This window comes from Orbicella franksi, chromosome 5 (assembly GCF_964199315.1).
Source record: "Orbicella franksi chromosome 5, jaOrbFran1.1, whole genome shotgun sequence".
NCBI lineage: Eukaryota > Metazoa > Cnidaria > Anthozoa > Scleractinia > Merulinidae > Orbicella > Orbicella franksi.
In genome coordinates, this window is record NC_138149.1 from 17,821,386 (window position 1) to 17,877,400 (window position 56,015).

Genomic DNA, 56,015 nt, shown 5'->3' on the forward strand with positions numbered 1-56,015 from the left:
CTTAAAAGCCAAAAAGCCTACCAAGGTTGCTTATGAAAGGCTCGTTACTGTAAAGCAAAAATCCCCTTTTCCAAGTCAGGAAAAATGGTTGGCTGATTGTAAATTTGAAAGTTACGAAACAATTGACTGGAAGTCGGTTTACCTACTCCCGTTTAAATGCCCGAAAATTACTACACTAATCATTTTTCATTTTTAAACTTTTACATAGAAGACTTGCCACGAATTCCTTTCTCAAGAAAGTGGGAATAAAACAAACTGACTTGCGCACCTTCTGTAAAACTGAGGCGGAAAGTCTGATTCATTTATTTTGGTCCTGTGATGTAACCTCGCATTTTTGGCAAGAATTTAAACAGTGGATAACAACAAACCATGAAAACGTAACCAGTAATTTCAGTCCAGCAATAGTATTAGGTTTAAACCATTTTTCTTTAGCAAGAAAACTCGTCATTTCTGCTTACTTGCTAGCTATTACATTTGGATCTGCAGAAGTCAAGAGAAGTCTCTTAGATTTGAGAATTTCTTAACTTTTCAACACTCGTTCGATGCCTGTTAATTTGTCTCCTGTGCTTCTCGTCAATTTCTCTTGTCAATTTTAATAACACCAATACGCTATTCACAAGGCCGTGTGGCTGATTTATTGCTATAAGCAAATATTAAAAAAATTGAGAAGGAGGGTGTTCCAAGTTACGTTTTTGAAATGCAATTGTAGCGGACTGTAATATCAAGTCATGTTATTAAGATACTTAGTATTGCACCGTAATGTAATGTCTTGTTATGTAATACAATGTAGTACATTGTTTTGTAGGAAAATGTAATGAAATGTAAGTAGAGTAAGTATTGTTTCGTATAAAATAGAGTTAGTACTGTATCTTAGTATTAGTAGAATAAGAACCGTGTCGTATTGTAAGTAGAGTAAATATTGTACCATAATATAAGTAGAGAGTATTGTATCCTATTGTAGGTAAAGAAAGTATTGCCGGTACCGTTCTGTAAGTAGAGTAAAATATTGTATTGTATTGTAAAAAAAAAAATGTTTGTGTAGAGGCTTGTCCCAACCTTTGACACAAGCTAGGATGATGTTTCTGGGACTTCCATATTATCTAGGAAGTTAATGAAGTCTGTTTATCTTTGAAGTACATACTAGTTTTATTGGTGAAGCAGACTATTTTAGGGGTATGGAAATGCAACCCCTGGCATGCCCGACACAGGCTCTTAGCCAGGATTTGACTGGAAAACTGAGCATATAGGGTAAGTGTAGGGTCGCCTCAAATGAACAGTTCATAGAGCAACGTGTAAAAAATGAAATAAGTCCACAGGACTCCTGGACACCCATCTGGCTAAAAGCCGGCCCTGACATACAGTACCTTAGTAAATTCACGTAACACCAGCAAATTATCCTCTCGTGTAATTAGGAGTCACTCTATATAGGTTGTTTTAGGATGATTTTATTTTAGGGATATTTTTTTTACATAAATTGGGATACGGCGTATTTCCAAAATTTTCCCAGGACTATGGATTATTCAGAACGGCCCACCCCCCACCCCCTCCCCATCAGGCTGGGCTACTAGTTTCTATAAATAGAGCGCTTTGCAGTTTTGTTTTCTAAGGTAACTGTACAAGCACAAGCACCAAGTTTTTTTGACTGAATTTTTTTTACTAGTAGTAGTACAGGGCATCCTCAAGCAGCTTTTCTGGTGATATTAGTTAGTCAGCTGATAAGTGCGTTTTAACATTACATAGATGAGGACATTATTTGCCTTCAATCCCGGCCTTCAATCTGTCAACTAACGCACAAATTATAGAAAAAACAATTTGATTTATACCGAACGTTTGTTACATATATAGCGCCCATGCTTAGGAGAAGAATAATAGGATCCATAAACGCGTAGGTATCGTAGTAAAAAAACAGAAAACTAAACGCAGCTGCACCTTTTCTTTATTGGAAAGCTTGTCATACTTATTGACCAACATGACAACTAAAGTACATTTTCTAGTCTAGCAGCAGCTCTATTTCTTTTTTCTTTTATTCGTAGGCCCCAACCCCCAGGCAGGTCTGGCAACTCCTGACTGAGCACCGTTTTAGCGACCAAGGTAGTTTTTGTACAACCCTTCAAGTTCTCAGAAAATCTATGCAGATGCAATTATGGAAGGTACTACTTGATCACAAGGCCCAGACCCACTCGACCGCGGCCAAGTACTCCGAGTCTCTGAAATGAATCGGCCAATGCATAGCGATGCATGCCAGCAAAAACTTGGTGTATGTGTCATCTGTGGCGACGAGAGTGTGGTACTCCTTCGCTTTTAGCTCAAAAGTAGAAAAGCGGTCATTATAAAATTCTCAGTCTAGATGTTTTAGATGTTTCAAAACATCGCTATTTGTTCTGGAACAGCTTAAGGGATTATCAAATTAATGGTGTCGGTGTCTTTTGCTGTGTACACAGGACAATTTAATGAATCATGTCATCAGTTCTTGTAATTATCCAAAGAAACAGCATGTAACCGCTTAATCTGATTTCATTTCCTTTGTGAAAGGGCTGCCAGACCCGAAGGCGCCGCTCCTAAGAACTTTTCACACTTGCACTGGCAGCGATCATGCGTGTGTAATTACTGGTCAGTTTCAAAGTACAGTAGTATGATTAGATTTGGTCGAGAACTAAACACCAACCTCAAAAGAATCGTTTGTAAAGGAACTTGATGTAAAAGGACACTAAAGAAGTCCACAGAATATGTTACCGCAGGTCGTTATATAAATACTTAAAAGATTTGTTGGAATAAAATAAGACTGGGTTACAGAACTTTGTTTTCCAGACAGATATCAATTTTCTTTCGCCGTTTGATTGGCAGACATTTCACTACAACTCTTCCATTCTTATCAGGTCTCCTACTCCATGTTCCGGTGTTGTACTCTATCACCAGAATATTGTTAACAACTAATCAGTCGCCAGCTATTTGTAGAAACCATAATCAGGTACAAAATTTCAATCGGCTGCGAGCCGGAAAATAACATCATTCAGTTTGGATCTTTCCCTGTTCAAAGCCTTTGGAAGTTTGAACAAGGTGTCAACGAACGGCTGGTGAACTCCACGGCTTTATAATTTCTGGTCTCGAATTATTCAACTCATGCAATGATGATTATATGCGTAAAAGGTGCTACGATAAACCTAAACAGACTTTCTCTCCTTTACACTGAGATTTTCGGCACTGACCCGGCTGGTTAATTGTTTTCTCTATACTTTTCTGTTAGCGTTGTTTACAAGACATTCAAGTCTCAATTGATGGTGTTAACTACGTTTCTCGGACTAATGACAGTTAGTAATAAGATTTTTAAGAGCCTCATTACCGCGCTTTTTCGATGAATAAAGGTAGCTGGTTGTTGTCGAACCTTGGCTTTGTTTTTCAGTCAAAGAAGAAATAATTAACCCCTCGTCAAATCCGAACAGTGTGATCACAGTAACTCTTATTGGTCAAACTAGAAAAATACCGCCCGGGCAATCAAGGAATAAAAGCGCATTGTAAACTGAACATTTAAACTGATGAGAGAAATTCCACTTCATTATACTTAATTAATCATTCTTGATTGGCTTGGTGGAGCTGAGTTATTTCTTTACTCCGCAATGGTCCTATGGCATGACGCCATTTAGACCTTGTGCCCCAAGTATAGGAAACTTGAGTGCGAGAATCTTCAATACCTGTCGGTTAACAGGTTATCGACCAATAGGATGGGCCCGACTGACGTAAAACATCTCAACCCCTGTAATTAGTAACGTCTGCTTAAGACAGGCCGTAATCCGATCAGAAACAATATACCGATCCAGTCAGTCACTAATTCGTGTCCGCTCGTGTGGTAATACAAAAGGAACGAGGGCCGACATTAACAATGCAAAATTCGATTTCTTTTTCTATTGAATCGATTATTTCCAGGATAGATCCTCCGAAACAAAAAGAGGATGAGAACAAGGCGAGTCTAGGGATTCCAAGCCGCGGGCCACTGAGTGCCATGCAGAATTTGGTAGAGCTCACACCACGGGGCATTGACTTCAATTATTTGGAGGAGACCGTCCCAGCATCCGAAATGGCGCGAGAAAAATTGGACAAACATTTTCACGGAGAAAACGTAATGGACCACCCTACTACTTTGCCATCAAGTAAGTCTCATATTTACAATTTTGTGTTCTAAAAACTGGCACCGGTTAATTAAATTCAAGTTCTAAAGGAATGTAGGCGCCGCAATAACAGAAAGTAAGCTTTTAACTTTTAGAATGTCATCGTTTGTTAAGATTGATCTTTGAAAACGTTTTGCAAGCAATAAGGCAGTGTGACAACCAAATGCCGTGTTATTACGTTCTGTGTTACCTTGCCTTTAATACTCCAGAAAGAGGCGATTACTTTCGGAAGCAGCTAACAAGTTGTTACGTTTGGTCAAGTCATTCTCTGTAGCTAACCTAAGTAGTGTTTTATAACATGAGTTGAACGCAACAAACTGAAACATATTTGTTGTTTATTGTAAACCAGGAGAGAGAGGCCAAGCCAGTCCAAACTCGCTCAGTGAAAGTGATGATCTAGAGGACGAACAAGGAGATCAAAATTCCGACTCCGAGGGAGGAACCAAATCGAGACGTAAAAGAACAGCTTTTACCAGCCAGCAACTCCTAGAACTTGAACGAGAATTTCACACAAAAAAATATCTTTCATTAGAGGAAAGATCGCAGATTGCGAGGACATTAAAGCTTAGTGAAGTTCAAGTGAAAATTTGGTTTCAGAACAGACGCGCAAAATGGAAGCGAGTAAGGACGCTCGGTGGAGTTCAAGTTCACGGCAACAGGAAGCTTCATGCTCCTAAACTTGTTGTCCCAATTCCAATCCATGTGAACAGATACGGATCAAAGAACCAACTTTACATTTCATGAAAAAAATATATTTATTGTCGTAAGAGGGATGATCAAGGAGGCAGTTTTTGACTGGCAATTCATGACTTGGAAATGTCTTAGTGTCGGTGACAAGAGTCAGTACTAAAAGAGTAATGCTGACTTTTATGAACGTACTTTCTGTTCAACGGTTTTGTTCAGGTTGTTCTTATGAAGTGGATCTTCAAATGATATGGTAGATTTGTCCTTTGAAATGGACTGATATGAGCGGAATTACCGTGACAAGAAAGGATATTGATAAACAGCAAGTCATGGGATCTACATGAAGCAAAACACCGCTTCAATCAATTCTGTTATCTTCGAGTGCCTCACACTTCGTCTTGACTCTTTATAAACGCAACTTAAAATGGCAGAATATTTACATCTTCAGTGATGTCTTATCAAAATCCCACATTCTTAAGAAAAGCATTAAAGAATTATAGGAAATACAGCCTTGTCGTTAACGCCATACAGGAATTACAAATACACAGAGTTTGCTTGAATCCTGGCTGTGTATTTTTGCTCTGTCTTTTTCGCACCTCTGTCGCCAGCGTGTCTACATTTTAATACTCAGGGAACCTTGCGGCAACTGTTGAGGGTGTGAATTTAACATCTTTTAATAAGCAGTAATTCCTTTGAATCTAGAACTAATCTGGCACTTCACACCTGAAGAAACTAAAACGGTGGGGTTTCTAACCATAAAATATTTAAAAAATCGAGTCGAAACAACGGTGATGAGTGGAACGATAGCTGTGAAGGTCGATGTTTTATGCTGTTTCATGTAATTGAAGCAGTCGGATGTGTCACCTAGGGAAATAAAAATAATAATTTTAAGAGGTTACTGAAAGTAGACAAAACCTGGCTGTGCTTGGTCGGCGAGCAGACTTTTTTATTGTATGAATTTCTTAGGATATGTGCCTTCGGATTTGGAGTTTAAAAAGGTTGCTGGGTTCAAGAATATTATGTTGAAAGTTCCATGATTTCTACAGCTAACGGGATCCAAACAATGTCGAAGAATTTAAATTAATCACTTTGCGACTACTGCAAGCTCGTAAATAAAGATCTGGTCACCGAACTGATGTGAAGAGAAAGGTCACTGTAGTGTTTAATTTGTTAAAATTAAACGGAATATGAAAGCACCACACGTTTCCTTTTATGTCAATTGACAGAAGATGTCTCGAATGGTTCTCTCGAGCGGTGCAACTATATAAACTCGGTGGCTTCGTGAATGGTTAGCAAGTCTCTTTAAACATGACATATACTTGATACAACTAACTTGCTCTTCAGATCTTGTCAAAATAAAATTAATATTCAATTTTTTGGTTTTAAAAAGCTTTCAACTTCGCGTTTGTGGCATGATACATACACATGTGAAGTTTGTGACCGAAACTCGACCGTTCGCGCACGGCACTCGACTATCTATATATTCTGACAAAGTGAACTTGGTATTACGAAAAACATCAATTTTAAATCATATGTAAAACTTTCAATCTATCCTCCAAGTCTTCTACAGATTATACTGATAGCTATGGGTGGCAAGGTATTTCTTGTCCGAGGCTCCAAGCAATGCAGAGTCACATCATAAAAAGACATGATTTAAATGTGTACCTGTAAAGCAAAAACTACAGCATTGACTCGTTCTACTTACTTGCGAATGTATCTGAGAGATATTCCAAAAATAATAATTAATGCAGGAACTTACATAAATAGAGTACCGCTATTGTGAAACCTGTTTCAACTAACGATAATAACATGAAGAGTTTATCTGTTTTAGATTTTTGCATTGTACCTCTGCAGTTGAGATTTCTGCAGTGTATCTCTGCAGTTAAGTCCCTTAGAAATCCAAAGACCCTATAAACAGAGGAGGAGGAATCAGGAAGAATCGTAAAAATGAAAAAATGCAACGTTTTGATTAATGTTTCCCTTGTTTTTTTTTCCTAAAAGCTTGTTAACCAGGCAAAGAAGCACAGCAAGGGTGGTAAACAGTCGCGTCCTCAGTATACAAACAAAACAAGAGGCAACGGAATCTTCGATGGGGCAACTAAAGCATGTCAAAATTTAAGTATGTTTTTCTAGAGAATCTTGCTCAGAAATTCGTGAAAAGAGTGTCTATGATGATGTTGTTTTTATAGCAAATCTACAGGCAAGGCCTTTGTTACCGGAAATTCGAAGCCCCCCTCTGTAACACCTAATGTGGATATGTGTTGAACAGATAAGAAGTGATAGGACATCTTCATTTCCTTTTCATTCAAAATCACGAGTTTAAACTGCACATGAAAAGAGTCGAACTTACATTATCAGGACGTTTTCCTTTCTTTGAGTGTTTATTATGTAAGGAGTATCCTGGCACATGCACTCATACATTCGTGGTAGATAATGTCAGCTCATATTAGAGGATCACGGTAGCTTTGTCACAGGATCTGCTGTTCATGAATATAATCCTTATAGCATCACCTTGAGTTAGCAAACCTCATCAGAGGAAGTCTACTCTAAATTCTTTAGGCTTCGTGTTTTGGCGAGCCTTGGCAGACATATTTAATCAGATTTTCGCCTACCTTTGGCGATAATTAATGACATCTGTCAAATTTGATTAATTACAGCGGCACCTTTTAAAGAGGGTTTGTTTGGTTTTAAATAACCCTTAGGAAATCGAATGCTATTGGTAGATTTTCGGATTAGGAAATAGATCTCTTTCGTTCTGTGCGTTCTAAAAAGGTTGCAACATTTTGCAGCCATTAAAACGACACTGATTCACGAATATAAAAAGAGGCAAGTTGTAAAAATCAAACATAGTGTATGAAAAGTTCCTGGGAAACATCACGCTCCACCGCTAGTGTCAAAATGCTGATTAATGCTTTTCAATGTCGCCAGTAATGCTTTATTATTCATGCTGTTCTTATGAGAGTAGCCACTTGCTTAACCTCAACCGACTCGCGGCTGGGTTAAGGCAACAGCAAGACCCAGCAAAGTAAGTGAATTATTTCCCGACGTTTTCCTTGTTGCTGTTTTGTTTACCCCCGATCAAACAGTAAAACGTGTTTGGAAACAGAGCAAACAGTAATTTCAGAACAATTCTTTCGCAAACTTTGTCACCTTAGTTTGAAAGCTTATTAGTCCAGGCAGACCCGCAGGCGCCGGCTACTCTGCTGTACGATATTTCACACTTTCAGCGACAGGCGAAAAATACTGTTAACTGTTACCGGAATAAATGGTTTATTTTTGCAGACGTTTTGTCACGCCTGATCAGTAATTTGCCATATTAATTTGTAAACCCATACATAATTATTTTATCGAGTCCATCACAAAGGAATAACATTTAACCTTTCGATGTAGCTGTGAGTACAGGGTATCGCAGAATAAAAACAATAAATCGATTTCCGTCTACACATTCAGTATATGATCCTCTCAAAAACCACGAGCTTTATTTATTTAACAACAAGCGTTATTTTCCCCCTTCCGGGATTGTATAGAAAATGAGGAGTATAGCAAATGAAGAGTATGGAAAATGAGGAGACTGCAAAGTCAGGAGTGTGGAAAATAAGGACTATGGAAAATAAGGACTATGGAAATTAAAGAGTCTGGAAAATGAGGGGTGTGGAAAATGAAGAGTATAGAAAATAAGCACAATAAGGAGTATAAAAAATAAAGAGTATGGAAAATGAGGACTGTGCAAAATGACGAGAGTGGAAAATGAGGAGTGTCGAAAATGAGGAATGTGGAAAATAAGGAGTGTGGAAAATGAGGAGTGTGGAAAATCAGGAGTGCGGAAAGTGAGGAGTATGGAAAATGAGGAGTATGGAAAATGAGGAGTCTGGAAAATGAGGAGTCTGGATAATGAGGAGTATGGAAAATGAGGAGTCTGGATAATGAGGAGTGTAGAAAGTGAGGCGTGTAAAAAATGAGGAGTGTGGAAAGTGAGGAGTATGGAAAATAAGGAGTGTGGAAAATCAGTGTGGAAAATGAGGAGTGTGGAAAATGAGGAGTGTGGAAAATGAGGAGTGTGAAAAATAAGGAGTGTGGAAAGTGAGGAGTAGGGAAAATAACGAGTATGGAAAATGAGGAGTGTGGAAAATGAGGAGTATGGAACATGAGGAGGGTAAAAAATGAGGAGTATGGAAAATGAGGAGTGTGGAAAATGAGGAGTATGGAACATGAGGAGGGTAAAAAATGAGGAGTGTGGAAAATGAGGAGTATGGAACATGAGGAGGGTAAAAAATGAGGAGTGTGGAAAATAGGGAGTGTGGAAAATCAGTGTGGAAAATGAGGAGTATGGAAAATGAGGAGGGTAAAAAATGAGGATTGTGGAAAATGAGGAGTGTGCAAAATGAGGAGTATGGAACATGGGGAGGGTAAAAAATGAGGAGTGTGGAAAATCAGTGTGGAAAATGAGGAGTATGGAAAATGAGGAGTGTGGAAAATGAGGAGTATGGAACATGAGGAGGGTAAAAAATGAGGAGTCTGGAAAATGAGGAGTCTGGAAAATGAGGAGTGTGGAAAATGAGGAGTGTGGAAAATGAGGAGTATGGAACATGGGGAGGGTAAAAAATGAGGAGTATGGAAAATAGGGAGTGTGGAAAATCAGTGCGGAAAATGAGGAGTATGGAAAATGAGGAGTGTGGAAAATGAGGAGTATGGAACATGAGGAGGGTAAAAAATGAGGAGTGTGGAAAATGAGGAGTATGGAAAATGAGGAGTGTGGAAAATGAGGAGTATGGAACATGAGGAGGGTAAAAAATGAGGAGTGTGGAAAATGAGGAGTGTGGAAAATCAGTGTGGAAAATGAGGAGTATGGAACATGAGGAGGGTAAAAAATGAGGAGTGTGGAAAATGAGGAGTGTGGAAAATGAGGAGTATGGAACATGGGGAGGGTAAAAAATGAGGAGTATGGAAAATAGGGAGTGTGGAAAATCAGTGTGGAAAATGAGGAGTATGGAAAATGAGGAGTGTGGAAAATGAGGAGTATGGAACATGAGGAGGGTAAAAAATGAGGAGTATGGAAAATGAGGAGTGTGGAAAATGAGGAGTATGGAACATGAGGAGGGTAAAAAATGAGGAGTATGGAAAATGAGGAGTGTGGAAAATGAGGAGTATGGAACATGAGGAGGGTAAAAAATGAGGAGTATGGAAAATGAGGAGTGTGGAAAATGAGGAGTATGGAACATGAGGAGGGTAAAAAATGAGGAGTATGGAAAATGAGGAGTGTGGAAAATGAGGAGTATGGAACATGAGGAGGGTAAAAAATGAGGAGTGTGGAAAATAGGGAGTGTGGAAAATCAGTGTGGAAAATGAGGAGTATGGAAAATGAGGAGGGTAAAAAATGAGGAGTGTGGAAAATGAGGAGTGTGCAAAATGAGGAGTATGGAACATGGGGAGGGTAAAAAATGAGGAGTATGGAAAATAGGGAGTGTGGAAAATCAGTGTGGAAAATGAGGAGTATGGAAAATGAGGAGTGTGGAAAATGAGGAGTATGGAACATGAGGAGGGTAAAAAATGAGGAGTGTGGAAAATGAGGAGTATGGAACATGAGGAGGGTAAAAAATGAGGAGTATGGAAAATGAGGAGTGTGGAAAATGAGGAGTATGGAACATGAGGAGGGTAAAAAATGAGGAGTGTGGAAAATAGGGAGTGTGGAAAATCAGTGTGGAAAATGAGGAGTATGGAAAATGAGGAGTGTGGAAAATGAAAAGTATGGAAAATAAGGAGTGTGGAAAACGAAAAGTATGGAAAATGAGGAGTGTGGAAAACGAAAAGTATGGAAAATGAGGAGTGTGGAAAATGAGGAGTGTGGAAAATGAGGAGTGTGGAAAGTGAGGAGTATGGAAAATGAGTATGGAAAATGAGGAGTGTGAAAAATAAGGAGTGTCAAAAATAACGAGTATGGAAAATGAGGAGTGTGGAAAATGAAAAGTATGGAAAATGAGGAGTGTGGAAAATGAGGAGTGTGGAAAGTGAGGAGTATGGAAAATGAGGAGTGTGGAAAATGAGGAGTGTGAAAAATAAGGAGTGTGAAAAATAACGAGTATGGAAAATGAGGAGTGTGGAAAATGAAAAGTATGGAAAATGAGGAGTGTGGAAAACGAAAAGTATGGAAAATGAGAAGTGTGGAAAATGAGTATGGAAAATAATGAGTATGGAAAGTGAAGACTGTGGAAAATAAGGAGTGTGGAGAACGAGGAGTATGAAAAGTAAGGAGTGTGGAAAATGAGGAGTGTGGCAAATAAGGAGTGTGGAAAACGAGGAGTGTGGAAAATGTGGAGTGTCGAAAATGAGGAATGTGGAAAATGAGGAGTGTGGAAAGTGAGGAGTGTGGAAAATCAGCAGTGCGGAAAGTGAGGAGTATGGAAAATAAGGAGTGTGGAAAATGAGGACTATGGAAACTGAGGAGTGTGGAAAATGAGCAGTGTAGAAAGTGAGGCATGTAAAAAATAAGGAGTGTGGAAAATGAGGAGTGTAGAAAGTGAGGTGTATGGAAAATGAGGAGTATGAAAAGTGAGGAGTATAGAAAATGAGGAGTATGGAAAATGAGCAGTGTGGAAAGTGAGGTGTATGGACAATGAGGAGTGTGGAAAATGAGGGGTGTGGAAAATGAGGAGTGTGCAAAATGATATGGAAAATGAGGAGTGTGGAAAATGAGGGGTGTACAAAATGAGGAGTGTGGAAAATGAGGAGTATGGAAAATAAGGAGTGTGGAAAGTGAAGAGTGTGGAAAATGAGGAGTGTAAAAAATGAGGAGTATGAAAAATGACGAGTGTGGAAAATAAGGAGTGTAGAAAATGAGGGGTATGGAAAACGAGTAGTATGGAAAATGGGGAGTGTGGAAAGTGAGGAGTAAGGAAAATGAGGAGTATGGAAAATGAGGAGTATAGAAAATGAGGAGTGTGCAAAGTAAGGAGTGTGAAAAGTGAGGACTGTGGAAAATAAGGAATATAGAAAATGAGAAGTGTGCAAAAAATGAGGAGTGTGGAAAATGAGGAGTGTGGAAACTGAGGAGTGTGGAAAATGAGGAGTATGGAAAATAATGAGTATGGAAAGTGAGGAGTGTGGAAAATGAAAAGTATGGAAAATGAGGAGTATGGAAAATGAGGAGTGTGGAAAATGAAAAGTATGGAAAATGAGGAGTGTGGAAAATGAGGAGTGTGGAAAACGAAAAGTATGGAAAATGAGAAGTGTGGAAAATGAGGAGTATGGAAAATAATGAGTATGGAAAATGAAGACTGTGGAAAATAAGGAGTGTGGAGAACGAGGAGTATGAAAAGTAAGGAGTGTGGAAAATGAGGAGTGTGGCAAATAAGGAGTGTGGAAAACGAGGAGTATGGAAAATGTGGAGTATGGAAAATAACGAGTATGGAAAATGAGGAGTGTGGAAAATGAAAAGTATGGAAAATGAGGAGTATGGAAAATAAGGAGTGTGGAAAATGAAAAGTATGGAAAATGAGGAGTGTGGAAAACGAAAAGTATGGAAAATGAGAAGTGTGGAAAATGAGTATGGAAAATAATGAGTATGGAAAGTGAAGACTGTGGAAAATAAGGAGTGTGGAGAACGAGGAGTATGAAAAGTAAGGAGTGTGGAAAATGAGGAGTGTGGCAAATAAGGAGTGTGGAAAACGAGGAGTGTGGAAAATGTGGAGTGTCGAAAATGAGGAATGTGGAAAATGAGGAGTGTGGAAAGTGAGGAGTGTGGAAAATCAGCAGTGCGGAAAGTGAGGAGTATGGAAAATAAGGAGTGTGGAAAATGAGGACTATGGAAACTGAGGAGTGTGGAAAATGAGCAGTGTAGAAAGTGAGGCATGTAAAAAATAAGGAGTGTGGAAAATGAGGAGTGTAGAAAGTGAGGTGTATGGAAAATGAGGAGTATGAAAAGTGAGGAGTATAGAAAATGAGGAGTATGGAAAATGAGGAGTATGGAAAATGAGCAGTGTGGAAAGTGAGGTGTATGGACAATGAGGAGTGTGGAAAATGAGGAGTACGGAAAATAAGGAGTGTGGAAAATGAGGAGTATGGAAAATGAGGAGTATGGAAAATGAGGAGTATGGAAAATGAGGGGTGTGGAAAATGAGGGGTGTACAAAATGAGGAGTGTGGAAAATGAGGAGTATGGAAAATGAGGAGTATGGAAAATAAGGAGTGTGGAAAGTGAAGAGTGTGGAAAATGAGGAGTGTAAAAAATGAGGAGTATGAAAAATGACGAGCGTGGAAAATAAGGAGTGTAGAAAATGAGGGGTATGGAAAACGAGTAGTATGGAAAATGGGGAGTATGGAAAGTGAGGAGTAACGAAAATGAGGAGTATGGAAAATGAGGAGTATAGAAAATGAGGAGTATAGAAAATGAGGAGTGTGAAAAGTAAGGAGTGTGAAAAGTGAGGACTGTGGAAAATAAGGAATATAGAAAATGAGAAGTGTGCAAAAAATGAGGAGTGTGGAAAATGAGGAGTGTGGAAACTGAGGAGTGTGGAAAATGAGGAGTATGGAAAATAATGAGTATGGAAAGTGAAGACTGTGGAAAATAAGGAGTGTGGAGAACAAGGAGTATGAAAAGTAAGGAGTGTGGAAAATGAGGAGTGTGGCAAATAAGGAGTGTGGAAAACGAGGAGTGTGGAAAATGTGGAGTGTCAAAAATGAGGAATGTGGAAAATGAGGAGTGTGGAAAATCAGCAGTGCGGAAAGTGAGGAGTATGGAAAATGAGGAGTGTGGTAAATGAGGAGTGTGGTAAATGAGGACTATGGAAACTGAGGACTATGGAAACTGAGGAGTGTGGAAAATGAGCAGTGTAGAAAGTGAGGCATGTAAAAAATAAGGAGTGTGGAAAATGAGGAGTGTGGAAAGTGAGGTGTATGGAAAATGAGGAGTATGGAAAATGAGGAGTATGGAAAATGAGGAGTATGGAAAATGAGGAGTATGGAAAATGAGCAGTGTGGAAAGTGAGGTGTATGGACAATAAGGAGTGTGGAAAATGAGGAGTATGGAAAATAAGGAGTATGGAAAATGAAGGGTGTGGAAAATGAGGAGTGTGCAAAATGAGGAGTATGGAAAATGAGGAGTGTGGAAAATGAGGGGTGTACAAAATGAGGAGTGTGGAAAATGAGGAATATGGAAAATGCGGAATATGGAAAATGAGGAGTGTGGAAAATGAGGAGTGTGGAAAATGAGGAGTATGGAAAATGAGGAGTGTGGAAAGTGAGGAGTATGGAAAATGAGGAGTGTGGAAAATCAGGCGTGTGGAAAGTGAAGAGTGTGGAAAATGAGGAGTGTAAAAAATGAGGAGTATGAAAAATGACGAGTCTGGAAAATAAGGAGTGTAGAAAATGAGGAGTATGGAAAACGAGTAGTATGGAAAATGGGGAGTATGAAAATGGTCAGTATGGAAAGTGAGGAGTAAGGAAAATGAGGAGTATGGAAAATGAGGAGTATGGAAAATGAGGAGTGTGGAAAGTAAGGAGTGTGAAAAGTGAGGACTGTGGAAAATAAGGAATATAGAAAATGAGAGGTGTGCAAAAAATGAGGAGTGTGGAAAACGAGGAGTGTGGAAAATGAGGAGTGTGGAAAATGAGGAGTGTGGAAAGTGAGGAGTGTGGAAAATGCCGAATGAGAAAAATAAGGAGTGTGGAAAATGAGGAGTATGGGAAATGAGGAGTATGGAACATGAGGAGTGTGAAAAATGAGCAGTGTGGAAAATGAAGAGTATGGAAAATGAGGAGTATGGAAAATGAGGAGTGTCAAAATGAGGAGCATGGAAAGTGAGGAGTATGGAAAATGAGGAGTATGGAAAATGAGGAGTATGGAAAATGAGGAGTGTGGAAAATGAGGAGTGTGGAAAGTAACGAGTGTGAAAAGTGAGGAGTGTGGAAAATAAGGAATATGGAAAATGAGGAGTGTGGAAAATGACGAGTATGGAAAATGAGGAGTATTGAAAATAAGGAGTGTGAAAAGTGAGGAGTGTGGAAAGTAACGAGTGTGAAAAGTGAGGAGTGTGGAAAATAAGGAATATGGAAAATGAGGAGTGTGGAAAATGACGAGTATGGAAACTGAGGAGTGTGAAAAATAAGGAGTGTGAAAAGTGAGGAGTAGGGAAAATAACGAGTATGGAAAATGAGGAGTGTGGAAAATGAAAAGTTTGGAAAATGAGAAGTATGGAAAATAATGAGTATGGAAAGTGAAGACTGTGAAAAATAAGGAGTGTGGAAAACGAGGAGTATAAAAAGTAAGGAGTGTGGAAAATGAGGAGTGTGGAAAATAAGGAGTGTGGAAAATGAGGAGTGTCGAAAATAAGGAATGTGGAAAATAAGGAGTGTGGAAAATCAGGAGTGTGGAAAATCAGGAGTGCGGAAAGTGAGGAGTATGGATAATGAGGAGTATGGAAACTGAGGAGTGTGGAAAATAAGGAGTCTGGATAATGAGGAGTGTAGAAAGTGAGGCAGGTAAAAAATAAGGAGGGTGGAAAATTAGGAATGTGAAATATGAGGAGTGTGGAAAGTGAGGTGTATGGAAAATGAGGAGTATGGAAAGTGAGGAGTATAGGAAATGAGGAGTATGGAAAATGAGGAGTTAGAAAAATGAGGAGTATGGAAAATGAGCAGTGTGGAAAGTGAGGTGTATGGAAAATAAGGAGTGTGGAAAATGAGGAGTATGGAAAATGAAGAGTATGGAAAATGAGGAGTGTGGAAAGTGAGGAGTATGGAAAATGAGGACTGTAGAAAATGAGGAGCGTGGAAAGTGAAGAGTGTGGAAAATAAGGAGTGTAAAAAATGAGGAGTATGGAAAATGAGGAGTGTGGAAAATAAGGAGTGTGGAAAATGAGGAGTATGGAAAACGAGTAGTATGGAAAATGAGGAGTGTGAAAATGAGGAGTATGGAAAGTGAGGAGTATGGAAAATAAGGAGTATCGAAAATGAGAAGTATGGAAAATGAGCAGTGTGGAGAGTGAGGTGTATGGAAAATGAGGAGTGTGGCAAATGAGGAGTATAGAAAATAAGGAGTGTGGAAAATAAGGAGTGTGGAAAATGAGGAGTGTGGAAAATGAGGAGTATGGAAAATGAGGAGTGTGGAAAATGAGGAGTATGGAACATGAGGAGGGTAAAATATGAGGAGTGTGGAAAATAGGGAGTGTGGAAAATGAGGAGTGTGGAAAATGAGGAGTATGGAAAATGAGGAGTATGGAAAATGAGGAGTGTGAAAATAAGGAGCATGGAAAGTGAAGAGTATGGAAAATGAGGAGTGTGGAAAGTAAGGAGTTTGAAAAGTGAGGAGTGTGGAAAATAAGGAATATGGAAAATGAGGAGTGTGGAAAATGACAAGTATGGAAAATAAGGAGTATGGAAAATGAGGAGTGTGAAAAATAAGGAGTGTTGAAAGTGAAGAGTAGGGAAAATAACGAGTATGGAAAATGAGGAGTGTGGAAAATGAAAAGTTTGGAAAATGAGAAGTATGGAAAATAATGAGTATGGAAAGTGAAGACTGTGAAAAATAAGGAGTGTGGAAAACGAGGAGTATAAAAAGTAAGGAGTGTGGAAAATGAGGAGTGTGGAAAATAAGGAGTGTGGAAAATGAGGAGTGTCGAAAATAAGGAATGTGGAAAATAAGGAGTGTGGAAAATCAGGAGTGTGGAAAATCAGGAGTGCGGAAAGTGAGGAGTATGGATAATGAGGAGTATGGAAACTGAGGAGTGTGGAAAATGACAAGTATGGAAAATAAGGAGTATGGAAAATGAGGAGTGTGAAAAATAAGGAGTGTTGAAAGTGAAGAGTAGGGAAAATAACGAGTATGGAAAATGAGGAGTGTGGAAAATGAAAAGTATAGAAAATCAGGAGTGTGGAAAATGATGAGTATAGGAAATAATGAGTTTGGAAAGTGAAGACTGTGGAAAATAAGGAGTGTGGAAAACGAGGAGTATGAAAAGTAAGGAGTGTGGAAAATGAGGGGTGTGGAAAATAAGGAGTGTGGAAAATGAGGAGTGTCGAAAATGAGGAATGTGGAAAATGAGGAGTGTGGAAAATGAGGAGTGTGGAAAGTGAGGAGTGTGGAAAATCAGGAGTGCAGAAAGTGAGGAGTATGGAAAATGAGGAGTGTGGAAAATGAGGAGTCTGGATAATGAGGAGTGTAGAAAGGGAGGCATGTAAAAAATAAGGAGTGTGGAAAGTGAGGTGTATGGAAAATGAGGAGTATGGAAAGTAAGGAGTATAGAAAATAAGGAGTATGGAAAATGAGGAATTAGGAAAATGAGGAGTATGGAAAATGAGGAGTATGGAAACTGAGGAGTGTGGAAAATGAGGAGTCTGGATAATGAGGAGTGTGGAAAATGAGGAGTATGGAAAATGAGGAGTATGGAACATGAGGAGTGTGGAAAATGAGAGTATGGAAAATGAGTGTAGAAAATAAGATTGAAAATGGGAGTTTGGAGAATGAGGAGTATGGAAACTGAGGAGTGTGGAAAATGAGGAGTGTGGAAAATGAGGAGTGCGGAAAATGAGGAGTGTAGAAAATGAGGAGAGTAGTATATAGGGGATTACACAAATAACGTTTCGCAGAGGGAGAAGTATTTCCCTGTTTTTCAATCCCCAGCTTAAGTCCGAACCTCACAAGCTCGGTTCGGTTAAACCAGGGGGCTGCAAACGGGGAAATGCTGAGTCCCTCTTTGAAACATTATTTGTGTAATCCCCTATATACTACTTACAACAAAGGAGGAGCATAATTGGAAACAAGCGAGCCCGCTGTTATAGGAGCGCATTTTTTTTTTTCGACAACCATTTTTGGAGAAAGGACACATCTTTTGGTTGCAAAAAGTACAAGGTCTAGGATCTGCGAACAAATACCGTTTTGTAGAGAGCTATTTACCTCGCAAGCTTGGTTGTCGAAAGTGCGCCCAATTCGAGCGCATTTTTTTTTTTTTCGACAACCAATTTTTCGACAACCATTTTTGGAGAAAGGACACATCTTTTGGTTGCAAAATGGACGCAGGTATTTGGGGAGAACAAATTTTCGGTTGTCGAAAGTGCGCACAATTAGACAATAGATGCAAAAACAGAACAAACATGGTTTTGCAAGAAATACTTGTGGATTTCGACAACCAAGCAACAGTTCTCCAACCTTCCAATCTTGTAGCTCTATTTTTCCCAAGAGCCAAAGACGCAGCAGAAGCAGTCGAAGACGACGATGCAGCAGCAGACAAAAGCCCAGCAAATACAGCGACAAAACAAGCCTTCGAAAGCGAAGACGCAGAAGCAGACGAAGACGAAGACGCAGCAGCAGACGAAGACGCAGCAAAAACAGCGACAAAACAAACCTTCGAAAGCGAAGACGCAGCAACAGACAAAGACGAAGACGCAGCAAACACAGCGACAAAACAAACCTTCGAAAGCGAAGAAGCAGCAAAACAAACCTTCGGAAGCGCAGACACAGCAGACACAGCAGCAGACGAAGACGCAGCAAACACAGCAAACATAGCGACAAGAGAAACCTTCCGAAGCATGGGGCTCAGATGCGAAAAAAACGTCGCAGAGCACCTTCTTCTGGAAAACGCGTACCAAAGCAACCTGTTGTTCGACATTTCCAAGGTAGACTATCTGGAAGGGAACCTCGGTAGCACGAATTTGCGCCCGCTGGAGGGTCTGCCGGCATTCGTAGACGACATATTTGTCTTTGGCTACGTTTCTCGAGAGGAGTGCGTCTTCCAGAGAGGAAAACTGTGCTGCACAAGTGGGGAGAAGGGGGCGGCAAAACTAGTGGTGGCGAGCATCGCGAACGCTTTGGAAAGAGCCCTGGGGAAAAGGGGCTACATGCAGACGTCCCTCGTGCACACGGTCGCGGTCGGAGAAGCTGCAACCAGCACAATCCGCGCAACAATTGCGAAAATCGAGAAGGACACACTCTACAGGGCGAAAGGAAAATGGAAAGAAATCCACCCGAAAAAAGAGATTGCCGGGTATTTCGTGGCGAAATGCGATGTTTCCGAAATCCCTCTGGAGGATATCCGCAGCAGTCTGCATGTTTTCGAAAAATGTCTGGAGGGCTATGGCTACGGAATCTACAGCATAGACTACACGCAGGATTTTTCAGGAGTTCTGGATCGCGAAGCGCTTGTGGCCCACCTTGGTTTTCGAAAGGCGGGGGATTTCTGCACAGCAATCGCCAAAGAACAGCCGACGATTCTAGAAAACACAAAAACCGTCGGGAAGCACGTCTGCACCTGGATAGCGACACCCGAGGAAGGGCGCACAGCACGCACAAAAATATACAACAAAGTCGTGTCGAATTTCGAGGCAGGAGAAATCCGCGAACCTGTTGGCGGCCATCTGGCAGACTACGCCGACTGCCCCAACCCACACCTCCGCCAAACCTTCCTACACCCGGACGTGTAAGCCCGAGGGTGCACACGCATCGAAGTCTCTCTGTACGCGCCCCCACGGTACGAACTTTCGAGCAAGAAAGCCACAGACTACATCGGGAAAGTTTTGGAGCAAGTTTCCACCGAAGACGAGGAGGACGGCGTATTCGTGGTCCAACCACCCAGCAAACAGTGGCAAAACCTTGTCAAAAACCTGGATCGGTTTCTGGTTCTCGCGGACAGACCGCAAGGAAATATCTTTGTTGGCTGGTACGCGCACACAGGGACAGGAAGAATTTCGGGGATCCACGTACTCCCCACACCAGCGAAAGTGCGAGACGAAGCAAAGTGGGAAAAAGCTATCTTGTGGGCCGCGGGGGACTTTGGCTTTCGAAACTGTCCAATTTTTCGGGTAGACATCCTGTCCGCAGACGAAGAAGGGGTGGAGCTAGGCCCGCTCCGTTGCTACACGAAAGACGAAAACGCTCGCACAATACTCGCCGCGAGCAAAAAACCAACACAGCTCCACCCAAACGGGGGCGACCCGTCGGAGCTTCTACCGCCAACAGACAAAGTTGTGTGGGAATGGCGGGACAAAAAATGCCACGCAATCGGCAACGATTCTTCGAAATACGAGCTCCAAGAAATACAAGAAATCGCAGAACGGCGCAAAATATCCGCACTTTCGACAAGAAACAGAGAAAAAGTTCTTGCAGAGGTTTGGCACGCCCGCACAGCCGAGGAGTGGAGACGAGAGATTTGGCAAAGAGAAGAAAAACAGCGAAAGAAAGAGGAGGAAGCGGCAAAGGCTCGAGTAGCGGAAATTGCCAACCTGCGAAAGTACGCCGAAGCGAAGAAAAAAATCCAAGCAAAAAGCTGGGAGATTCGTGCAACAGTGGTTGGCACTCTGTCTGGTGCGACAAAAAAAGTTGTGGAATTGCCAGCAGGCAGAAAATGGGATGTCCTAGGTTTTCGAGGCAAAGAAGACAAAGTCCGTGTTGTATTGCGGCATGGGAAAGAAGCGGCAGTTGCTGTTTGGGCGACAAAAGGTTTGCAAAAAATCCTTGTAGAATATGTGGACAGCTTCCGTTCGGACGAGAAAGACAGCACTGGTCGGCAGCTTTTCTGGCTAGTGTCTTTCACAGGTGTCGAAAAATTTGGAGGGTTGGTGCTGCGAATCGAACCTTCGAAAACTTTCAAAAACTGGGAAGGAAAAACCATCGTGTGGAACCCCATACAAGTGGTATCCGCGCCAGACAGCGGAAGACTTGCATTCTTGCGGGCTCTAGGATCAAAATGCGAGGAGTACGAAGCCCTTCGTGTGGAATTGGCCAAAAACTGTCTGCAGAAAATCCCCGCGCCGGGAAACAAAACGACGAGAAAAACAACAGACTTGCCGGAAGGGGAGTACATATGCAAACGTTTCGCTACTACAACCTTTCGAAACTCCTTGCGGACCATTCTGTTCTTGCTCCCGCTCGGAGAAGATGGGGAACCGGCAACAGACGAAGAAACTCCAACACACGGAGTCTTTCTAGAAAAAGAGATAGCGGCGATGGGCGGCATCGAAGCGCTAGAAAAAAGAAAAACCCCATTGCGTTGCTTGCTTGGCGAGGAGAAGACAACACCGAGCAAGAGAAAGTGCCGCAGAGTTGCGATAGCGTAGCCTTCTACACGGGGACAATAGTTCCGCCTTCGAAGCAGAAAGCAAAGTCTCCATCGCAAGCAACAACAAAGAGTTCTCCAAGATTCCAGTCCAACCATTTTTTCGCTGTCTCCGAGTCGATATGGCCTACAATGTGCGCCGATTTGTTTTCCAACGAAGAGACAAACTCGCAAAGAGCGGACCAATCCTTCCAGCAAACCTTTTTTTCTTCCAGCTGCTGGTATTTTTTCTCGCATGCACGGAATTGTTCGAATCTGAAACGTGGAAGCTGTCCTTCTTTTCGAACAAGTTCCATTGCGTATATACTTGTGTTGCTTCTCTCCAAGCGCCGCGACACTTTCTGTTCTACAACATCGTACGAAGTCCTTTGCGCACAGCCAACGGCTCTTTTTGTGGTGGAAGGTACTTTTTTTCGGTGGCGTGTCGCTCTGTGCAGCCTTCCACTTTTCCAGTTTTTGAGATCCACATAGCCACAGAAGAAGGGCAACACCACCAAGCCCCAAAACAAGTCCAACCGCTTCCACAACACCAAAAACAGCAGACATTGTCGCACTGGCTGCACCAACAATTCTATCGGTTTTTTCGCGCACAGCGTTGCTATTTTTCTCTATGCTCTGCAGGATTCCATCTTTCGTTTCTTCCACACCCACTTCCAGCCCACGCAAATCTGCACCGATGTGTTCCACATCTTCGAAATGGCTCTCTTGCAACCCCCACAAAAGAGCCATATTTTTTTGCAAGTCGTGCACATTGTCCAAGATCTGGTACAAAAGCTCGCTAGTTTGCTCTGTTTTTGTTTCCGCAGCTTGTTTCGGTTCTATTGCAGCGGCTTGTTTCGGTTCGATTGCAGCGGCTTCTTTCCAAATTCTGTATAGCTTTGTTGTGCCAATCCCGAAGCGCTTCCGGATCGATGCGGGCGACTCCTTTCCCCGCGCGGCAACGATTTCTCGAATTTCTTCGGCAGAAAGCTTTTTTGCAGGAGGCATGTTTGCAAATATAGCAGTATGTGCAGAATCCCAAATGGAAACAACTAGTGTCTTGTTTGTGCAGAATTCCAAATGGAAACAACTGGTGTCTTGTTTGTTTGTGCAGCAATTCCCCCGATTTTTTCTTAGCATTTGCATAGTATTTGTTCACTATTTTCTTAGCATTGCACAACATTTTGTATACTGGAAGGGGAATTGCTGCACAAACAAACAAGACACCAGAAGGACAGCTTCCACGTTTCCGATTCGAACAATTCCGTGCATGCGAGAAAAAATACCAGCAGCTGGAAGAAAAAAAGGTTTGCTGGAAGGATTGGTCCGCTCTTTGCGAGTTTGTCTCTTCGTTGGAAAACAAATCGGCGCACATTGTAGGCCATATCGACTCGGAGACAGCGAAAAAATGGTTGGACTGGAATCTTGGAGAACTCTTTGTTGTTGCTTGCGATGGAGACTTTGCTTTCTGCTTCGAAGGCGGAACTATTGTCCCCGTGTAGAAGGCTACGCTATCGCAACTCTGCGGCACTTTCTCTTGCTCGGTGTTGTCTTCTCCTCGCCAAGCAAGCAACGCAATGGGGTTTTTCTTTTTTCTAGCGCTTCGATGCCGCCCATCGCCGCTATCTCTTTTTCTAGAAAGACTCCGTGTGTTGGAGTTTCTTCGTCTGTTGCCGGTTCCCCATCTTCTCCGAGCGGGAGCAAGAACAGAATGGTCCGCAAGGAGTTTCGAAAGGTTGTAGTAGCGAAACGTTTGCATATGTACTCCCCTTCCGGCAAGTCTGTTGTTTTTCTCGTCGTTTTGTTTCCCGGCGCGGGGATTTTCTGCAGACAGTTTTTGGCCAATTCCACACGAAGGGCTTCGTACTCCTCGCATTTTGATCCTAGAGCCCGCAAGAATGCAAGTCTTCCGCTGTCTGGCGCGGATACCACTTGTATGGGGTTCCACACGATGGTTTTTCCTTCCCAGTTTTTGAAAGTTTTCGAAGGTTCGATTCGCAGCACCAACCCTCCAAATTTTTCGACACCTGTGAAAGACACTAGCCAGAAAAGCTGCCGACCAGTGCTGTCTTTCTCGTCCGAACGGAAGCTGTCCACATATTCTACAAGGATTTTTTGCAAACCTTTTGTCGCCCAAACAGCAACTGCCGCTTCTTTCCCATGCCGCAATACAACACGGACTTTGTCTTCTTTGCCTCGAAAACCTAGGACATCCCATTTTCTGCCTGCTGGCAATTCCACAACTTTTTTTGTCGCACCAGACAGAGTGCCAACCACTGTTGCACGAATCTCCCAGCTTTTTGCTTGGATTTTTTTCTTCGCTTCGGCGTACTTTCGCAGGTTGGCAATTTCCGCTACTCGAGCCTTTGCCGCTTCCTCCTCTTTCTTTCGCTGTTTTTCTTCTCTTTGCCAAATCTCTCGTCTCCACTCCTCGGCTGTGCGGGCGTGCCAAACCTCTGCAAGAACTTTTTCTCTGTTTCTTGTCGAAAGTGCGGATATTTTGCGCCGTTCTGCGATTTCTTGTATTTCTTGGAGCTCGTATTTCGAAGAATCGTTGCCGATTGCGTGGCATTTTTTGTCCCGCCATTCCCACACAACTTTGTCTGTTGGCGGTAGAAGCTCCGACGGGTCGCCCCCGTTTGGGTGGAGCTGTGTTGGTTTTTTGCTCGCGGCGAGTATTGTGCGAGCGTTTTCGTCTTTCGTGTAGCAACGGAGCGGGCCTAGCTCCACCCCTTCTTCGTCTGCGGACAGGATGTCTACCCGAAAAATTGGACAGTTTCGAAAGCCAAAGTCCCCCGCGGCCCACAAGATAGCTTTTTCCCACTTTGCTTCGTCTCGCACTTTCGCTGGTGTGGGGAGTACGTGGATCCCCGAAATTCTTCCTGTCCCTGTGTGCGCGTACCAGCCAACAAAGATATTTCCTTGCGGTCTGTCCGCGAGAACCAGAAACCGATCCAGGTTTTTGACAAGGTTTTGCCACTGTTTGCTGGGTGGTTGGACCACGAATACGCCGTCCTCCTCGTCTTCGGTGGAAACTTGCTCCAAAACTTTCCCGATGTAGTCTGTGGCTTTCTTGCTCGAAAGTTCGTACCGTGGGGGCGCGTACAGAGAGACTTCGATGCGTGTGCACCCTCGGGCTTACACGTCCGGGTGTAGGAAGGTTTGGCGGAGGTGTGGGTTGGGGCAGTCGGCGTAGTCTGCCAGATGGCCGCCAACAGGTTCGCGGATTTCTCCTGCCTCGAAATTCGACACGACTTTGTTGTATATTTTTGTGCGTGCTGTGCGCCCTTCCTCGGGTGTCGCTATCCAGGTGCAGACGTGCTTCCCGACGGTTTTTGTGTTTTCTAGAATCGTCGGCTGTTCTTTGGCGATTGCTGTGCAGAAATCCCCCGCCTTTCGAAAACCAAGGTGGGCCACAAGCGCTTCGCGATCCAGAACTCCTGAAAAATCCTGCGTGTAGTCTATGCTGTAGATTCCGTAGCCATAGCCCTCCAGACATTTTTCGAAAACATGCAGACTGCTGCGGATATCCTCCAGAGGGATTTCGGAAACATCGCATTTCGCCACGAAATACCCGGCAATCTCTTTTTTCGGGTGGATTTCTTTCCATTTTCCTTTCGCCCTGTAGAGTGTGTCCTTCTCGATTTTCGCAATTGTTGCGCGGATTGTGCTGGTTGCAGCTTCTCCGACCGCGACCGTGTGCACGAGGGACGTCTGCATGTAGCCCCTTTTCCCCAGGGCTCTTTCCAAAGCGTTCGCGATGCTCGCCACCACTAGTTTTGCCGCCCCCTTCTCCCCACTTGTGCAGCACAGTTTTCCTCTCTGGAAGACGCACTCCTCTCGAGAAACGTAGCCAAAGACAAATATGTCGTCTACGAATGCCGGCAGACCCTCCAGCGGGCGCAAATTCGTGCTACCGAGGTTCCCTTCCAGATAGTCTACCTTGGAAATGTCGAACAACAGGTTGCTTTGGTACGCGTTTTCCAGAAGAAGGTGCTCTGCGACGTTTTTTTCGCATCTGAGCCCCATGCTTCGGAAGGTTTCTCTTGTCGCTATGTTTGCTGTGTTTGCTGCGTCTTCGTCTGCTGCTGTGTCTGCTGTGTCTGCGCTTCCGAAGGTTTGTTTTGCTGCTTCTTCGCTTTCGAAGGTTTGTTTTGTCGCTGTGTTTGCTGCGTCTTCGTCTTTGTCTGTTGCTGCGTCTTCGCTTTCGAAGGTTTGTTTTGTCGCTGTTTTTGCTGCGTCTTCGTCTGCTGCTGCGTCTTCGTCTTCGTCTGCTTCTGCGTCTTCGCTTTCGAAGGCTTGTTTTGTCGCTGTATTTGCTGGGCTTTTGTCTGCTGCTGCATCGTCGTCTTCGACTGCTTCTGCTGCGTCTTTGGCTCTTGGGAAAAATAGAGCTACAAGATTGGAAGGTTGGAGAACTGTTGCTTGGTTGTCGAAATCCACAAGTATTTCTTGCAAAACCATGTTTGTTCTGTTTTTGCATCTATTGTCTAATTGTGCGCACTTTCGACAACCGAAAATTTGTTCTCCCCAAATACCTGCGTCCATTTTACAACCAAAAGATGTGTCCTTTCTCCAAAAATGGTTGTCGAAAAATTGGTTATCGAAAAAAAAAAATGCGCTCGAATTGGGCGCACTTTCGACAACCAAGCTTGCGAGGTAAATAGCTCTCTACAAAACGGTATTTGTTCGCAGATCCTAGACCTTGTACTTTTTGCAACCAAAAGATGTGTCCTTTCTCCAAAAATGGTTGTCGAAAAAAAAAATGCGCTCCTATAACAGCGGGCTCGCTTGTTTCCAATTGTGCTCCTCCTTTGTTGTAAGTAGTATGTAGGGGATTACACAAATAATGTTTCAAAGAGGGACTCAGCATTTCCCCGTTTGCAGCCCCCTGGTTTAACCGAACCGAGCTTGTGAGGTTCGGACTTAAGCTGGGGATTGAAAAACAGGGAAATACTTCTCCCTCTGCGAAACGTTATTTGTGTAATCCCCTATATACTACTAGGAGTGTGGAAAATGAGAAGAGTGGAAAATGAGGAGTATGTAAAATGAGACGTGTGGAAAATGAGGAGTATGGAAAATTAGGAGTATGGAAAAAGAGGAGAGCAAAAAATGAGAAATGTGGAAAATAAGGAATATGAAAAATGAGGAGTATGGAAAATGAGGAGTGTGGAAAATAAGGAGTATGGAAAATGAGGAGAGTGGAAAATGAGCTGTTTGGAAAATCAATATGTAAAATGTTGAGTGTGGAAAATTGGGATCGTTCGATTTTGTTTTAAACAGCGGGGTTCTTGCTCTGCACAGGATTTTTTTTTTTAAGTTTTATCAATGACCAGACCCAAACTTCCACTCAGCCAAATGCTCGGCGGGTTTTTGGATCAGACAAGTTATGATGTTTATTCGCAAAAAGCTATTAAAATGCGGCGTCGACAAAACGAGGATCGGACCGGACCGGACCGGACCGGACCGGATCACGGATCGGATCGCGGATCGGATCGCGGATCGGATCACGGATCGGGTCACAGAAAAAAAAAACGTTTTGAAGAAAGAAAGATCAAATCGTTTACAAGATAATGATAAATAAAAAATAAAAGTGAAAAACTAAAATATGTTAAATAAAAATAAGAATCCCGAATTTGACGCAATGACATGTTAATTACAGAGAATGACAAGAGGTCATTTAAAAAGCCACATAAGCGCCTGATTTACGACGAATTTAAATTGTAATGAACAGGCAGATGTAGTTATATTTGAACGTTAGTTGGCTTGAAGATTGCGTAAACCTCCCACTCTCGTTTTTGAAATTGTTGTTAGTATCAGTAGCTAATTCTCGGCTACTTTTTCGTGTCAGATGTCAGCGTTACAGTTAGCGTTACAGTTAATGAGAAAGCTTACGTACGAAAGCTTAAGGACATGACTTGCTTTAAAGGAGCTACGTCACGATTTGCGCATCTTGAAAAACCTAGCCTAGTTTTTCAAGTTCGTCATTTGTCATCCTTAACGATCCTCATTCCGTTTTGATTTGTTCTTGCCTCTTAAGTGCTTTCTATCCTAGAACACGATCATTTTAAGAATGGCTGACTGTTAGGATCGAGAAACGCCGGTCAACGTCCCATTTGGCAAATCGCTCATATTTTGCCCAAAGATACCCTAAAGTGACCTAATTCTAAAAATCATATTTAAAGGTTCCAGCGAATTTTTATTTTTCAGAAATTCGCGAAAATTTGAAAGCGCGGTCAAAGTGCGGTTTTTGGTGTAATAAAATGACCGAAACAAGGTGCGAGGACGAAGCGCTGCTAAAGTCTTAAAATAATTTCAATTGACTTCAAACTTCACACAAATGTGGAACAACCACTCTAATTTATTCCTCGCTTTAAACAAATCTCAGAGATGTCGATATAGTGGTTTTCCGAATCATTTTAAAAACATCTATGAAGCGTGTGAAAAATAACGGCAAAATATAGGTCATGTTTAACAGCATCAAAATGCATCTGGTACCTCACTTTCCGATTATTTTACTTTACAGCCTTAAAATATCATTATTAAGCATATACTATGCCAAGTTTCATGCTCGAACTCGCAGTAGTTCCCTTTGAGAAAAACGAAAATCTATGTCAATGTGTTGGGCGCAAATAACACAATCATTATACACGAACAAGAGACAAATCAATTTCAACGGTGAAAGTAAAAGGCTGTCATTAATTAAAATCCCGTCAATTCACTGCTATCAGTAGAAACATAATGTCCACTACATAAACACTGTTTTTAGACGTTTTAGGAACATTGCGCGTTAACTTTCTTTGATTTCCTGTCCGCCGTCATGTCTAGTTTGTCATCGCGTGTATTTCGTGTAAACAACACTCTGAATGGTTGTCATAACAAACGCAAGAGATTTCCTAGAACATTAATGTTTTCGATTCAGCAAAACGCTTTAAGTTCGTTAAGACACAATAATGGGCCAACTTGGAATGCTGTTTAGCATTAAGGACGTTAAAGGACTGTAAATTAATCGAGTTGAAATATCTTGAAGCAAATCCAAATCAAGCCCTTATTCTAATTTGGTAAACAGCCGATCTCTGTTCAAGTTCAAGAAGTCGAGAGGTTAATCCGGCAATGTATCACCGGTGCAACAACAAAATCAAACCGAGGTCATCAAAAGTGTAAGTTTAAAAGTGTAGTGGCAAGTTTCAAATAAATTTCGCCTATATAAATTGGAAGCAAGAAGTGAAACGGTCTGAACCGAAACAAATAAACAAAGTATTAATACGACTAATTTAATCCGAAAATGTTACAGAAAACATACCTAAAAGCCGTCGATTCCCCTCAATACCACTCCACATTGCCTTAAAGAGCCCAAGCTTTCTGCTGTAAGAATCATGGGCCTCATGAATCTGTTTTTACTATATCGGCAACCATGCTGCGGGGCTGATATTCGAGATTTAGTAAAAGTTGTCACACAACCGTACGAGCAGCCCAGTCACGCTTTCACTGCTCTTGCGCAAATGTTCAACATTTCGCGATTTACATAAACGGATTACAAGTTTAAAGTAGTGACAGTAGATTGAAATGTGCTTTTTAAAGCTGTCCTACCCAGGAGCAATTATTTGTTGTTCTTGAATGGCTCTTAGGTGTACCTACAGTCCGGCGGAGAGGGGGGAGGGGGTACTCCGGGAAAGGTCGGATATCAGTATGCCGTGGAAGATTAAGTGGTCTCCAACTCTTAACGCCAACACTGAAACACCAGATGATTCTCGAAGTATCACAGGGATCACTAAGCTAAATAATTTTGAGTTTAGCTCCGCTGAGTCAATTACCTGTTGGCGAGCATATTGCATTGACCGTGGACAGGTGGGAAAACAGTTCAAGCGGAAAAGCCCGTTGCACATTGTAATTTAGCGTTGTCCAACACGCAATCGGTCTGGTTGTAATGCTAATCGTATTTGATAAAATCTCAAGTTTTCTTTCGACATATACTGGGGTGGCATACTACTAGATGGGCGTGGCAGGGAGCCACGAGTCAAGTCAGTCAACTCCCAAAGCTTAACAGAAGAGTGATAGTGAACCACTGGTGGAGGGACTGCAGATTGTCCCCACGCTTTACCCTGATAGGCCTCTGTGTTATTCTAATGAACTGATGCTGTTATAATGATACTATGTAGCTTTATGATCATGCTAATAGTTAAGGTTTCTTTTGCTATTTAGTCAGACATCGCTCTTTCTGTATTTCTGCTGAAAGCATCGTTCTCTGAAGGAGACTTAAGGTCATTTTCTAAAAAGGTACGAACACTGCAACCTTAACATCAGTGCCATTGTCAACGGGTGTGACCGAGGAAGCGTCTGCTGATGTTTCCCTGGATAGAGGATAGAAACTATGTACGGCAGGGATGTATTAATGTCTTCAAGGCGGCTGCATTCGTGTCTTTCATATGCTGTCTACTTTAGAGAGGCACTTGTCTCTGGAGAAATGTACTCAGTCCGTGGAGAGACATTCCCTTATGACCATAGCCAAAATGTGCTACAAACCCTGCTTGGAGCAAGCGTTGGCGCTTAACTCAAAGCCACAATAGGTCACCAAGAAGTCATTGTTGCTTTAAAAGAGGGTTAGGCTTTCAGGACAGTCAGTGACCAGCAGAAATCGTATCTTATAGCAAAATTCCGCATTGGCCTAAAGAACCTGAAACTGCCTTTGCTACGGTGCGGTTGCGAAGACATGGAACTAGATATACCTCTCTCACTCGTGCGCGGAAAAGCTCCATCCTCGGCGCTTCTGAAGTATTTTACTAACAACTGCACTTGCCGGAAGTATTCTTAGGAACTGTCGGTGTTTGGTTTCTTCGATATTTAGCAACATCTCTTGCGGCGGGGGGGTGGGGGGGGGGAGGATCGTTAAATTTTTGTAGAGCGGGAGCGGGAGTAGAGGAGGAAGACCCTTTAGAGGAAAAACTAACGGCCGAATCGTCTCAACCTCTCTGGGAATGAGGTTGGAATCGTCACCCTTTCCAAATTCGCTGAAGCGGTTAATTTACCTTTATCAACTTAAAAACAGATGATCTAATGTAGTTTGTTTCCGACACTGCGTGCAGACGCAGCGCAACAGTGCGTTAACAAACTAATCATTCTAGAACATTGGAAAACATAGATATTGCGAACAGCCTCCTTTCCTTAAAATAGCTTTTCACAAAGAACTACTGATTTATGATTCTTTTACACTGAAAAAGAAACCCTTGACCATTAGCGTGTTCATAAAGCTACATAGTATCATTGTAACAGCATCAGTTCATTAGAATAACACAGAGGCCTATCAGGGTAAAACGTAGGGACAATCTGCAGTCCCTCCACCAGTGGTTCACTATCACTCTTCTGTTAAGCTTTGGGAGTTGACTGACTTGACTCGTGGCTCCCTGCCACGCCCATCTAGTAGTACGTCACCCCAGCACGTGTCGAGAGAAACCTTGAGATTTTATCAGATACGACTAACATTACAACCAGACCGATTGCGTGTTGGACAACGCTAAATTACAATGTGCAACGGGCTTTTCCGCTTGAACTGTTTTCCCACCTGTCCACGGTCAATGCAATATGCTCGCCAACAGGTAATTGACTCAGCGGAGCTAAACTCAAAATTATTTAGCTTAGTGATCCCTGTGATACTTCGAGAATCATCTGGTGTTTCAGTGTTGGCGTTAAGAGTTGGAGACCACTTAATCTTCCACGGCATACTGATATCCGACCTTTCCCGGAGTACCCCCTCCCCCCTCTCCGCCGGACTGTAGGTACACCTAAGAGCCATTCAAGAACAACAAATAATTGCTCCTGGGTAGGACAGCTTTAAAAAGCACATTTCAATCTACTGTCACTACTTTAAACTTGTAATCCGTTTATGTAAATCGCGAAATGTTGAACATTTGCGCAAGAGCAGTGAAAGCGTGACTGGGCTGCTCGTACGGTTGTGTGACAACTTTTACTAAATCTCGAATATCAGCCCCGCAGCATGGTTGCCGATATAGTAAAAACAGATTCATGAGGCCCATGATTCTTACAGCAGAAAGCTTGGGCTCTTTAAGGCAATGTGGAGTGGTATTGAGGGGAATCGACGGCTTTTAGGTATGTTTTCTGTAACATTTTCGGATTAAATTAGTCGTATTAATACTTTGTTTATTTGTTTCGGGTCAGACCGTTTCACTCCTTGCTTCCAATTTATATAGGCGAAATTTATTTGAAACTTGCCACTACACTTTTAAACTTACACTTTTGATGACCTCGGTTTGATTTTGTTGTTGCACCGGTGATACATTGCCGGATTAACCTCTCGACTTCTTGAACTTGAACAGAGATCGGCTGTTTACCAAATTAGAATAAGGGCTTGATTTGGATTTGCTTCAAGATATTTCAACTCGATTAATTTACAGTCCTTTAACGTCCTTAATGCTAAACAGCATTCCAAGTTGGCCCATTATTGTGTCTTAACGAACTTAAAGCGTTTTGCTGAATCGAAAACATTAATGTTCCAGGAAATCTCTTGCGTTTGTTATGACAACCATTCAGAGTGCTGTTTACACGAAATACACGCGATGACAAACTAGACATGACGGCGGACAGGAAATCAAAGAAAGTTAACGCGCAATGTTCCTAAAACGTCTAAAAACAGTGTTTATGTAGTGGACATTATGTTTCTACTGATAGCAGTGAATTGACGGGATTTTAATTAATGACAGCCTTTTACTTTCACCGTTGAAATTGATTTGTCTCTTGTTCGTGTATAATGATTGTGTTGTTTGCGCCCAACACATTGACATAGATTTTCGTTTTTCTCAAAGGGAACTACTGCGAGTTCGAGCATGAAACTTGGCATAGTATATGCTTAATAATGATATTTTAAGGCTGTAAAGTAAAATAATCGGAAAGTGAGGTACCAGATGCATTTTGATGCTGTTAAACATGACCTATATTTTGCCGTTATTTTTCACACGCTTCATAGGTGTTTTTAAAATGATTCGGAAAACCACTATATCGACATCTCTGAGATTAGTTTAAAACGAGGAATAAATTAGAGTGGTTGTTCCACATTTGTGTGAAGTTTGAAGTCAATTGAAATTATTTTAAGACTTTAGCAGCGCTTCGTCCTCGCACCTTGTTTCGGTCATTTTATTACACCAAAAACCGCACTTTGACCGCGCTTTCAAATTTTCGCGAATTTCTGAAAAATAAAAATTCGCTGGAACCTTTAAATATGATTTTTAGAATTAGGTCACTTTAGGGTATCTTTGGGCAAAATATGAGCGATTTGCCAAATGGGACGTTGACCGGCGTTTCTCGATCCTTACAGTCAGCCATTCTTAAGGTTTTATTCCATATAAAAGCAACTCTTTACGACCCTAAAAATGACTTAAAAAATCGTGACGTAACTCCTAAAATGTTGTCTATTCTCGGGTTGCGTTATCGTTCACACTATCGATGTTATTCCTATATTTTTTTGTAAAACAGCTATATTTCCTTGAAATACAAATGGTCTGTTTCGTTTTATTCCGGTACGAAATATCGTATTCCAAACTCACATCTTGTAAAAGTATAGACTTGTCTCAGAAACGGAAATTGTTTGAAATCATCAGGTGTTTAATATTATTAGTGTTTTTAGTTTTTGTGTTTCGATTCATACGTTCGTCCTATTATTACCATGTTGACGCGTTTTATGACAGTTTACCTTTGATGCAAGCGAACATACGAAATATCATTTATCTGAACTGCGGAGAAAGATATGAAGACATGATTGATCATCGCAATCAAAACCCAACAGCCTGAAAAAAATTCATCTGTGACCAGCTCCCAGTTGGCTTGATATTATAAAAGAATAAAGGAATATCACACCTGAATTAAATAAAACGTTCTGCTCACAGTAGTCACTCTAGTGTAATTTGCTCAACAAAATTTTGAATTTTGAATCTTGAATTTTGAATTTTGATCCGTGATCCGATCCGTGATCCGATCCGTGATCCGGTCCGTGGTCCGGTCCGTGGTCCGGTCCGTGGTCCGGTCCGTGATCCGATCCGTGATCCGGTCCGATCCGGTCCGGTCCGGTCCGATCCAATCCTGGTTTTGTCGACGCTGGTTAAAATGTTAATGTACTGAAAATTTTATGAATATTTTACTCTTTATTTTAATTTAGTACAAAATACATTGCCTTTTTGTGTTATTGAAGCGCTTGACTCTAAGCAAGTATTGAATACATAAAAAGCAATTACATCATTCATGGAATGTGTCGACATTGCAACTTTCTCTTGGGCAGCGTGTTGAATAAGATTGTGCTTGTTTTGTACTTTCATTTCGTCAGGAGTGACAGTGATTGTTCTAACTGTAATTTTTCGAGTATTTTTCATATTTTTAGACATGAGAAGTGAATTGTTGTGCTGCTATATTGAAGCGAGTTCAGAGATCAGAAGAAAAATAAAATATTTGCAAGCCACGCAAAGAACACGTCAGAGCATGCAAGGATTACATCATTGGTAGGCAAATAACCACCGTACTAAAGATAGCCGTGGATTATGTAATTCTTGAATTATGTGACTCGTGTGACTACTCATAGAAAAAATTAATTAAATTTAAATTAAATTTAATCGTGACTTTTAAGACAGAAAGCTGTTGTTAATAGTGTTATTATCACATCATTTGCATTGCTCATGCCCATACATATTTCGAAGAAAGTTCCAGAGTAAGACGATTACGTCATCGGAGATTTCACAACGGCTATTACTAATGGTGCGATTGGAAATTTCACAATAGCTACAAGTGATGGTGCAATAAGAGGCTTAAACAGTTCGTTTGTAATCGTTGTCATCAGTTGTGCTACAGATTGATCGGGTTATTTTAGATTTCTCAAAGGCTAAGAGCAATGGTGCAATAATACAGTTTGTGTTGATCAAGTGGTGTGGTGTCTACAGTAATAAATGAATCATCAAGGACTTTGCTTTGGAATGTGCACTGCGTTGCGACTGTAGTGCTAAGGAAACAGTTAAATTTTAAATGCGCAGTTATAAGATCTTACAGATCTTGTTTCTTTTAGTTTTGTCAGTGACCAGACCCAAACTTCCTCTCGGCCAAATTTTGAATCACGTAAGCTGTGATGTTTATTCGCCAAAAGCTGTTGAAACATCAATACACGGATAATGTTACGGATATTGTTTTCTTTATTGTGTGTAAAATATATTTTCTTTTGGTTTTATCGAAGCGTTGGATTCGAAGTGAATGATAAATACGCTAAAAAGGTATTACGTCAGTCATGGAATGTGCTGACATTGCAGCTTTCACTTTCCCTATGTGACAAATATGATCGTGTTTACTTTACAAGTTTATTTCACCAGAAGCAACAGTCATTAATTTATTTGCAATTTTGCGAGTATTTCTTGTGGGTTTAGGCAAATGAAGTGAATTCTTTGGCTCTTTCACCACAACGAGTTAAGAGATCTGAAGGAAAATTAAATATTTGCTGAGGTAAACAGGAGCGTTTCAGAACTTCACAGCATTTATGTCCATGCTAGGGGAAAAAAAACAGCAGTTCTAAATTAGACGTGGATAGCCTAAATCTCGGATTGTGTGGCTCACGTGACTACTTTGCTTGTCCTTTACACATAGCGCAAACAAATAAAATTTTGACTTTTAAGGAAGAAAGTTGTTTATTAATAGCGTTATTAATAGCGCGACACTCGTTTCCTTTTCGTATCAGTCATTGGGGTGTCCAGAGTGAACTTCCAGATTAAGACCATTACTTCTCAAACTCATTAATAATTCATCAAGTTTAAAGGAAATCATGACCGTAACGGTGTTTGGATAGCTGATCTTAATTAGCATAGATTTTTACCATTTTATTTCTATGTTTTCTCCTTAGTGTTACATTCCACATTTCTAAACACTTCGAAGTTCGTCAAAACTACTCCACTACGCATCATATTTTCAACTCTCTTCTCGGTGTTTGCAAATGTGGTCAAACACGGTTTTTTGTGTTTGATATATTATGTCATCAAAGATTTCACAACAGCTAAGAGCGATTGTGCAATAGCACAGTTTGTGTTGATCAAGTGATGTGGTGTCAACAGTAATCAATGAATCATCAATTGCACGGACTGCTTTGGAATGTGCACTGCGTTGCAACTGTAGTACTAAGAAAACAGTTAAATTTTGAAAGTGCAGTTATAAGATCTATCAGATCGTCTTGTTTTATACATGATGTCGCAAAACAGATTTTGTGCCATGACAGCGTAGAATTTATTGAGTATCTTAATTTTTCAGGCTTACAAGGTTTTTCAAGTCTTTCAAGTTTTTTCCACATGAAATTGGCATATTTATGTAACTAAAACAAATATCTTTGTTATTGATAATGCTTACGGTCAATATGGAAGCAGAAAATGCTTGAAATAAGCTTATTGCCTTTAAACCTGGCAAGGATTCAGTTCACAGGGTAAGACATCCAAAGACTGTTTTGCACGATTCGACTCTGGAGCCGATCAAGACATGTACTGCTCTGGCTAAAAACACGCAAAAGACATTTTAGAGCTTTTGAGTTTTGTTTAATAAAATGAAAATTTTGTCTGCAAAAGTTCTGTCTCATTTCTATGCTGTTTGTTTTGGGAAAGCGGGCTTCTGTAAACATTGTCACATCAACAGACTTGACCTACTTGTGGATTTGGCACCCAGTTTTACCGATTGATACATGGGCTTGAAAATCAAAGTTGCTAAAACAAGGTTTACAAGTCTGTTTAAGGAATTACTTGTGAGTTAATCGCTTTTTTTTCATTGTGTGATGCAATCACTTTTTCGTTGGAAATAGCTGATTAAACTGTCAGATCATTGAATCTATTTTCGATATGAGTGTCGTTTATTTACATACGCTTGTTCAGCGATGTCATTCATGGCGGTTCATATCACAAAAATTTGCTGCTTCGAATTTCGCTATCTCGAATTTTCGTTTGGTTACCTCAAAAATTTGCTACTTCGAATTTTGCTATCGCATATTTTTGAGAAAGATCATGATTTTTTCGCTTAGAACCCCACGAAACATCTTTGGAAAATTCAACAACTATTCGTGGAAAATTCGCGAGAACAAAGAACGAATTTCGACGAATTTCATTTGCATTACTTTTGCACGATACTGTAGGTGATTTCAGCTGTTCAAGTTGCCCAAAACAAGAGATTTCATAGTGATATCTCGGTATGTTTACTTGTTCACAAATTTCAGTATACAGTATTTTAAGAGATTCCCGTGCAAAGGAATACTAAGAAAAAGTAAACCAGTGGCAGATCTAGGGGAGAGGCCCAGGGCTCCACCCCCCTTATTTTGGGCAAAAAAAAATTGCAGAAGGAAGAAACCCCAGTTTTATCAATAGGAAGTTGTAAATTCACAGTCTTTAAATGAGTGGTCCATAGAATCTTTTTTTCTGCGCAATACGTACATCAGTCATCTGATTTAATACCATAGCAATGTAACTCTTTCTTGGTAACTAAAATGTGATGGATGAATTTAAATTGAAATTCTCTTAACTTTTACCTTAACATAAATTTTTGAGGGAGGAGAAGGTTTTTTTTTCCTGGAGCCTTCATTCATAGATAGACTTTTGTTCTGTCTTTTTGGACCAGTCTGTTCCACCATGTGGGTTTTCGTATCTAGTAGGTTATAAAAATCGTGAGTTTTGGCTTTTATTAGATCAAGATTCATGGAGTTGTCTAACTGGATGGTGACATTATCCACATAGTACAAATTGGAACGATGCTCGAGTTTATAGATGAGTTGTCAAATTGGTTTGTTCCACCCTAAAATGGAGATCAATCTCTTAGCTGTTTAAGGCCAAATGCAAGGAATGGATTTCAAAACAAAGAAAACTACTGTAAGATCAAATATTTGGCTATGAAAATGGAAAATGGGATTGCCTGTAAAGAGGGGCAATTTTGATGCCACTGAACTGAGTTTTTAACCCTTTACCCCCTAAGGCGAACGGCAGTTTTTCCCAAATCGGCAAATAAAGACACTCTGCCTGTGTACAAGATGCCATTTGAAAGCCACTAATCAGCTTATTTAAGAATTGACATCAGCAGCTATGAAGGAGGTAGACATTTTGAGAGAAATTGCTTTAAAATGGGAAAATGACCGACTTCAAAAATGTATCAATCTACTATATTAGGTATACCCCTAAACTATAGCTTATTTAGCTGCTCTTAGTGTATAGCTTGATATGAAACAAGTCTTGCATTCCATTTGCATCCCGAAAAAGGAACTAAAAACTTCTGGGGGTGGTCAACCATGTCTTGGATGGGAGGGAGTCAAAATTTTATGACTTCAATGAGTCGATCTTCACAAGACAATTTTCATGGCAAAAATTCATAGAAATGTATCAAATATTCACAAAGTTATGACCTTGTGTGCCAATTTGCACTCTTAGGGGGTAAAGGGATAATACATGGGTCATATATCACTTACATTTATAAATCACTGAGATACTACGTGCGCTGTCATTGGTCAATAGGTGTGTTTAGATGAGAGTATGTAAACATGGTTGTGACATTTCAGATACGCACATAGTTTTGAGAAATATTTTATAAAAATAGAGCCAAAATATTGCACCATTCTTTTTTTATTGTGTAGTTCCAGAAAATATCCATACCCACCCCAAGGAAGGTTAATGGAAATTCTAACCGGGAGGGGGGTTCCAAAAGCCCATTTTTTAAATGGAAAGTATGACACTAAAATGGAATTTCCGGAGGGGTGGGGGGTTCAAGCACAAATGAAAGTGGGGGATGCTACGTTACTGCGCGGGCAGTAATGTCTGACAATTATTCGTCATGACAGTACTTTCCCCTAAGCTTGCGAGGGCCGGATTGACAACAGGGACAGCTTGGTCGCAACGTCTAAACAAACAATCTCGCAAGTGTTCAATGAACTTGAAAATATCAAATACTAATCAAAAGAGAAACATCCAGAACCAAAAATGTTTTTATACTTAGCTATTGTTTGGAGGGCCGTAAGTTCATTAGTCAGTTTCACTAATGGAAGCTTCTCAAATTCTAAAAAGGCTTTAGTTGAGAAGGCTAGAAGATCTACTTTCGCATCCAAATGTTATCTTGATTTCAATAAACCTCCTGTCAATATGTTTAATAAACTATTTGATACTCTATTTCAACCCATACTTTTATACGGATCCGAAATCTGGGGAGCATATGATAGCATAAACCTCAAAAAATGGGAAAAAGACCCTGTGGAAAGACTTCATACACAGTTTTACAAATATTACCTCGGCCTCAACAGAAGAGCACCAAATATTGCTGCTCAAAACGAAACAGGACGGTTGTCATTAAAATTTAATATTCTTCCAAGAATTATTAAATTTTGGCTACATCTTGTCTCTCCCAGAAGATAGCGTTGCCAAACAATGCCTCAATATTTCCAATCAACTGGCAAATGAAGCAAAGTCCTCTTTCATGTTAACAGTCAATGAAATCATCAAAAATTATTTAGATGACCAAAACCATCCGCATAATATAAACACACACAATTACAATGAACAAATCATCAAACATAATTTACAAAAACTAAAATGTCACATCTCAAATGATATGAAAAGACACCAAATGGAGATAATTCGGTCTAACAGAAAGTTGAATTTCTACTCAAGTTTCAAAAGAGATGTAAGCAAATCTGAGTAGCTAGAACAAGTAAAGAACCTCAAACATAGACAAGCTTTGGCAAAACTCCAATCTGGTAATCATAATCTTAGAATTGAATCTGGGCGACACTGTACTCCTAAATTACCTGAGACTCTTAACATTTGTCAGTACTGCTGTTCTAACCAAATTGAGAATGAAATGCATTTCTTATTTCATTGTGACCGATACAATAATATTAGACAACAAGTCACAAATAACATCATCAAGAAATATCCAAAATTTGATTCCTTTAATAACAGAGAAAACAATATTTCTACTTAACAATGCTGACACTTCTATTTGTAAAAAAAACTAGGTTACTTTACATATGAAGCACTACAAATAAGAGAACTTTGTAACCCTAGAACTTAAAATGAAGAATCTTGTAACTAACTATATCTATTTTTCTTTCTGGTTGCTGTTGTAATTTGTTTCGTTTTTGAATTTTTATTTAGCGATTCTGTATTTAGGTAACACCATCTATATGGGAATACCAATAAATTGTTGTTGTTGTTGTTGTTGTTGTTTCTTGTAGCTATCGTATCACCCTCTAGTTTGTTTGAATGACTAATTGATTGATATGTCATCCGCGTTCTCACCCGGGGGGGGCACTCCCAGAAAAATTGGGAGGGGGTGTGCGGCCCGCTTCCCTAACTCCTTGCCCTATTCATGATTGATGATCCTCTTTCGAGGCCCGGTCTGAGCTGCCGCTAACGATACTACATTTAGGAAATAACACACTGGCTGTGGGTAAAATTTGGGTGGCAGGGAGGGACGACTGGGGAGTAGGGGCCCAGGAAGGGGGCCCTCCTGGGGGAGTACAGATCGGGTGGTACCGGGGGTAGCCACCCTGGAATAAAAGTTGCAGACCTGCCTCCAGGGGTGAGGCCCATATCCCACAGTCCCCGGGGACTGAGGGAACCAGGAGGGGGAGCCCCTCCTGGGGGGAGTACAGGTCAGGTGGTACCGGGGGTAGCCACCTTGGAATAGGAATTTCTCCGGACCTGTCTCCAGTGGGCTAGAGCCTTACTGTGGGGTAAAGTGCAGCTAATGGGTGCACTTCCCTGCCACCGTCCTTTAATAACAAACAACAGAAAGTCACCAAAATACAAAGTCTCTGTTCGTTGCATCCTGAATGACAAGGTCTAAGGCTTGCTAAGGGACAGACAGCCGTAGCCTATAACCATTAATGGTATAATTATTATTATTATTATTATTATTATTATTTTTATTATTACTAGTTTTTATTATTATTATTCTTTTTTTTTAATAATAAGCAAATGATATCATAAGTATATACGGATATATGTTTTTCTAAAAGTAGCGGAATAGTAATGTTCAGTATCTATACACATTCTGAATTGTAGTGTCAAAGCTTGCCCCCACTTTGTGTGTGTGTGTGTGTGTGTGTGTGTGTGTGTGTGTGTGTGTGTGTGTGTGTGTGTGTTGGGAAAGACAGATTATTAGCCTTATTCATGGCGAACGTTTCTATAGATCTAAATGATTTGTTTATTCGCTGGAAGATGGTCCTAAAGCGTAGTATCAGGGGTTCAGATGTGTAGAGCAAGGGTCCCAGTCATGGGAGGGTAGGAGGGAAAAAGAAAAATCAGTGGCGAAGGATCGGCACAAACAAGAAGATTGATCATGAATACAACGAGGAGCGTGTGTTTGACTAGAGGTCAGGGGCATGAGGTGGACACGTGAGAGACATGACTGGAACCATTGATACACTGTCTTTTACAGATGTAGATAACAGTGGCCTTACTTAGGAAATGAAAGGTTTGTTGAGATATCTAAGGGGGGTGATTGTTTTTAACTGGGAATCCCTGATGGACTTTGAGATCAGGAATTGGTGGCATGTTACCCATGTTACTGGGATTTACTTATGAGCGTGACACGAGGTTCATGGTGTTACATGTCTCTGAAATAAAGTGTTACAATGCAGAATGTGTGTGTGCCTGTCTTTGAGATATTGTCTCTCAGGTCTCATTAACATCTATTTATTTATTTAACATTTCTTTATTCACGGTTAAAAATCATCAGGTAATACTAATATTTAAAATTAATACTAATAAACTACTAATAAACAGTCCATGCTAAATACTAATTAATAAAAATTGAAGTAGTAAATCCTAATTTAAACATTAAACTAATCCTGTTTTCCATGAATGCCGTGTCTAACGTTGCTTTTAAATTGATTAAAGGATTTTATCATCCTGAGATTGCAGGGTAGGCTGTTCCGGAGAGTTGCACCACTGTAACTAAAGCTATTTTTCATATAGCTAGTTCGTGGATGAGGTACAACCAGTTTGTTTTCGGAATCCCTTAAAGAATAGCGCATTCCACTACGTTTTAGAAATTTGGACGATAGGTATTCAGGAACCAAGCCATTTAAAGATTTATGTACCATTAAGGCTTTCTGAATTTGACGCTGGGTACACAAATCTTTCCAACCCAGTTGTCGTATTAGACCTTTGGCATCAGTATCATAACTAGAGGAAGTTAACACGCGAGCGGCGCGGTTCTGAAGCTTTTGTAGCCTGTCCGACAAAGTTTTACCGCAATTACCCCAGACAAGATTGCAGTAGTCAAAATGAGGTTGAATTAGAGCACTGTATATATATAAAGCAGTGTAGCTGGTGGAACAAAAGGCCTAACTCCTTTTATGGCACCAATCCCAGATGCAATCTTTTTAGACAATTTATCAATATGGGTTTGCCAAGTTAGGTTTTCGTCGATCAACACACCGAGCGATTTGACTGAGGAGACACGATTTATTGGAACATTATTAATTGAGAGCTCAAGTGTATCTGGAAGGGTACTCAATCTTTGTCTGGAACCAATCAACATAAATTCAGTTTTAGTCGCGTTTAAAGTAAGTTTGTTAGAAGTAAGCCATTTGTTTAAATTACTTAGATCGTGATTTAGATTAGACTGTATAGAGCTCAGATCAGCTCCCGCATATGTGATGTGGGTGTCATCAGCATACATCCTAGGCTGACATGATGATAAGCAGTTGGGCAAGTCGTTAATGTAAATAAGAAATAATAGGGGACCTAGGATTGTTCCTTGAGGTACCCCACATTTTAGCGAACAGGTTTGAGAAAGAGAACCATTAACAAGACATCGTTGTGTACGGCTAGTTAAATATGAGTTGAACCAGAGCTATTCCTTCAACTTCGTAAAGGTTCATTTTAGTTAAAAGAATTTCATGATCAACAGTGTCGAACGCTTTTTTTAAATCGAGAAAAACTACAGTATTAACATTTCCGCGATCGATATTAAACGCCCAACTATCGGTAGCTTCTAATAGAGCAGTAACAGTTGAATGCAATGAGCGAAAGCCCGACTGTTGTTTAGAAATTACGTCCTCTTTAGTTAGAAAGCTATATAGCTGGTCATACACGATCCTCTCGAATACCTTAGCAATTACTGAAATGACTGAAATTGGTCGATAATTATTTAGATGAGATCGCTCACCCTGCTTAAACAACGGAGTAACTCTAGCACATTTCCAATCGTCAGGAAATATACCAGAAGTCAAAGACTTGTTAAAGAGGTCAGATAAAGAGACCGAAATAAGATCAGCACATTCACGGATTAATCTAGCAGAAATGTTATCAAGACCTGTTGCTTTAGATCTAGATAATTTGTTTAGATGAGAAAAAACAATATTACTGCTAGTTGGACAGAAATGGAATGTTTTGTTGTCACAAGTGATAAAGCTAGTGTAGCTCGAATCATCATCTTGACCTATTGGAGGTATTTCATTGGCAAGTCTGGGCCCGATTGTTGAAAAATGGTCATTAAAAGTATCTGAAATTTCACTAGAATTATTGATTACAACGTCATTTACTTTTAGTTCTTTCACAGTCTCATTGCTTTTACGGCGAGATGTAAGTTCATTAATTGTTTGCAAGTTTTCTTAGAGTTGCCCTCAAATTGCATAAAAGCTTTCGAAAAATAAGATACCTTAGCAGTTTTGATCCTATTATTTATTGAGTTTCGCAGCTTTTTATACTTTGCCCAATCGCATGGATCATTTGACATAAGTTTGTGGATGCCATAAACTTAAACCTAAAATCTGCGATGTTCCCTACTCTGTTTATAACCTGACCAAAAATTATGACCTGATCCTTTAGTTAATATTCTGTTTCAGACCTGCCTTAAAATTAGTCACCTAGTTCAGGCCGATGTTAAGGCATTGTGAAGGGCTTTGTTCATGGTCTTATCGATAATGATGAAAAAGTAGCCTGTTGTCTATTGTTTGTCTTCATACATTTTTTTGGCTGATCAGATCTCTTGTGGATCCTACGTTGGTAGCGTTTATCGTATGCGGTCCCTTGCAGTTTCTGGTTTCTCATTTATGTATTTTCGGACCGTAGGTCTTTTCAGATCCGATACGCTGCGTTTTTAAGCATGGTACTGACCATGCGGTTGAATGTTTAAATGTTCAGGCTGGCCTTGTCCAGCCACATTTACTTTTTTGCTTTTCGAGACACCAATCGTGACACTTTGTCTCCTTGCGCCCCGAAACACGTGATGTGACAACGCGTGTTTCGGGGCGCAAATGAGTTCAAAGTACGGAACTTGATATATAGTGAACGGGTCACTTTGCAATTTATGTGCGTTGGCTGTTGGGCTGGCGTTACATATCTTCGCTACACAGTGCTGACGAGCCACAAGAAGGGCGAAACAACTGTCCACTGTTGCGATCCTACTTTATCGTTTCTTGTCATGTTGATGTCTCGAAACGTTTTTCACGTCGTATCAGCCTTGCAGTCTATTGTTTGTCTTCATACATTTTTTTTGGCTGATCAGATCTCTTGTAGATCTTACGTTGGCAGCACTTATCGTGTGCGGTCCCTTGCAGTTTCTGGTTTCTATTTACCATACCCTGTTTATGACCAAAACGACTGAAAAACCATACCCTTTGGGGCCGCACATACCTATATAGCTCATATAAGGTAGTACCCCCAGGCGGGGGGTACCCCAGAAAATTGGGTGGGGGTGTGCGGCCCACTTCCCAAAACACTAGCCTATTTATGACAAAAATCTTCAATTTTCCCCACCCTATTTATGATCTGACCAAAAATTCGATATCCTATTTACGACCTGACCCTTTCGTCAACACCCTGTTTCAGACCTGCCTTATAATTAGTTACCTAGTTCAGACCGATTGTTAAAGGCATTGTGAAGGGAGTTTGTAGATGGTCTTATCGATAATGGTGAAAAAGTAGCTTCTTCTAAAAAATACGTACCCCATTCAAGACTGGAGTGCTAAAACCATACCCCGTTTACGACCAAAATGGCCAAAATTGATACCCTATAAAATCATAAGGGAGCACCGCTCCCCCTCCCACTGGGGAGATAAACTAGGAGTAATCGTAGATTAATAAGGAGTGTGTTCGATATAGTGGCTGCAGTCTGTCGAGGAATGTCACCATTGCTCTGTGCTTCGATGTGCATGAGGTGTTGACTTCTAGAGAGTAAATTATAAGTAAAGATCTTTGAGATATGACCGTATTAATTCTTTGACTCGGAGAATCGGTAAATATGTGTCGTCACCTCAAATCTTATCATTTGCCGTCACCGAGCTACATAGTTCGGAGGGTGTAAGACTTATTATCTTATTCGAACAAGCACTGATCGTTTTCTGTAGGCTCGGAGGCTTTGTTTCACTTATCACGGACGCAACAGTTGTTCTCTTGTCGTCAAACGCGACCGAGTTGACAACACAGGAGTCGTACAGAAATAAATGTTAGCTACGAGACTCTTGAGTGACACTATGGCTCGCGAAACAGTCTTCACGCTACTTGCTTCAGTTTTAACTAAAACGCACGTGTTTCTTGCGCCACGCACGTGTGTTGAGGACGCCCCTGCCAAGAATATCTTCGGGGGCCCGAAATGTGACCCACTCACGAAAAATCTCGATTTTTCTCGCAGGGAGAAAGGGAAGGAGTCAGGGAGACCAAGACGAAATTAGCATGCGTTCTTGTTACTCTCGAACATAATAATTGCTTAGAAACAGAATGTGAGTATCACACATGATCCCGGGCGCATCATAAATGTTCACGGTGAGGTAACAAGCATTTTAGTGGTTGCTATTAAAACTGCGGAAACATCTTTTTCTTTTCCATTAGTGGCTCTTTACCAATCATTAATCAGGAAGCCAGACAATTTGCCATTGTATTGCGATACCTGACTCATTTGTTGCCAAATTTTTAAGTAAGTGGTCAATTTGTAAATAAGCATTTAAGGATTAAGGATTTGTGCATAGATCAAAACCTCGACGCGAATTGCCAAGTGTCGTGAAGAGAGAGTGGCAAGAGTTTGCCTCTTCCATCAGGTTAATTGATAACAAGGAATTTTTAGTAGAGTGTTGAACACCCAAATACTTGCATTAGACTTATGCAGGAAATCCACGATTAGTGAGACACAAACGTTCTTTTATTGTTATACCTTTGATAGTGTCTATATGTATGAGAACTGATATGGCGTATTGAAGTCATATTGTGATTTTACTGTTAGATGTGGCGGTGGAAGCGTTTGGAACCAACTGATTAATTTACAGATTGAAGCTGATAACCTGAGTTGCAAGCTTCCTCTTTCGAAGACAGCAGTGAATTAGGAATAGATTAAACCAGACAAGCTGCTAAATGTAAACTAGGTATGAAAAGTGTACACCTTCTATTTCTTGTAAACATCGGTAAACCAAGAGAAAATAGCATATCAAAGCACGGATTTTTCATTGCCTCAGACCAAAATAATCAAGAGCGGACATTTTGTAACATTTTGGCCTTCAGTAGATAGAAAAGGATTGTTGTGTATTAGAACAAATACTGGTTAAGTCAATGTACAGCAATAAATATTCTCGTCAGACTGCGTAAGAATAAAGATACAATCTTGAAATATAAAATGCACGTTTAAATGTTCTGCAGAGAAAAATATCAAATTAAAAAGGATTAAATTTCGAGCTGAGAAATAGACTCTCCATGAATTCATAAATATTAATAAGTTATAAGAACGAATACACTGGAGAATCCACAAAACCTGACCCAGGAACAACCTGACGCCTGTTTCTATGAGGTTTCTCTATACGCAGTAGCTCTTTTATATAAATGCCAACGCAAACACAACTAACGCTAAGGCAACTAAACACGATCTGCTTATACTGAAAACAACAATGATCAGTGATGTTTAGTGTTACAGGACAAATCACGAAACAAATGTAGGATTCGAGGTAAAAGTGGAATATATTGGGACAGCACAAAACGGTGCCATAATTGTGAACGGATTTACAAGTGAATCAACACAAATGTTTCGACATAAAGGATTTATCGTTGGCCTTGAGAGTGACATTAGTGACATGTCTTCCTTGTAGGAGTTTCGGCTAGTTGCTCTAGCTTCATCTTTCGTTTCCTTTTTCCACTTAGTTCGCCTGTTTTGGAACCATGTTTTGACTTGAGCTTCGGTTAAGTTGACTTCTAAAGCCAGCTGCGCTCGTTTCTCCTCTGTTACGTAACGCTGTTTGGCGAATTCCTTCTCCATGGTTTGGATTTGATGGGGCGAGAACAGGGGACGTTGTTTCTTCTTTCGCATGGGACGTCTTCGTTTCTTCGGCAAGATGTTTACACCTGAATGAGGAAGTAGCTGGGTTTTATTAGAGATTATTACTGATTTGAAACGATACTCGTGTAAGTTTGGCAAGTTCAAGCTAAGCTAACCGAGCAACTAACCGATCCCTGTACTTTTCAGCGACAGAGCTGAGTTGCTTATGATTGATCAGTGAAAATACTGAAAAATATCCTACTATTTTGAAAACAAAATATCTTTCCTACCATTACACAAAAAAATATACAAGGTACGAGTTTAAATTAAAAGAATTCGCTCAGTTTCGTAGGCTTGTCAATGTCATGGGACAGAAGTTATTCAGTACAAACTCGCTTCAATTACTTTCAAATGTGACAAACATGCACTGTCGGTGGGTGTAAACAGTTTTACAACATCAGCAAATACGTAGATGTTAAATTTTTTCGTAGCATCATGTTAAGATGAGACTGAAGCACACTATCATGAGCAGAGAAAGAAAAATTGGCCATTTTTTGACGAAAATGGGTAATCATTCGCACGGACAAATCGTATAAACTCTGACATAGTCTTGGCTTCCTCCTGTCAACATCGGGTGAGCTTTTTGACTCTTAATTTCACAGCCACTTGTGTTGCATTGTAAAGCAAGAAAACACCTTATAGGACACTACAAATAGTCTACAGTCGAAATAATACAATACACATTTGTACACACGACCAGAGGCACACACGGCAAGAAGCAAAACATTACATAACTTGGATTTTTACGAAACGAAAGATCACTCATTGACCTGACTGGACTGGTAAGGAAACCAAAACAGAGAGAGCGCTAAAATAGCCCTTTCAGAGGATTGAAGTTAACTTTACACAATTCATTCCACATGTCGTTCAACCTGTGTAAAGCCGTTGGAAAACAGATTACCTCTCCTGACAATTATAGATGGTTACAGTATGTGTTCGCACAGCCTATTCGCGACTTGCTAATCTACAAACGAAAAGTTCGGTGATTAAAATGCAAATTTGCTATGCTAAACCCGTGAATAGAAGTTGTCATTTTGGCGAGAGATCTCTTTAATCTACGTTTCCATAAACACTGCCTGTTTCTGATGTAACTGGTTAACTGAATCCACTTTGTTCCAGTTAACAGGTCATGATCAGTCCAAAGGACGTAGACCGTCATTGCCACTTACAACAGAATGCAGACCGTCACCGAGAGTTAAACAAGAATTGTAGGTTCACATAGTTGGTATGTGCCAATGGCATTCTATGGTACTGGAAACAAAATCACTGCTATTAAAATACTGTTGATTCACTCACCAATTGGAAAGAGATCGCCACCGTATCCGCAATGATGGCCAAAAGGTGCAAACCCAAAGTCTTGCCAATTCCCACGGAGTGTAAGATGTGACGCACTATCATGAGCGTAGTGATGTACTATGGGCCAAACTACTCGAGGAACAAGCGGACTCAGAGGAACAGAGTAGCTATTCTTCATTGAGTCATCCCTTACAGACCCAGTGCATTTTTCCACGGTCTCTTCTGGAAGATTTAAAATGCTTCGTATTGAAAACGAGCTATTTGAAACACAGTGTGAAGGATTAACGTGCTGAAAAGGCCAATAATTGCTAGCTCTCGACGCCATCTTGTTAGCGCGATGCGGTTACCTTAGGCGTGTAAAACAATTGCTCCTCTAGAAATAGAAAGGATTCTCTGCACTTGAGTGAAGACATGGTGGCCACGGACTCTTAAATGACGTTGTGCCTGTCACTCACAGTGCACCAATCATGGACTAATCTGAATCATCAACAATATTATGTGACCTGAGATATTTTTGTAATGATTCTTGTTACGGTTTTAATATTACCCGATGTTGCAAAGCATCATTAAACACTCCGTGTTCTTGCCTTCTAAAGATTTAAACCGCCAAGCAATGTTTGGACCTCACTTTTTGACCTCGGATAGCGTCACCACTACATTCGTACAAAAATCTCAATTGCTAGCTTTGATTTCCGTTTCCGGATTACAGCTTCGTCCGGTCGCACGATTAGCTGATTGCTTGAGAGAACTCTGAGTATCCAACACCAACCAGTGATTGCTTTCCGAAAGTTTTGAAAAGTTTGAGTTTCTGATTTAGAAGTTCAAGATTTCGAAAGATTTACCTTAAAATGAGGTAAATGTTTCCTTCCACTAATAGTGTACAACTAGTACACAAATTACGGATGCAGGGCTAGACAAAAGGTCCATAAGGAAATAACTTACACCAGTGACCACAGTAAGACAAGGGGCAACAAATTACACAGAAATATTTATTTAGATATGGCATCATTTCTGCGCATTCTGTAGAAATACCGTGTTGCTAGTGTTTTTTGTTGCGCTTGTTTGTTTTTGCTTCTTCTGTTGTTGTTGTTGTTGCAGGTGCTATAGCGTCTATACTGCTTGACTATTTATATTTGCCGCTGGCCCAATCATCTTAATGCGTGGCTATACAGTTAATGAGTGGCTATGTCAGAGCCTTACTGTGAGTTATATTGTTATATCTCTTGAGAGAGAAGAATACCTTTGTTCCTTTATAACTTTTTAAAATTTATCCGAGTGATTAATAACCTGACGTCATTTTCTCTTGATAACTGTCATATACATTTACATTTCCACCTTAAAGTCGTTGACAAGCCGATTACAGTGAAAACCCTAATAAAGAGACCCCAATCAGGCGGACACCCTGGGAGGCGGATGCGAAAAATGGCCCCGAAATTCGTCATATGTTTTCTTTTACAACAAACTCTTATACAGAAAACCCTTCTATTATTTGAACGCGGATATTAAAGTGAAAATAATTTGGTAATTTCAATTGTTAAAAACCTCGGTTAAAGGGAAGCAGTATTGGATTTCGTCTTTGAAAGATTCGATTGAAAAGTTTCATGCCCATGCAGTTATCTGTCAATAAACTCTTGTTTTGACCGCTATCAGTGCCGCTATCCAATATGGTTTGGACACATCTGAGAGATCCATTGTAGACTGGGTATCTTTATTTTCACAGCCTGCGGGACTTGACTTCAGGATAGCCTGGTTACCACATGGGGGCTTATTACAGAAACTATTGAATATCAATCGTTAAATAACCTCTGTGAAACAGACACTCACCACGGAAGAATCCGATGGCGCCGCCCAATAGAGTTTTCACGGTATAGTTTAAGGTTTGCCATCTATATAACAGAAAACTTGATTATGTATCATGTCCATTGCTGAAAGGCAACTAATAGCCTTTGACATCTTTCTCAAGAACCCTGTTAACATTGGGATGACGAGTCAAGAGACCGAGAGAGAGTTCATCATAATAAGGTATTGCCGTCTTTTACTTTGCTAGCAAAGCCAGAATGGAAAGATAAACTTTTTGGTCTGTTGGGCGCTAAGTTAAAAAAAAACTGACGACCAACTAGCTTTTATATGCTTTTTAAGACAGATCACAATTTACGTCATAGGCCTGAAACCTATTATGGAATGCACCTATGCACTTTGCGTGACATTGTTAATTTTTTTTACACTGTGTGGTTACTACAAAGACGTCAAAGCGTTGGCACAGAAGAGATTAAGGTACAACGCAATAACTTGTGGAAGAAAGCATTTAAAAGGTATGGATTTACCTTTAAAAACTAGTAGTAATCAAAGATCATGAGTGCGTTCGACACCGTCTCTTTCATATATATATACCTCAAATGACTTAACTAGCTGACTTTCAACCTCTGTCTGTTGCTAAAATCAACATTTTTCATGAACAACCGAGGTTGTACACAGACAGATATAGTGTCGAAGTCCATGCCAGTGAAGAGGTCCCCTGTATAGACTACGATGGCCGATTTGTTGTTCAAAACGTTGCGTGACGGCGCCAGTTCCCGTAGACTGGCAAAAATAGTAGGCCATCAAAATTTCATGTTTTGACGTAAACTCAGCACGAATTCAAAACGTAAACAAAAGAACGAGCTTAAACTCTGGCCTGTAAGCAATTTTAAAGCTCCCATTCGATTTGCGTTCATGAAAATCTTCTCGTTTGCCCAAAGGGAAATTCGGTTTGATTTGCACAAGTTCATAATTCGGGCTCTGCTTCTATGCCAAGTTTTGTTTGTTATTTTTACTTTACTTTCAATGTCCTGAGACTAAAGGGGACCAGAACAACATAATCATTTACATTCATGTAAAATAAAATGAACTGAACTGTTATTCACTAAGCCGTTTAATTAGCTGAACATTCTTTCTAGGTGTTTGTTTACATACGAACAGTGCGGCTTCTGTTTCCATTCATGTAACCCGCTATAACAAGCTAGACAACTCGGTAAGATGGTTCTGTAACCGCGAATCATGGCCATCTGCCGAGCTACACAACTCGGTAAGTTAAGTAATATATTTTGCCCACAGAAATCAAAGCCAGCAAAGTGAAACGACACATTTCCTCCATCGATTTACTAGTATTCAGCACAAAGCAGTGTTGGTTTTTGGTCGAAGACAAGACGGTAGACAACAGGCAGCCGAACTGCACCTTTGTGTTTGTCCGAAAAGTCGTATACATTTCGTGAAGACATCGATAAATCTTAGCTACAAGGTCATTTAACGCCATAACTCTAACTTTAAACTTCAAATACCCAACTTGCTGGTAAACAGCAGATGAACACATGGAGACGCGACGAGCACACGGAGAGGCGACGAGAATGGGCATGATGTCATTCGCCCCTGAAGAATTTGGGGGGGGGGGAGCCAAATTGGTGTCCCCCTGTAGGAGGGGGGTGACTAGGTTTTCAGATCGACGGATTTGGCCTAAAAAAGCGCGCGGATTGTGGATTTTTGCGGTAAATCGAGCGGATTCGCGGATTTTGAAAACACGGTGGATCGTGGATCAGCTGTGAATTTTGGCGCGGATTCCGGATTCTGCCCGTCTTGATGTTCGGATCTTAGGTTCTAAACGAAATTTGGATCATAGATCTTTTTTCAGCCTGGGTCGGTATGTTAATGAGTTCATCCAAATTATTTCTTTTTTCCCAACGAAGCTCATTTAAATTCTTATTGGAATTGTACTGTGTTATAGTCATCAAGCATGTTGCCTTCTTTACTATTTGTGCAAAATTAACAATGGCATTCACGTTTACCAGTTTACCTTTGAACTTTTACACTTCTGTTTCCGGATGTGGTTGTGGTTTTGGATTTGAACAAAATTATTGGCGGGTCGACGGATTTGGCGAAAAAATTGCACGCATCGGCGGATTTGCATACCCCTATTCACCCCCCTCCTATAGAAAGATAGATAGATAGATACACGGGCCTCGAATTTTTATGCATTACGCGATTAGAAATGCGTTCTGTCGGTCGAACGCAATAATGGCTCTTCATCATGTATTCAGATTATGTTACTCCTTTCCGTTGCCTTCGAGCAAATCCGTGTCCCAGTCGCAAATCTGTAGACACTTCCGACAGCTATAAATCTTTTTCTGTTAAACCAGCCGTACCTTGACAGCTGGTAATGACTGCATAGTTTATTTTTAGTAGCAAACCAGACAATCCTTAATATTAAACAGTGCTCAAAGATTAAGGAATTTTATACCTTTTAACAGTATTATAATTTATCTTAGCTCCATTACAAAAGCTAAATCGGCCAGTTGACAGAACGACGATCAAATATGGAAGGGAAAGTAAGCAATTAGGTGTCTGATTTCCAACTTGTGTTACACTGAAAAAACGATGGGCTGATCATGTCACTTCCCGCTCCTGTCATGGTAAGGAATATTTTTGTATCCTTTTGTATATTCTTGTAAATTTAAATACATATTTAGAAAATTGAGTTGAAGCGTGTGAGAACAAGACAAGTACAAGCTACGACTTTTTCTGCAGTTGTTTATCATTCTTTCAAACGATAGCTTTGTAACTCGACAGAAAAATTAACGAAAATGTTCCAATTCGTATTTTTCCTTGATACCCACACTTACATTGTAGTGTTTTAAACGTTATTTCAATTGGTTAAGCTTTTTTACATGTGCAAGCGACAGCAAACACAGTTTTCCGGCGTGTTCAATACACTATTACCATTACTGCTTTAAAAATGCATTGTTCATCAGGTATTTAACACGTTTTACTAATTACCATGACACTTCTATAAAGTGATTTTGATTTTGCATACTTTACAGTGAGCACGTTTTTAAGCAATCACAGTGCGCGTTTTTTTTTATATTTTAGATTTACACCGACATTCAAGTCTTTGGATGTAAGAGAGCAAGCGCTTTCTATAGTCTATAAGGTGGTTATGGATCTTAACAGTTCCGAACGCTAGATTTTCCTCTGTCACTGTACTATTGGTCAAGAGTGATCTGTTCTATGAAACTGGACATTAAGTGTTACACTTTTTGAGGGGAAATAGGGAAGCCTGGAATTGCCATCACAACTTACTCAACTCTCATACTCAAGAACAGTCTGCTTAGCTACAACGAGCAAAAAATGCTCATTCGGATCGATATAACAATAGCGCAACGGCCAATGTGCCACATTAATGTGGCAAGGTGGCAGCAAGTGATAATGTAGAGAGTGCCTCTTGTGGTTGGACAGATCCAGGGGAGCTGTCGCGGGTGAACCAGTGCAGAATCCATTCAGATCCATCACTCCCAAATTATTTTCCACGTGTAATCAACTTTTTGTCAGGATATCCTTGTCCAGATATATAACAATATTTTGGCGAACCTTACGTCTAAATAACTGTAAACAGCAAAGCCGGCATATTAGTGATAAGCGATGCCAACATTACTGACCCTCGAATAAACAACTGCGTCACAAAGCCAAAGAAACCGCAGCACGATTACAACATGGCGTCTACTGGTCTCCATTCCTCGGCCTTTCATCGTGTCAGTCGTTCAAGTTGTGCTTCAAATAACTCAAACTCGTTTTCAGTACGAAACATTTTGAATCTTTCAGAGGAAAAATCCTTACAGTACGCTCAAAGCTTAGATGATGGTTTACCGAGTTGTCCCGTTTTGTTGTACCTTCCGCAACTTCCTCAAGTGCCGTGGCCTATGACGCACTTGTACAATGTTGATTCTCATTGTACAGGCCTCATAAACCGGCAGCAGTTTAGGGGCGCTCAACACGATCACGATCAAAGATCGTTAACGGACAAGAAAATCCATTTAATAGGTGAGTGAGCGAAACTGAACAGGAAAGACACCGAGGGAAGGTCTACTGATCGAGCGAGTTCACTTCAACAAGCTATAGTACATGTACTCGGTTCAATCTTTTAAAAGATCTACCAGTTCCCAATATTAATTTCATCAAATCAATATGCAGAATACAGTCGTAGGTAAATTAAACTTAAAACTCAACTGATGATGGCGGGCGATGTGTGCGTTTGCTGTGACCAAGTCTTGTAGGATAGGCACATAAACACACTTGTCGTTACTATTATAATTTCGTCATTTCATAATTTCATTAACCCTTTTTTTGTCCTTTGTCAGGAATAAAGTTCCCAAATGTTCAAAACCAATCAAATGTATACCTCTAGAATATTATAATCAGTCGATTTTGATATCAAGCTGATCTGAACTACAGCTTAATAAAGAATTTAATGAATGTTCGAGAGTATTCTTGATTGCGATTTTGTACTGGCATATTATTTACTGTTTGGGAAACAAAGCAGTATTACCTTGTGTTAAGCTAAACGTATGTTTTTTGACTTTAGCTGGCGTCAATGTGTTCCCGAAGAAACGAAGACGTCCCATGCAAAAGAAGAAACAACGTCCCCTGTTCTCGCCGCATCAAATCCAAACCATGGAGAAGGAATTCGCCACACAGCGCTACGTAACTGAGGAGAAGCGAGCGCAGCTGGCTTTAACAGTCAACTTAACCGAAGCTCAAGTCAAAACGTGGTTCCAAAACAGGCGAACTAAGTGGAAAAAAGAGAGAAAAGAGATACAGCAAAACATGAATCAAACGATGAGAGGAAACACTGTCTTTCAAAGCAATTGTGCCGCCTTCGGTTTCGTGTAAACGCATGTAAGTGTAGTGCTACTATATGACGATGTTTTTAGCTGTTGTTTTGTTAACATTTGGAGACATTTACAAAGTTTATACCGGATGTTTTTCAGTCTATTAATTAGTATTTCCCTATAAAAGTTAACGTTAAGAAACAACGACGTTTCGACCGTTCGACGGTCATTTTCAAGTTGAAAGTAAAATTTTTGTGTGCGCTTTACTTTCGACTTGAAAATGACCGTTGAACGGTCGAAACGTCGTTGTTTCCGAACGTTAACTTTTATAGTGAAACCGTTTCAAAACATTTTTTGATTCGAATATTGATTAGTACCAGAGTATTCCACGATCATTTCACATTAGTTACTCACCACGCAGAGATCGAAGAGTTAGAACGGTCTTACTCTTTCAACTGTGATTTTGAGTACGACCATGGGATTATTAATAATTGTTGATCGGGTAAGAAATAGCTACTTCAGTGTCAATTTCAACTGCACAGTTGTGCAAGAGTTGTTCAAAATAGCTGTTCAAAATAGCCAGGAAAGGCGATTGGAACTGAAGAGGTTCATTAAGGATAATAAAACAAACTACTAGGAGCAGTAAATAGAGTGCAAATTTACTTTTCCGTTCCTCGTAAATTATACACCAAGCACAAAGCCATATTTTCATTATTCCATAATTGTTTTCTGCGTAGTTTGTAACAATGCAACGATATTTTAGGGCACCCGATGTTTTGGCAGTGTTGCTTTTGTCACAAAAACATGATTGCAGGCAATTTATGTTAGTATTGTATTAAACTTGTATTCGTTGAGCACGTGGTTCTAGTTGCAAACATCATGGTTCACTCCATTAATTTCAGTGTACCCAGCTCATGAAGTAATCGCTTAAATTTTGTTTTCAATTAGCTTTAGGAATTGCGAAGCTGTTTTCAACTGTCTGTATAGTGTTCAAACCCCAAAATAAGCATTTGATTCCTGTTTCTATTTCCGGCTGAAAGAAGACAAAAACGGTTTAGTAGCGTTCCACCACGCTGGTTCTTTACAATTTGCGATACTCAACATATTCCTGCTCTCATTTTCTGCGAGATTCTAGCTTGCAGTGTGTAAATAAAACTTGATTACATACAGTTTCGATATAAATGACAATAGCTCAGTAGAATAAAAGATCAATAAAAGAATATGTTGCAAATCACCAGCTGCCTGTTCTTTTAGTATTTTGGGACTGTTCTCCAAGATCTTAGCTCGGCTTCAAGTGTTAAAATTGTGTATAAATTACACTTAATTTAAATGACAGCTTGCAGGCATCTTAACACAATTTACAATAGCTCAGCAGAATAAAGGACCAGTAAAGAATATGTGTCAGTGTCCTTTTTTGTTACTAATCCTTTGGCAATTCTTTGGCAATTTATGATCTGTGAATGCCATAAGCTGAGCCGCAGACAGTTCCTGAGCAGTCAAATATCCTTGTTCCTCCAGGTTTAACATTACCTCTGTCAAGTTTTGTTAGGAAGCTATTATTTTAAAATTCCCTTCGATGTAAATAGATCGGGGACAAAGCTTGGCAGTATTCCATTAGAGACTCTCAGTTGTGTTATCTGTCTACTCTACAATACACTGGAAACGAATTTTCTCCTCTCATTCAAGATTCTCTGCTGTTCAGCCTCGGTATGATTCACAAAATAAATAAATAAATAAATGAAAACGGCAGGACTCCAGCAGGATTAAGTAAGACATTTCAACAAGGATCCTGTAAAACCGCGCGCGATACCACAAGAGAGTATTAAGAGTTTTTCATTTGGTTTGTAGTCGCTGGGAAGCTAGACTGTTCAGCAGTCCCCTATTTTTCCGTGAGATCGTAGACGTCGATCGTTGAGTTCGATG

At 40.5% G+C, this 56,015-nt stretch overlaps 4 protein-coding genes across 4 annotated transcripts; 2 read left to right on the forward strand and 2 right to left on the reverse strand.

The window, feature by feature from the left end:
* The first annotated feature begins 1,852 nt into the window (after nt 1-1,852).
* Nucleotides 1,853-4,934, forward strand: LOC145487556 (uncharacterized). Its single transcript, XM_081466384.1, has 2 exons — nt 1,853-4,145; nt 4,513-4,934. The coding sequence occupies exons 1-2, from the start codon at nt 3,878-3,880 to the stop codon at nt 4,905-4,907; spliced, it is 663 nt and encodes a 220-aa protein (XP_081322510.1). The 5' UTR covers nt 1,853-3,877; the 3' UTR covers nt 4,908-4,934.
* Nucleotides 4,935-5,520: 586 nt separating this feature from the next.
* LOC145487578 (uncharacterized) lies at nt 5,521-7,465 on the reverse strand. Its single transcript, XM_081466405.1, has 3 exons — nt 7,198-7,465; nt 6,694-6,755; nt 5,521-5,711 (listed from the first exon to the last, which is right to left on the reverse strand). Exons 1-3 carry the CDS (start codon nt 7,266-7,268, stop codon nt 5,521-5,523), a joined length of 324 nt encoding a protein of 107 aa, XP_081322531.1. The 5' UTR covers nt 7,269-7,465.
* A 35,327-nt stretch (nt 7,466-42,792) lies between these two features.
* Nucleotides 42,793-48,072, reverse strand: LOC145487702 (homeobox protein not2-like). Its single transcript, XM_081466524.1, has 2 exons — nt 47,458-48,072; nt 42,793-46,187 (listed from the first exon to the last, which is right to left on the reverse strand). Exons 1-2 carry the CDS (start codon nt 47,780-47,782, stop codon nt 45,769-45,771), a joined length of 744 nt encoding a protein of 247 aa, XP_081322650.1. The 5' UTR covers nt 47,783-48,072; the 3' UTR covers nt 42,793-45,768.
* A 1,607-nt stretch (nt 48,073-49,679) lies between these two features.
* On the forward strand, nt 49,680-55,502 carry LOC145487147 (uncharacterized). The gene is made up of 3 exons (XM_081465869.1): nt 49,680-49,769; nt 51,756-53,304; nt 53,846-55,502. Exons 2-3 carry the CDS (start codon nt 52,977-52,979, stop codon nt 54,151-54,153), a joined length of 636 nt encoding a protein of 211 aa, XP_081321995.1. The 5' UTR covers nt 49,680-49,769; nt 51,756-52,976; the 3' UTR covers nt 54,154-55,502.
* The last annotated feature ends 513 nt before the right edge of the window (nt 55,503-56,015 follow it).

Excerpts from the sequence above, each read along its gene's own strand:
- LOC145487556 (XM_081466384.1), top strand. The coding sequence starts at position 3,878 with ATGCAAAATTCGATTTCTTTTTCTATTGAATCGATTATTTCCAGGATA. Across the intron at positions 4,146-4,512 it reads CCCTACTACTTTGCCATCAA|GAGAGAGAGGCCAAGCCAGT; the intron begins GTAAGTCTCATA and ends ATTGTAAACCAG.
- LOC145487147 (XM_081465869.1), top strand. The coding sequence starts at position 52,977 with ATGGCGTCTACTGGTCTCCATTCCTCGGCCTTTCATCGTGTCAGTCGT. Across the intron at positions 53,305-53,845 it reads CAAGAAAATCCATTTAATAG|CTGGCGTCAATGTGTTCCCG; the intron begins GTGAGTGAGCGA and ends TTTTGACTTTAG.
- LOC145487578 (XM_081466405.1), bottom strand. The coding sequence starts at position 7,268 with ATGTATGAGTGCATGTGCCAGGATACTCCTTACATAATAAACACTCAA. Across the intron at positions 6,756-7,197 it reads AAGGAAAACGTCCTGATAAT|GGTCTTTGGATTTCTAAGGG; the intron begins GTAAGTTCGACT and ends CTCTGTTTATAG. Across the intron at positions 5,712-6,693 it reads CAGAAATCTCAACTGCAGAG|GTGACACATCCGACTGCTTC; the intron begins GTACAATGCAAA and ends TTATTTCCCTAG.
- LOC145487702 (XM_081466524.1), bottom strand. The coding sequence starts at position 47,782 with ATGGCGTCGAGAGCTAGCAATTATTGGCCTTTTCAGCACGTTAATCCT. Across the intron at positions 46,188-47,457 it reads TGGCGATCTCTTTCCAATTG|GTGTAAACATCTTGCCGAAG; the intron begins GTGAGTGAATCA and ends TTCCTCATTCAG.